The sequence below is a fragment of the Chenopodium album genome, chromosome 4 (genome assembly GCF_948465745.1).
Source record: "Chenopodium album chromosome 4, dcCheAlbu1.1, whole genome shotgun sequence".
In the NCBI taxonomy this organism is placed as follows: domain Eukaryota; kingdom Viridiplantae; phylum Streptophyta; class Magnoliopsida; order Caryophyllales; family Amaranthaceae; genus Chenopodium; species Chenopodium album.
This window is the reverse complement of record NC_137837.1, coordinates 33,089,526-33,161,614: the sequence shown is the minus strand read 5'-3', so window position 1 is coordinate 33,161,614 and position 72,089 is coordinate 33,089,526. Positions and strand designations below refer to the sequence as shown.

Here is a 72,089-nt window from a genome sequence, read left to right as displayed (position 1 = left end):
TAATTCTATTCGAATTTAAAGATGTTCAAAGACAGTCAGATATTATTTTCGTGCCGCATAATCTTCATCCAAATATTATATCGTTGGATAGATCTTGAAAGTATCTTTCCAATGATATATTATAATATATATTCCGAACTATAACGAAAAAGACATGAAAGAAATAGGAAACTTTATCAAAAACTGACACCCTTTCACTATTTTTTCCATATCTTTTAATTTACAAAATATTTTAATCTGATTTAAATTGAGTTGGAAATTATACTTCAAGATCTTTCCACCAACATATTATATGACTTATTTGGGCTTCTAGATCAAAAGATATGATAAAAAAAAAATCCGCAAAAAACTGTCCCAGCGCCAAACGACAGGCCTGTCGCCTGTCGCCTGGTGCTTATACCTGTCGTCTGGCGCTAATTCCTGTCGTTCCCGATAGGAGGTTTTTTTATTCCGAATGGGACCTATTTTCTTTTTTATCGTTTTCCGAACTATTTTTATATAAATAGGGTCCTAAACCCCCGATTTTATTCATCCATAACCCAAAATTCTCTAATTCTATTCTCTTTCTCTCTTTAAGCTAAAACTTATTCTTTCTCTATTCTTTTTCTAAACCTAGCCTTTTTCAAAATACAATACTCCTTATTCACACGATTTAGATACACCTATCCAAGTTCGATGTTTCCTTCGACCTAGACGTGAAAGAAAGAGATACGAGGCATCCAAGTAAGTAATTGTTTTAGTTATTCTTTTGATATATAAATCATGCTTTGATTATTTTGATTTCTAGTATCATGTTATGATGTTTTTATTACTTCCTTGTATCATGTTTAGGGTAATAACTAAGATTTCTAGTAACATGTTTAGGTTGCTTCCTATTTTATTGCTTCTATCATGTTAGTATCATGTAAGGGCTAAAGCTTTGATTTTTAATGTTTAGTGACATGCTAGGATTTGTTATTAATATTGTTAGTATCATGCCTAGGATCATGCTATTAATATTGTGCTTTATTATTATGATAATTATTATTATGTTTCTTGATATTTTTCTTTATTGGTTGATCACGCCTTTTATGCATGTTTAAAGGGAATTTGTACTTGTAATCACGCTTAATAAGATAATTAATAATCTTGCTTAGAATAATATAATTATAATTCAAGTGATCGCCAATAATAGATTTGTCTGTGCAGTAATATTCAACCAACATAGATAAACAGGTTTAGGGTTAATCTATTGATTGTATGTTAGTCAGAAAACACACATGAATACGAGAAAAATAAAGTAGAGGCCTATTTTTAGGGCAAGTTCAGTCTCTTTTAGGTTTGATTTATAGCTTCATCCCCGAATATCCAGTCATGGTTCCAGACCACTATGGAGTTAGCGATCTCATGGATCGTGAAGGGGTGTAACCTTCACCTTGTGAACGGTTTACAAGTTCCTAAAACTTGTTAGCAACTCTTTTACTCTAGCATCCTTCCCTTTGGACGCCACCATGCTTAAGTGTATGATCACAGTGGGGCTCAAGTGTGGGATGCTTGAAATATTTCCTATAGCAGGGCATATCATGGACTTGAAAGAATCATTCGCCACCCTGAACAAGTATAATATCAAGCTCAACCAGAAGAAATGTGTTTTTGGAGTAAGCTCCGGGAAGTTCCTAGGCTTCCGAATCAGTGAGAAGGGAATCAATGCCAACCCGGAGAATGTGGAGGTAGTCCTAAGCCTCCTAGAGCCCAAGTGCACCTAATACATCATGCGACTAACAAGAACAATGGAAACGCTGAGCAGGTTCATCAACAAGTCAGCGAAAAAAGCCCTACAATTCTACCAGTTGTTAAAAGGGAACAGGGAGTTTAAGTGGGGAGCAGCGGAAAAAGAAGCTTTTGAGGGGATTAAGAGCATCTGACTAAGCTTCTAACCATGATCAGTCCTGTAGGCGTCGTTCAAAGTACGCCTACGTTAAAGCATGTGTGAATATGCTTGGCACTCATAGGAAGTGGGAATTGACATTACGATTAGGGACAAAGCAAAGTAGGGATCCACCAACAAGTTTTAAAGGAACTTGTAAACTGTTCACGGACCATAAAAGGCAACCATGATTAAGGGAAAACGAAAGTGACAGGGTAAAGTCGTATCCCCTAATCAAAAGTAATTCTTAAATCCTCTTACTAATGTAGATAGGGAAGCAGGGTCGAATCCACAGAGAAACGAGTCTTTCTATTCCTAATTAATTAATATAATCTAGATTATAAAGTAACCAAAATATAATGATCGAAGGAACTACACTACGAAGATTAAGAATAAGAAGAAAACAATATATAAAAGGATCTAGGGCATAGGTTCACCAATAAATAATATTCCAGGGTAAAACATAATAATAAATCATCAATGCATACATAAATCAGATCATAAAGGGCTTTCGCTACGCATTACAATTACACAACTAATTTACCGGTATTAAATCTCATCTCTTGAATCTCGACTTAACCATTTATAAATTAACCTGCCTATTGAAACTAGACCTAAACATTAATTCTCATCTTTCGAATCTCGAATCAATATTGTTAAACTCATGCATAAAAGATCTGCGCAAATCTAGTCACAGAGCATTAAATCAATCAATAAGAAATTAATCTAGCATTGACAATTAACAGCAATAAATTACCCCTTTATATTATTTATGGATCCCCACAAACCCTAGAAATAAAACTACGCACTCATAATAAAAACTAAACTAGTCAAGGCATTAAAACAAGACATGATCAAAGGAATAAAATAAATAACTAAGATTAAGAAAAGAGAAATTGTTACCAAAGAAATCTGGAATTAAGAATAGAGTTAAGAACAAATTACATGAGAGAGAAACTAATTTAAAAGCTAAGTAGAGAGAGAAACTAATCTAAAAGCTAAGGAGTAAAGAGAAGAGATCCTAAACTCGCTTAGAAGAAAAGTATTTATACTAAGCAAGAATCCTAAACTAAAACAAACTTAAATGTCGATAATTAACCCCTAATAATAACACACGCCCGATCGGGCGAGGCACCGCCCGATCGGGCGCGCCATTTTCCCTCAGATACAAATCTCGCGCCCGGCCGGGCGCGAGTTCGTGCGCCAGCCTTGCTTCCCTCGCCTGGCCGGGCACGCCTCTGGGCGCCAGCCTCTTTGGCCGGGCGGCACTCTTGGGCCACTATTTGGACTTCGATTGGGCTCCAATTCTTCGGGTCAATCTGGGTTTCCTCTTCGAGTCTTGAATACTTGATCCAAATGCCTCGGTATCACATATACTGAGCCCTTAATCACCAGTTCGATGGCTCTAAACGGCCTTGGGCTATAGAAACTGGTCGTGCTTCTCCAATGCTTGTCGTTGCTCCATAATATCTTGGGAAAATGCTCCAAAAGTGCAAAATATTAATTAGTAATAAAAGTGGCTCTAAAGAGCCAAAAACACTACTAATTATGACCAAGGGACGGGGGTAAAATGCTATATAAATTGGACATATCAAACTCCCCCAAGTCAAACCTGTGCTTGTCCCTAAGCAAAGATCTCATCAATGAATAAATAAATATGCTTCACCCCAAAAAGTAAAAATCAAACACAAACAATTCAAGGTAAATCAAATAAACATTCTTCAAAATCAACCAATCAAATCCATCTAATTGCCCTTCTTCCTAACAATTGTCAAATAGAGTAAACCACAGGAGCATATAGAATTCAATACTAGTGCTCACACACTTAACTCTCATTATGTGGCGAGTAAAAGATGTACTCGATCGCTCACCAACCAACCCCTTTAATGTAAACAATGCCCTCCCAACTCACACTCTCGTGTGTTTAAAGCAATTAACGCTCAACCTACTAGTCGACTCGAAATATGTCAAATCATAACTTGCATTGATAAACAACACTTTCACATTCATACAACTCAATGCACAAAGGTCGGAAGGTCTTTAAAGCTTGTAATGTAAGGCTAGGGTAAAGGGTAGGAATAATTTGGGAACAAGTGAGAGAAAAGCTATGCTTAAGGGAGCAAATCCTAGTAAAACCCCTGATCAAAATAAATAATGATCGACATCTCCTACATAACCAACTCTAACATCCACCAAATATACTCCAAACAATATAAATAATCCCAACTCTTACAATTTCACTCATAAGATATAATAATGAAGAACTAGAGTGAATAAACAAACTTTATTTTCCAAACATGAATTTTTCATTGAAGCTCAATTTTTTTCTTCCTTTTGATCAACCTACAACTAGAACACTTGAACATTGAACAATTTTTTTCTTTTTGATTTTTTTTTTCTTTTGAAGTTCACTTATTTTTTCACTATATTTTTTTTTTCTTGAACTTCTTTTTTTTTCATAACATCATACTTTATTATTAAAGAAGATATAACTTTCAAACTCATCAAATATAAACATGATCAAAACAAAATAACTTCTCAAAACCCACCCAAATTGTGCAAATAATAAGCACACTACAAACTCCTTCACCTCACTCACTAATAGCTCCCCCAAGCCAAGCTTAGGACTAGTAACCAATGGGGCAAAGTAGGCTTATAATGTGGCTAATAAACAACAAAAAGTCAAGGCAACAACATGGGTAGCAAGAAGGGAACAAATGTATCTACAATCATATGAAGGCCACCTAAAAGAATGAACGCTTCGTCCTCCACAATGTGCATAATAATGAGTCATACAAACATTACTTATAGTTGCAAATCAATACCTAAATTCATTGACATACCAGGAACTAACACATATTCCTAACCAAATCAACTAGTCAAGCACTATATTCACAAGTAATTGGGCAAAATTGATGCATGTTAAAGTTTCAAGGCAATCAAACATCAAATCATGATCAACAAATCCACAATGCTTATCATCATGTACCAAGAATCAAAACAATTTTCTCAAGTAAGGGGCACAGGGAAGCATGATTTATAATTCATTGGAACATATTTTTGGATTTTTTTTTTTGTATTTTTTTTTTTTGTATTTTTCATATATAAGAAAGCAATAAAACTAACCTAGAAAGCAATAAATCTAAACTAAGAAAACACACCAAAACAAAAGAAAAGAGAAAAAGAAAGATATCAAATCCAAAATCTCCCCCAAGCCAGAATCAGACAATGTCCTCATTGGCTCGGGAACTAGCCAAGCATAGCTAGTCCTGATCATCCTCATCCATGGAGCCGAACCCTCCACCTCAACTGCCACCTGCAGCACCTGCACCAGAAGAGCTACCACCAAAATAATTAGCATGAAAACTCCCCCCCACCGGTCCCCCGAAAGGAATGTCCTGGCTGTACCCATGGAAGGCAGAATAGTTAGTATAAATGCCATGGGCAGTGGGATCTGTAACACCCTAGAAATTCCTTTCATTCAAAATACCTGTTTTGCCTTGTTTAAAAATTTAAATAGGAATATCTAAGATATTACCGCCACCGTGAAAACGGCTAAGACAACCATCAAAGACACACAGCGGAAGACTAACTTCAAAATAGTTCAAAACAAGTCAACTTGAAAAGTCAACCAACGAAAGTAAAATAAAAACCAAAGTCAAACGAAGTAAAATAAAACCATCCTACAACTTGGAACCATTGTAGGCCCGTATTAAAACCAAACCGACTTTCAAAATTTTGCGTTAGTCATGCATTATAATAATATCATAAATAATTAAAGCGTTAAACACATTATTTACTTATAGAAACTAGCATGATTCGCTCTTCACCCATGCCCATTCATGAATATGCTTCATCACCTGAAAATCTCCTCTCTACTTGTCCCACTACTCGCCATTAGAAAATGGGTCGTCGTAGGGCCAAAGTAAAGACATGGCCAAACACACAAACACACACAATCAGCAAAGCTGAGTACATAAGCGTAATTAAACACACTAACATGCTTTCACCTATCAACACACACTTACCTCATTGCACCTGTTTACAAGCACACACAACAATCAACAGGATACATTAACTAGACACTAAATAATTCATTTAGCGTTGATTACGCATCGAACGGGTTTCCTCCTACTAACCTCCCCCAAATAAATTGAGGTTAACTGACACGGGAGCTAACCGTGCCATCGACAAAACCACTCAAAGGTGGCGGAATTCCTGTGCATAATAATAAATAAAAAGGAATGTACAGCGTCCTGTACTCCATTAGAAGTTATGGTTAAATATAAAACCCCATAACTCCCCCCATTGTTCATACTCAAGGTATATACGTTACAAGAGTTTTGGTGCGTAATCTCTTTCACTTTACGTTATTTACCTTTCATTGGACTTGGTGATGACCCTCAAAGCATCAGAAAACAATCAACAATAATTATTCAATCAACCAAACATACCAAAATAATTCTTGAACACTTAGTGACCACATATTATTTAATGTTGAACCCTTTTTTTTAATTCTACCTTAGTGTCAAAGACACCTTAAACGCATAAAGCGCCAAAAATCCTATCCCTCGGTGTTAAAAACACCTTAAGTGCACAAAGGCACCAACATAAAATTTATTCCTTGTGTACATAGACACTTATATAGCTCCTCCTCATGCTTAAAGCACCAATAAAAATTATTTGAACCATAATAAAATTCCTTTTCAATATTCCAAACATAATTAAACATGTAGTTTAATTAATCATGCCTTCTAACATGTCATAAATAAAAAATGTGGTTCAAACACAACATGCCCAAAATAGAATTTTCCAATCCATAAACATCACAAATAATTCCTGCTTCACAATTCAATCACAAACACCATAAATTCACAATTCCATACATAAACCATAGCATGATACTAATTGTAATTGATTGAAATCAAGCCTAGGATGATTCTACATCATCAAAATATGCTAAGTACGCGAACGTACCTCAAATAAGCTCTTAAAATAACCGAGTACTCTACAACAATTCTCGAACCAAATCTCCTACATAAAGGGAAATAATACTATATTAATTACCCTTGTATACATAATTTCCAGCAACTTAAACTCACTTTAAATAGCTTATAATAATCTGAAAATTATTTAAAAACCCCTAATTAAACTCCTTTTTAATGGATAATCACACCCTTTTATTAAAAATCACAATTATACTACTTTAAATAAAATTCCAACATTTTAAACTAATCAAAAATCCTTTAAAACTTCATCAAAATACATATTTATACTTAAATTATCCATATAAACATTAAATTATCTCTTACCCCTTTTAAACTCAAAGATAAAATTTAAAGCATAAAAAAAAAAACTTCGTTAAAAATCAAAAACCGCTCGAAAATCGTATTTAGATGCTGAATTTGGCCACGAAAGGGTGGTTCTTACTACCAAAGGTAGTGAGTCCTTCTTAAAACGTTGTTTCTACTCGAAAAACACTATTTTTTTTTATCAGAATCTTAGGAGTTTAGAACCTGATTGGGATTAAAACGGGATTAATATTAACGAATGGAAATCTAATAATTAAAACATGAATTTACGTATTCAAAATAATCTGGAATTAAGTTAAACTAATAAGTAGTTATAATCACCAAAATTCAAAAACATCATTACTATAAATTCCCTAAATCAATTATTCATAAAAACCCTAAAATCATGATTTTCAATAATTAAAAACCCTAGATTATAAAATTTACAAAATCTGAAAATTATAAAGTTTAATCATCAAAATACAATTTGATACTAATTAAATTAATTTCAAACAATAAAATTAAAACCCATAAATCAATAATTATAATTACACAAATTAATAAAACAAAGGAGAGAGAAAATAAGACTAACTTTTTTGTGTGGGAAATTTTTGGGGATTCATGAGGTATTTATAGAGTAGAAAGTGTAGGGTTAAATTTGGGCTTATAAAAATGTGGGCTTGAGTTATGGGATAGGGCTTCAGTTATGGGTTTTGGAATGGGTTATTCCAATAAGAGTATGTAGGAATAATTTACATCCACTCCCAATAACTAATAAACGTTTGGCCCAAAACATATTTTACTTTTATAAAAATTTATATTTAAAATTCTTTAACCCTTTAAAATATTTAATTAAAATATTGAGCCCTTGACAATACATTTTATTAATACTTAAATACTTTATAAAAATACATAAAAAATACGGGGTATTACAGTCTACCCCCCTTAAAAGAAGTTTCGTCCTCGAAACTTAGGTACGAAAACTTTAAAAACTCGTTTAAAGGCAAATAAATACTTAAAATCTCAAAAACATTTCTTAATACTTTTAGTTGTTGTACTTTTGGGATAATTCCTTTCTACCTCATCTATTCATTCACACACAAACTAGTGTGTAAAGTAATCAACTTGCTGACCTACTTACACAGAATAATGTGTAAGATAACAAATTTACTAACAAACTTACACAAAATAATGTTTAAACTATTAGACTATCTAACAAACTCACACTAGCATTAGTGTAAGAATCAACTTTGGTAATAAACTTACATATCTTAGTGTGTAAAATAATCAAACTTATCAACTAAATCAGAGTAAAACTGACAAAAAAGCACTTTAAAATGCCAAAATTAAGGAAAAAGCGCGTAATTCTATCGCACTCTACCCCCCTTAAAGAAAACGAGTTACGCCCCCGTAACTCCACTTAACTCAACTTTAGAATCATGTTGATCTTTTCTCATTCCATCCTTGGTAAGGTCATAACACTTCTCTGTATGCATTCTTTGTTGCGAACCAAATTCTTATTAATTCCTTACTCATTATACCAAAAATAATCAATTTCCATCTATACTATCTTTCACCCATCCTCTAGTAAAAGTATGAAGCACTTTGATATTCGAAACTTTCATTTGTCCAGCTTTTTCATGATCAAATTGGCTGAACTCAATAGATCTCTTTGCAACTCATACCTTTAGTTAATGTTCTTTCACAATGACTTTTGAAAATTGTCTTATACTTTACCAAGGTCCGATAATATGCCAAGTTATTTGCCACTTTACGAATTCTATGCAAATTCATATATATTTCTATATACTTTGGCTCAAATTTTCTTTCTTGCCAAAATTCATCTTTTGTCTTATGGGTTACACTTTCAATAACACTTGTGCCTTTGTCGGTTGTTTAACTTGCACTGCTCAGATCAAATCCATTCATGTATACTTTTCTTGCTTCGGTCACTAATGTTCCCCAACATAGTGAACTTTCATGGTTCTTTTATTCCAACCTCAAAATGTTGCCATATCAATGCTGGCTTGTATGGTGATTTTGTTACATCCTTTCTCAAATTGAATACGCTTGTTTTCTTCTTAAATTCCCCTGTCAAATATTATTTCGCTATTATACCAATGGGTGGAGGTTGTAATCGTCTCAAATGTATTACCAAAGTTCTCCTGTATACCTCCTTCTAGGATTTTGAAAGAAACTAGGAATTTTTATCTGACATGATATTTTCAGGAACTCCATGTAATCTCACAACGAATTTGATGTAAGCCTTCGCAAGTTGCTTTATCTTCGAAGTCTCCTTCATCGGGTTTTAAACATTGCGGACTTAGACAATCTATCCACCACAATCCGAATAAATTAATCACTCTAAACCCTCAATACACCTTTACCAAATCATTTTTGCAGCTTGTCCTTTCCTGGTTGTATTTCACTTTCCTTCCGTTATATTTCCTTTAAACTTCTTACTCTTACAAAGTATACTCAAGCTTTTATCCCCATGAATATTAAAATGACATATCCTCTTACAAATTCAATCAAATTCACACTCTCTACTTGATTTTTTTTTCTTCATTTCCTCGAATATTGTTGGTCTCATGTTGTAGTTACCCCAACATTTTTTTTAACTTTCCTTTTCGAACACTTTCGAGGAGATAAATTTCCTTATCCCCCCTTAACTTTAACATTATTAGCAATGTATTTTCCCAATACATTGCTTCCCTTTCAATGACATTGAATGGCTCTTTCACGGTCCTTTATCAACTCCAATAATTTCTTGTTACATTTTTAAATCCTTAAGTGTAAGAGTCTATCTCAAACTTTAAACTTTAAAATTCATTCACAAATAATCATTAATTTATACAAAGTTATTTCACACTTATTACTTTCCATGAACTTCCAATTATTCTTCGCCAGAGCATTCACTTGTTAATAATCCTTTCGAATCTATCAAAATCTTCCACACCGTTGTCCAACTTAAACCTCAACTACAATTGTTTTAGCACGGAGTCCATAATTCACCGCTTCTATCCCTGTTACATCAACATTTCCTCTTATCGCAAGGTTTCCCTAAATGGTCCTTTCTCAATCACAACTCACACTCGGGAAAAACTTGCGTGCATTTGCTTCTCTCTAAGCATCAACACGTTTTATTACAGATGTTCACATCGTCCTTTCCTTCCCATTCTTATAATTCACCAAAATACCTTCAATGAAAATACTGAATTCCATAAGTCCATGGAAATTATAGGTGATTCATTATCCCAAAAGGCAAAAATGAAAACTCGAATCGTCCAAACCTTGTCATAAGCGCCAAATTCTAAATATCCTCTTTCGAATATTTTTACTTAGTAGTTCTATCCTCAAGTCTAATCTCGAAATTATATTTGCTCCTTTCATTTGATCAAACAAATCGTCGCTTTAAAGGAAAGGATAATTATACTTCTTTGTCACATTGATCAATCCCCCATAAGCACTTTACAAACACTTCCATCCCTTTCTTTAACAATTACATGCGCTCTCGAGGGTGATGTAACCTTCTTTTAATGACTACAATAGTATCTTTCAACCCCCTTTAAGCAATGCAACATTAACCCTTTCTCTACACGCAAATATGTCCATATAATACCTCTAACTTCACTTAACCTTTATATCCTTGCTTATATTTCCCATGCTTACATCTTTCCTCCAATTAAATCCATAATCTTTCTTCTAGCATCCCTTGAATAAATCTCGTGACCCCTAAATAATCTCAACTTCAATCACCTCATATACAATCCTTACTCAAGTTATTTCAACACATCTCAATAAAATTCATAAATCTTGTCATAAACTCTTTCTCCTTTATGATATTTTTACATCCATAGTTCAATATTCTCGACACTTTCAAGTATACAGCGTCTTCATAATTCAAATTTCCTTAAGTTTCAAGAGTTACTCAAGCTGCCTTCAAACTTTTTATCATTTCCAAAATATTCCTTTAAAGCTCTTTAGCCATTTTGTTGAACTTTCGTCTACCTTCTTTCTTGATTTGATTCCTTATCTTTATTTTTTATCTATCTCACCTTTCTTTTAGCTAATATATGAATTGATTATTTATAATTCAATTCAATCAAACTCCCAAAGACTTTATGTCTTGAAAACCACCTTTAAACTCATAGTTCGCCATCCTTCAACTCATTCCCTTAAGTTTAAAGCAATATCATTTTCTTGAATACCGAGAGATCTTAACAACTTGGAGTACTTCTCGAAACCAAGTAATCTTTTCATTTCCACTTAATTAAACCTCACTATCTTTTCTTTCTATCTTCATGAAAAACTGGTAAAACTTATTTCGGGTTTGTTATCTCAAACATCTCCAAATAAGATCATATGTATTCATAACTTGTTCGTTCCCTCTGACATGGTAAAAATCAACTCTCTCCAGTACTTACCATACAAACTTTTATTCACTCTCAAATTCTCAAGACACATATTGTTTTTAAACAACTTGTATAACTCTTTAACTCGACCGTCAAAACTTCATGAATTGATCTCCCTTTGGTATATATATATAGTTTTCACTTCTTAACACCATCTTGTTTCACCTTTTTCCCACTATGGGATTGTTGGTGGTTATATCATCCTTGCCTCCTTGGCAATCTGTCAAGCTTGCCTTACTACCTTGTTCAAATAATCCCATTATTAAAATTGCTTCTTGTTACCATACTTTCTTGATGATAAAACTGGTTGCTATATAGGTTGGGTTGAAACACTTAGCTTCCTCTTATTCTAATCAACAAACACCAACCATTAAACTCAATCAAGAAACAATTATCATTTAATTCTAATTAAGGTTTGAGGTAATTTTTTTTTATGTCCTCATTCCCAATAATTCGAATACATAAAATCTTTATTGATAAACAACCAAAATTCATATACTTAAACAAACAATCAAAAATAAAAAAAAATAAAAAATATATCCCCATTAACTGCTACTCACAAAGGGAAGAAAGAAATGAGTAGCACTTGGAAAACAATAGAAATCATAAGGTTGTTGAACAACTCTAAAAGATTAGGTGAATAAATTCAAAAATTTTCTCCAAAATGATAGCATTGCTACCCATAATGACTCCTTGAAGTAAAAATAATTATCCTCATATCCCAAGTGAAAGAATAAATACTCATAACTCCTAAATAACATTTGTCAATATTATCAAGGTTGAACATGTGACAATGTATTTAAGGTCCAACATAACAAGAGTCCTCAATATTCCAACAAGATCATAACTTCTCAAAACTCCAACCATATATTAAAATATATATGATCAATTCTCCATCCCAAATTAAATAACTTTAATCATAAGAAATGATAAGTCACTACGCTTAAAATTTCAAACTTCGATTGATCCGCATTGAGTATCCCTCAACTCATATAATAACTTTCATCATTACTCATCTCTAATCAATTCCTATGCTCACCTCTCTTGGGCTCTTGTTCAATTTCGATTCCAATTCAAACTCATACTCAAAGACAAAACATATTCCCCAGAATAGATAATATCCCAAATGATTTCATCCTTAAGCTCCTTAACCATATGCATTAAAATCAATCTCTTTATCCTTATAACTTGGTGTCTCCATACACAAGTATACAAAACTCAAATTACTCATTTTTAATATCTAAACAATGTATCTTAACAACAAATTATCCCAAAAACAATACTCACATTCATGTGATGATGTGCATCCAAATTTTTTTTCGAAAATACATCTCAAATAAGACCATTGAAGCGAACCATCCTAACATAAGCAATTGAACTCTCGAAATCCTTAACATTCCTCAAAATTCTCATCATAGAAACTCACAGGGTATAGGTTTAGGGATCCTACAAGAAAACGGAATTAACTACCAATAGCAAACCCTTCCAATAACCATATAATACAACTCTTGCAGAAAATTAAGTTCGATGTTTAATCAAACAATCTTGATAGCTCACATATAATGATTCACATATTACATGTTGTCATCAATAAACATTTAGTCATACAACATGCTTGAACACCTCTTTAAAAAAAAATATATACACATAGGAAAGAAATTAAATTCTAGGTTATATGCCCTTTCTTCTCCTACCCAAGCTCACCAACATGCGTACAAAAGCTTTTAACACATATTTCTTACCTCAATCCTTGCTTTCCTGCAACATGAACAAACTAAAAATATTTTTGACTCCTTTTTTTTTTTTTTAAAGAAATTCAAAAATAAGCTTTGAAAAAGACCGAAAATTTTTCGGTTTTATTAAAAAAATTCGGACATCCTTAATAAAAAAAAATTCGGATGTTCTTCTTAAAAAAAATAAATTGGTCATTCCTAAAATAAAAACAAAAATAAAATTCAAAACAATTTAGTTTAACACCGTTTAATTAAATAAGCACTTGGCCAAGTTTTAAAACAAAAAACTTTAAAATACATTTTTTTTTTAGTGGTAATAAAATCTCAATTAAAGCTCTGATACCACTTTGTAACACCCTAGAAATTTCTTTCATTCAAAATACCACTTTAAATTACCTGTTATGCCCTGTTTAAAAATTTAAATAGGAATATCTAAGATATTACCGCCACTGTGAAAACGGCTAAGAAAACCATCAAAGACACACAGCGTAAGACTAACTTCAAAACCGTTCAAAACAAGTCAACTTGAAAAGTCAACCAACGAAAGTAAAATCAAAACCAAAGTCAAACGAAGTAAAATAAAACCATCCTACAACTTGGAACCATTGTAGGCCCTTATTAAAACCAAACCGACTTTAAAACTTTTGCGTTAGTCATGCATGATAACAATATCATAAATAATTAAAGCGTTAAACACATCATATACTTATAGAAACTAGCATGATTCGCTCTTCACCCATGCCCATTCATGAATATGCTTCATCACCTGAAAACCTCCTCTCTACTTGTCCCACTACTCGCCATTAGAAAATGGGTCGTCGTAGAGCCAAAGTAAAGACATGGCCAAACACACAAACACACACAATCAGCAAAGCTGAGTACATAAGCGTAATTAAACACACTAACATGCTTTCACCTATCAACACACACTTACCTCATTGCACCTGTTTACAAGCACACACAACAATCAACAAGACACATTAACTAGACACTAAATAATTCATTTAGCGTTGATTACGCATCGAACGGGTTTCCTCCTACTAACCTCCCAAAATAAATTGAGGTTAACTAACACGGGAGCTAACCTTGCCAGCGACAAAACCACTCAAAGGTGACGGAATTCCTACGCATAATAATAAATAAAAAGGAATGTACATCGTCCTGTACTCCATTAGAAGTTATGGTTAAATATAAAACCCCATAACTCCCCCCATTGTTCATACTCAAGGTATATACGTTACAAAAGTTTTGGTGCGTAATCTCTTTCACTTTACGTTATTTACCTTTTATTGGACTTGGTGATGACTCTCAAAGCATCAGAAAACAATCAAAAATAATTATTCAATCAACCAAACATACCAAATTAATTCTTGAACACTTAGTGACCACATATTATTTAATGTTGAACCCTTTTTTTTAATTCTACCTTAGTGTCAAAGACATCTTAAACGCATAAAGCGCCAAAAATCCTATCCCTCGGTGTTAAAAATACCTTATGTGCACAAAGGCACCAACATACAATTTATTCCTTGTGTACATAGACACTTATATAGCTCCTTCCTCATGCTTAAAGCATCAATAAAAATTATTTGAACCATAATAAAATTCCTTTTCAATATTCCAAACATAATTAAACATGTAGTTTAGTTAATCATGTCTTCTAACATGTCATAAATAAAAAATGTGGTTCAAACACAACATGCCCAAAATAAAATTTTCCAATCCATAACCATCACAAATAATTCCTGCTTCACAATTCAATCACAAACACCATAAATTCACAATTCCATACATAAACCTTAGCATCATACTACTTGTAATTGATTGAAATCAATCCTAGCATGATTCTACATCATCAAAATATGCTAAGTACGCGAACGTACCTCAAATAAGCTCTTAAAATAACCGAGTACTCTACAACAATTCTCGAACCAAGTCTCCTACATAAAGGGACAATATTACTATATTAATTACCCTTGTATACACAATTTCCAGCAACTTAAACTCCCTTTAAATAACTTATAATAATCTGAAAATTATTTTAAAACCCCTAATTAAACTCCTTTTTAATGGATAATCACACCCTTTTATTAAAAATCACAATTATACTACTTTAAATAAAATTCCAACATTTTAAACTAATCAAAAATCCTTTAAAACTTCATCAAAATACATCTTTATACTTAAATTATCCATATAAACATTAAATTATCTCTTACCCCTTTTGAAGTCAAAGATAAAATTTAAAGCAAAAAAAAAAACTTCGTTAAAAATCAAAAACTGCTCGAAAATTGTATTTACAGGCTAAATTTGGCCACGAGAGGGTGGTGCTTACTACCAAAGGTAGTGAGTCTTTCTTAAAACGTTGTTTTCACTCGAAAAGCACTATTTTTTTTTTCAGAAACAGAGGAGTTTAGAACCTGATCGGGATTAAAACGGGATTAATATTAACGAACGAAAATCTAATAATTAAAACATGAATTTATGTGTTCAAAATAATCTGGAATTAAGTTAAACTAATAATTAGTTATAATCACCAAAATTTAAAAACATCATTACTATAAAAGCCCTAAATCAATTATTCATAAAAACCTTAAAATCATGATTTTCAATAATTAAAAACCCTAGGTTATAAAATTTACAAAATCTGAAAATTATAAAGTTTAATAATCAAAATACAATTTGATACTAATTAAATTAATTTCAAACAATAAAATTAAAACCCATAAATCAATAATTATAATTACACAAATTAATAAAACAAAGGAGAGAGAAAATAAGACTAACCTTTTTGTGTGGAAAATTTTTGGGGATTCATGGGGTATTTATAGAGTAGAAAGTGTAGGGTTAAATTTGGGCTTATAAAAATGTGGGCTTGAGTTATGGGATAGGGCTTAAGTTACGGGTTTTGGAATGGGTTATTCCAATAAGAGTATGTAGGAATAATTTACATTGCCCAATAACTAATAAACGTTTGGCCCAAAACATATTTTACTTTTATAAAACTTTATATTTAAAATTCTTTAACCCTTTAAAATATTTAATTAAAATATTAAGCCCTTGACAATACATTTTATTAATACTTAAATACTTTATAAAAATAAATAAAAAAATACGGGGTATTACAGGATCCCTATCGTATCCCTGGGGTGGAGGCTAAAACCAGTCAGGGTAAATAGCATCGTCGGGAATGTTGCCCCAACGAGCATAATCATTATACATAGAGTAGAGAGCTCTACCCTAACCTATGGTCGATAGAGACTACCATCCTCCTAAGGTCAGTGTGGGAATGCTCGATACGGCCTAAAGCCTGACCTATACTCTTAAGGTCCCAAACTGGGTCAGAGTCAACATGGGGGACGGAGTGAGGCATGCGAGGTGCAGAAAATGCTACCTCGGGCTCAGGCTGGGGTGGTGGAACTGGTGGTGGTACTGGTGGTGCTTGCCCCCTAGCGTTGGCAACTAAAAGGTCGTACGTGTAGGATGCTTGCCCAGGGGAAAGGCGGTCAAGTCAGGACTAGGTAGGGAAAAGATGGGCAAAGGCTGCTCGATCCCAGTCCTAATACACCAGTGGGGTGTCTGCTCACTGTCCTGTCGTACCCACCCTAACTCCTCAAAATAACTAGCAGTTATATAGGTATCCGGTCCACAGTTGGTCAGTTGGTGGGGTTCACTCTCAACAAAACCGGCCTTTTTCACTACTATCCTAGTGATAAGGCCTCCTATACGAATGGGGGTGCGAGACTGGGTACTGGCTTTGGCATGTCTGCGCAGATGGTGGATGATGTACCTACCCATGTTTAGTTTCCCAAACCCATACACATTGTGTCCTATAACAGCTAGTTCGTTGGTTTGGGCGTTATGGGGCTCGTTCATACCTAGAAAACACAAACCCGCAAATCTTTGCCAGATTTTTGGGATAGGGTGATGAATAGGTTTTGTACTAGCATGTTGGGGGTCGGGGTAGGCAAACCAGTCAGAGCATGATAAATATCACCCATTTTGTAATCAGCATGCCATTGGAATGGTAATTAAGAATTCAATTCAAACAATTTACAAAATTCAACATATGTTAAACTAATATGTCTATTATTGTTCAACCTAAAATATAAATTCGGTCCATTTCTACTATTTAAAACTTTCAAAGAAGACAAGAATTCACAAGTTAATTCACGGTATGTAGGATAGTGCATATCAACAAATTTTCTCATTCCTATGTCATTCAAAAATCGTTTAACAAAATCATACAAACCATAAGTTTCTAAAGTAGGGCGGTGTAACCACCGTGAAGGAATTACCTCGCGCCTGGCTAGGTGTTCTAGCCGTTCCTTTTGCTCATGGCTAGCAATACGGAGTGTTGGCCAGTAGGGGAGTTGTAAATCTGGGTCGTACTCCGCCCTCGAGCTAGAACTCCTTCCGAAAATCGACCGAGCCCTCTTTGAAGCCTTAATGTGAAATGGGTACGAAAAATAATTTGAATGGAATTTGAAAATTTATATATAGGATTGTAGTGCATGAAGAGAGGAATAAGAATATGTAAAAATATTTGGATTTGGGTGAGAAACGGAGAAGAAAACTTAGAGAGAAGGTAGAGAAAAATAGAGTTTTAGAGAGAGAAAGTTATGGAGGAAAAGAAAAATGAAGAAGGAAAAAAGAAGAAGAAGAAAAGGGTCGTGGATGCTCGCGCCCGGTCGGGCGGTCTGTCGCCCGGTTGGGCGATCTAAATCTTTTTACGAATGGATTTCTCGTGCCCGGTTTGGCGCCATTCGCCCGATCGGGCGATCTAACGCCTAGATTTCTTCTTCTCTCGCGCCCGGTCAGGCGGCATTCGCCCGATTGGGCGAACTTATGGCCAAAAATTGTTTATCTCTTGCGCCCGGTCGAGCGGATGAATATGTTCGTACACGTCAAATCTCGCGCCCGGTCGGGCTACATTCGCCCGATCGGGCGAAAACTAAACCTTTTTGACACTTGCTCTCGCGCTCGGTCGGGCGAGCTTTGCCAGATCGGGCCCGAGGCTAATTGGACGAATTTTATTTATTTTATTATTTTCTTCAATTTTTGGCTAACTCTTTTCCTTCAAACCTGTACAAAAAACTCATAAAAATCATTAAATCCCCTCATCTCTCCTCTCATAAGAAAAAGAAAGAAAAACTAGTTTAAAAAGCATTAAAATACGGGTTGCCTCCCGCAAAGCGCTGGTTTATCTAGGTCTCGCACGACCGTCTTACAAAATACAAGAACTATGACCCTTGGCCTAACGCTTGGTTGGGTGGTTCCTCACCCGGTCGAGCGTTGTTTAGGCTACGACGCGGCTTCCTAACATACCATGTGGGACGCCAATTCACTTTATCTAGTGGATCCTCCTTGACTTAGATTGGGGGCACTTCAATGCTACGCACTAAAGATCCTTCTTTGATCGAGGGTTGCTTCAAATTGTCATTGCATTTAGCACTTGCAACTCGATTTGGCGCAACACTCACCGTAGGCTCAATTTCCACAACTTGCTTAATTGATTCCACCTTTTCGTCCTCAAAACCAAGACCGACAGTGTAGAGGGCTCTTTCTATCGCATCAACTTTCTTCTGCCATTTGTCTATCTCATCTGAAAGGGATGCAACACAAGATACCGCCTCCAAGGGATCTTTTACAAGAGCTTGGGGCTTGTTAGAATAATTATGAACCACATTAACACTAAAGCACTTCTCCTCTGTCATCACTAGTAGAAAAAACGCATTAGGCAGCGGTTCAAACCCGGTCTAAGGCACCGGTTTGAACCGCTGCCTATTTGAGGGGTGCCAAAAACCTACTTTTTGGCACCGGTTCAAAACCGGTGCCATAGGGTTTAATAGGCACCGGTTAACCGGTGCCAAAATAGCCCACTGAAAATTATTTGAAAGTCTTTGGCACCGGTTAACCGGTGCCAAAAAGCCCCAAAAAATATATATATATATATATATATTTTTTTTGTTTGTCATTTTTCACTTAAAAATAAAAGTGACTAAAATAAATGAGAACAACAACATATTAATCAAATATCATTGAATATAACCGAAAATTTACAGTATATAATTAAGAAAAAAATTACAATATACGAATTATAAAATTAAACAATTACCACATATTAATAAATAAAAAAGAGCTACAATATAACCAAAAAAAAAATATTACAACATCACAATAAAAAAAATCCCCAAACATCACAATTCTTGATTCTTGATTCTTCGATTATTGCACGGGCTTGCAAAGCAAATAGTATACCTGCGAAAAAAACCGAAAAAATTATAATTGAAAATTTAAAACCCAGAAAATCGAAAATTTAAAACCCAGAAAATCGAAAAAATGAAAATCGAAAATTAAAAAAAAAAACGAAAAAATTATAATTGAAAATTTAAAACCCAGAAAATCGAAAATTTAAAACCCAGAAAATCGAAAAAATGAAAATCGAAAATCAGTTGAAAATCCAGAAAATGAAGAAAAAATTAAATTAAAACCCAGAAAATCGAAAAAAATTAAAATTGAAAAAAATTAAAACCCAGAAAATTAAAAAAAAAAAAATTGAAAATTAGTTTAAAACCCAGAAAATTTAAAAAAAAAACCGAAAAAATTAAAATCGAAAACTTAAAACCCAGAAAATCGAAAAAATGAAAATCGAAAATGAGTTGAAAATCCAGAAAATGAAGAAAAAATTAAATCAAAGCCCAGAAAATCGAAAAAGATTAAAACCCAGAAAATTAAAAAAAAATGAAATCGAAAATTAGTAAAAAAACCCAGAAAATTATAAAAAAAAAAAAAAAAAAACGAAAAAATACCCAGAAATCGAAAAACAAATAATAATCGAAAAATGAATCAAAATCGAAAAACATTAATCATACCCAGAAATGAAATCAAAAAACAAATACCAAGAATTCGAACAAAAATATAATATATCAAAATCGAAAAAAAAAACCTTTTAAATTCGAATAAGGAGATGAGGGAGGAGGAAACCAAGGAGAAGGAGATGAGGGAAGATAAATAGAAGGAGGAGAAGGAGATCGAGAAAGAGGAGGAGAAGGAGATCGAGAAAGAGGATGAGAGGAGGAGAGAGAAGAGGATGAGAGGAGGAGAGAGAAAGAGAAACGGCTGAGTGGAGTGAATATGTTAGGGTTGGGGGGGTTTTAAAGGGCCGGTTTTTTTTATTTTTTTTTTAATTTTTAATGGATCCGGTTCAAAAGGCACCGGTTCAAACCGGTGGCCTTTATGTCTTTGGCACCGGTTTGCTTTGAACCGGTGCCTTTTCCCTTAGTTTAAAAACCCGCCCAATTTTGGGGTATTATTAAGATTAAAAATAATTATTTCATCCCCAACTGATAGTGTTAATTTACCACTTCTTACATCTATAATTGCTCCTGCAGTGTTGAGGAATGGTCTAACCAAAATAATTGGGGTTTGCATATCCTCAGCCATGTTAAGAACAACAAAATCAAAAGGTATGTAAAATTTACCTACTCTAACGGGAACATCCTCTAAAACACCTAAGGGGGATTTGAAAGAACGGTCGGCCATTTGTAGACTAATATTGGTAGTTTTTAATTTACCCATATTTAACTTGGAACACACAGATAATTGCATAACACTAACACTAGCACCCAAATCACACAATGAATTATCAATCATTAGATTGCCAATATGACAAGGGATAGAAAAACTATCCGGATCTTTTAATTTAGGTGGAGATTTATTTTGAAGTACGACACTACACTTTGCAATGAAAGCTATTGTCTCTACCTCACTAATAGACCTTTTTATTGTCAATATTTCCTTCTTAAATTTTGCATATGCAGGAATTTGTGTAATTAATTCAGCGAAGGGAACTGTTACCTTCAAATCTTTTACCATCTCTAGAAACTTACGAAACTGCTTATCCAAATTTGTTTTCAAGTGACGATTAGGGAATGAAAATTTGATAACTGGCTTTGGAGCAGTATTGCTTTTATCTGGAGTGGCCACCTTCTCTAGAGTCGTACCCTGCAATGTAGAATTAGATATATTAGTACTATGCTTAAGCCCTGCGGGGCTATTAGCTACATTGTCTGATTTAACAGAATCAAGATTAGCATTATTTATTAAAAAAGGTTCATCATCTCTAGGCATAGAGGGCCCTTCGTAGTTTGAACCACTCCTTAGAGTAATTGCATAGGCTTGATCCGTAGGCCTAGTCGGTTGTGCTGGCAAAGCTCCCTATTGGCGGGCTTGTAGAGTAGCGAAAAGTTGCGCAATTTGATTATCTACAATTTTATTGTGTGCTAGAATTGAATCAATTTGTGCATCTCTACTGTCCATGTGCTTCTGCATATTAACCAGCATCGCTCTAATTTCTACCAAAGCAGGGTCGGAAGATGAGGAGGTTTGTTGTGGTTTGTTCTTCTGGCCAGCATTGGGATGGTAATATTTCTGATGTTGTTGTTGTGGCGGTTGTGGTTCTTGTGGTGGTGGATTTTGAACATTAGTACTCCGGTAGGAAAGGTACGGATGATTTTGGTACCCAGGATTGTAGGTATTGGAGTATGGGTTATTCTGCCTATAAGCTTGAAAGGCATTAACTTGCTCCACAAAACTCCTACAATCTTGCTCCCAATGACCTAAAATTCCACAATTTTCACAGAAAGCCTCATTAGTATTATTATTAATTGCAGAAACATTAGCTACATTAGCTACATTAGCAGTGCTAAGATTATCTAATTTCTAGCAGATAGAGGTTAATTGAGCTTTAAAAAAGGATACAGAGTCAACACTATGCTTCCCCTTGTTAGCAAAGCCTCTAGGATTCCCATATTGGGAATTATGTATCACCATATCTTCGATAACTTGACCTGCATCATCAACATTAAGATTCATGAACCTCCCACTAGCTGCAGAATTTAAGATTATTCTAGATGAATTTCCAATGCCGTTATAAAAGGTTTGGATTAACTACCATTGTGCCAAATTATGGTGGGGGCATTCTCTTTGTAGGTCCTTGAACCTCTACCAAGCCTCATATAAAGTTTCATCGGCTTCTTGGGCAAAGTTCTGAATTGCACTCCATAGTACAGCTGTTCTCTCTGCAGGATAATATTTGTTATAAAAATTCAAAACAAGAGTTTCCCAGTCAGTTATACCATGTGCAGTTCTATTTTATCCAGTAAACCATAATATGGCTTTTCCAGTTAAAGAGAAAGGAATGAGAATCTCCCTGATTTGGTCTTGTGTGACCCCAGCTTGCGTGATGGTATTACAGTACTGACAATAGTCTACAATATGAAGATTTGGGTCTTCACCCTTAGCTCCACTAAATTGCTTCCTTTCTATCATTGTTATAAATTGGGGTTTAATCTCAAACTGTACCCCATCAAGAGCCGAAGTGGGAGCAAGGTGTGGAAAATCTGTAAGCTTTGGTTGTGAGTAATCACTAAGCTTCTTTGGAGTCGTCATCTCTGATTCTGGATCTGATGATACCTCTTAATCGCTAGAACCAGTTGGAGGATCTCGGTGATTATTATTATCACCAGAATCCGCCAGAATTTTCTTGTAGAAATTCTTCTGTCTATGGAAGGATCGTTTGATCTCAGGATCGAATGTGATGTAACCTGATCTGGAACACCTGGGCATAAACAAAGAAAACTAAAAGCAAATATGAGACTTACCTTAAAGAACTAACGTTCTCTTAGACAAAAAGAAATAACCTAGACTGCAGAAATAATCCGAAATAAATAAATAAAATCGGTTCCCCAGCAACGGCGCCAAATTTTGACAGGGTAAAGTCCTATCCCCTAATCAAAAGTAATTCCTAAATCCTCTAACTAATGTAGATAGGGAAGTAAGGTCGAATCCACAGAGAAACGAGTCTTTCTATTCCTAATTAATTAATATAATCTAGATTATAAAGTGACCAAAATATAATGATCGAAGGAAACTAAACTACGAAGATTAAGAATAAGGAGAAAACAATATATAAAAGGATCTAGGGCATAGGTTCACCAATAAATAGTATTCCAGGGTAAAACATAATAATCAATCATCAATGCATACATTAATCAGATCATAAAGGGCTTTCGCTACGTATTACAATCACACAATTAATTTACCGGTATTAAATCTCATCTCTCGAATCTCGACTTAACCATTTATAAATTAACCTGCCTATTGAAACTATACCTAAACATTAATTCTCATCTTTCGAACCTCGAATCAATATTGTTAAACTCATGCATAAAAGATCTGCGCAAATCTAGTCATAGAGCATTAAATCAATCAATAGGAAATTAATCTATCATTGACAATTAATAGCATTAAATTACCCCTTCATAATATTTATGGATCCCCACATACCCTAGAAATAAAACTACTCACTCATAATAAAAACTAAACTAATCAAGGCAATAAAACAAGACATGATCAAAGGAATAAAATAAATAACTAAGATTAAGAGAAGAGAAATTGTTACCAAAGAAATCTGGAATTAAGAATAGAGTTAAGAACAAATTATATGAGAGAGAAACTAATCTAAAAGCTAAATAGAGAGAGAAACTAATCTAAAAGCTAAGGAGTAAAGAGAAGAGATCCTAAACTCGCTTAACGGAAAAGTGTTTATACTAAGTAAGAATCCTAAACTAAAACAAACTTAAACGTCGATAATTAACCTCTACTAATAACAGGCGCCCGATCGGGCGCGCCTTTTTCCCTATGATACAAATCTCGCGCCCGGCCGGGCGCGAGTTCGGGCGCCAGCCTTGCTTTCCTCGCCCGGCCAAGCACGCCTCCGGGCGCCAGCCTCTTTGGCCGGGCGACACTCTCGGGCCACTATTTGGACTTTGATAGGGCTCCAATTCTTCCGGCCAATCTGGGTTTCCTCTTCGGGTCTTGAATAATTGGTCCAAATGGCCCGGTATCACATATACTAAGCCCTTAATCACCGGTTCGATGGCTTTAACCGGCCCTGGGCTATAGAAACTTGTCGTGCTTCTCCAATGCTTGTAGTTGCTCCATAATATCTCTTGAAAATGCTCCAAAAGTGCAAATCCCTGCAAAAGTTAACCAAATCTACGAAAACACTAGAAAACACAAATTAGTAATAAAAGTGGCTCGAGAGAGCCAAAAACACTACTAATTATGACCAAGGGATGGGGGTAAAATACTATATAAATTGGACATATAAGAAAGGCAACAGCGATTGACCCGTGAAGGTTACACCCCATTCATAATCCATGAGATTACTAACTCCATATGGTTCGGAACCACGAAAGGAGGATCGGGGTTGATGGTACAAAGTGAGTCATGGAGTCACATTCGCCCGTATTGGCCTCTACTCGATTCTTATAGTGAAAAGCATTCCTGCGATCTCAAAGGCATGCAAACAAAGATTCAATTCGCTTCAAATATTATTACACTAAATTGGTTGAATATTAATGCAACACATAATTCTAAAATATTAGTGATCACTTGATTAAACAATAAGATTAAAAAGGAACCTAAACCGGTCGTCCAAATTATCTTATTTGGCGTGATTTTCAATTACATATTCCCTTTAAACATGCAATATGGTGATCAAAAAATAATAATATAATAAAAATTAATATTGGAAGCAATTTAAAAATAATATCGTTAGTCAAATTGAATAATAAATAAACCTAATCATGATACTAGCAATATAAAATAAAATAAGTAATTAAAGTAATTAATTACTCCCATTCCGCGCGTTCCTTTAAATTGCTACACCATGAATAAATTCTTAGTAACTTCAATAAAAAAAAAATATAAATCAATTGGAAATTAAATTAGATAAATGTATATTTGATTTGGTCCAAACCTTCAGTTTATTATACCTTTCACGCCTTAGTTTAAGGATGGAACCTCGGGTTAAGTATGGACTCCTTGGAGTGCTTAAGGGAAGATTGGCGTAATTAGGAATATTGGTTTAAGGCTTAGAATATAAGAGATAGAGAGAAGAGAATGATTTTTTGTGTAAAAGAGAGAAAGAGAGAAGGATTTTGTGCCCCGAACTGTAGAAAGGAGGGGGTATTCATAGGGAAAATGAGTAGAGGGAACACACGGAAACCTAAAAAGATAAAAACCCTAAAAAAGGTTGCCTCAATACGACAAAGAACACCGCAACACGGCAAAGAAAACCGTGACATGGGGGAAACTGGAGTGACGCGGGAAAAACTGGTGTGACGCGAGAAATATTTGACCTACGGGAGTAACAACGCGTGAAGGGTTAACGCGGAAAAAACACGAGAAGATTCTGTGACACGACACATGTAACGTGACACTGAAGTGTCCAACATGGCACTGTACAGTACACCGTGTCACGGTAAAAAAAAGTGCGCGGAAATTACACGGAACAGCCCCGTGTCATGGAATGAATGGGCACCGTGACACGGAAAATTATACCGTGACACAGTGCAAAATCCCGTGGCGCGACAATATTCCCATGACACGGTGGATTAAACGTGTAAAGAAAAGGAAGAATTACACAAAAAGGCACTATGTCACGGCAATAAACCCCGTGACACATCATCATTTGCCGCGTAGCGGCATTTTAGCTGCTGCGCGGTAGTTCCATTTTTCTGCGCATTTTTAAAATTATCATAACTTTTGATCCGTAAATCAGAATAAGGCATATAATATATCATAAGAAAGATTATCAAGCCTACTTCTAGCTCAATTAATATCAGGTCAAAATAATTTTAAGATTATATGATATGGTCGTTTTAGTAGAAGGGTGTTGGTTTTGGGCCGAGTTTAGTGTTTTGCTCATATCTTCTTCGTTTTAAATCAAAATTGGGCCTATGATATATGGTTGGAAAGCTTATGTCAAGTTCCATCCAAACAAATAATAATTGGATCAAAATTAAACGAACAAAAAATCAGTTTCTCTCAGTTTTGCGATGTGGACATTAAAAGAGGAAAACAAGTTATGGTTTAGGGAAGTGAGCTAGGAATTGGGTTGGTTTATGAAATGTAATGGATAGAACATGGATTTAAGCACTCCAATGATTAAATACTAGCTCAACCCGACGAATAATGCCGGTGAAGGTTGTTCATCATCGGGTTTGGTTTTAGGGAGACATTTTTAGGTGTCTACAAGCCTGGAGCTAAGCGAAAAACTATATCTTTATATCTCAGCCTGAATTCAAAAAATTGTGTCAGTTTTCTTGGTCGAAAGGCAAAAACAACAGAGGCCAGTATACTTTGTGAGCCACGTGCTGATTGAGGCTGAGCAGAGATACCCACTAGTAGAGAAGCTGGCTTTCGCGGTGGTAATGAAAGCAAGGAAGCTAACACCTTACTTCGACGCGCACACAATTCAAATCCTCACAAATCACCCGCTGGAGAAAGCCTTAGAAAAAATGGACGCTTCAGGTAGGCTCCTAAAATGGGCCATAGAGCTATCTGAATATGAATTTTGAGGTTAAACCTAGGGCAACTATCAAACCTCAAGCCCTATCAGACTTCATAGTAGAAGCCTCTTACGAGGAGAAAGAGGATGAAATTGGAATCTGGAAATTGGCAGTGGATGGATCTTCAGCCCAAACAGGAAGTGGAGCAGGAATCATAATAACATCGCTAGAGGGAAATTTATTTGAGTACGCCATTAAGTTCAAATTCAAGGCATCAAACAACAAGGTAGAGTATGAAGCAACTTTAGCAGGCCTGAGAATGAGCATTGTAGCGGGAGCTAGGAAAGTGCACCTACAGACTGACTCTCAGTTAGTCGCCAGCCAGCTGAAGGAGGAGTATGAGGCTAGAGAGCCCACAATGCTAAGATACACAACCAAGGTGCAAGAGCTAGTGGCTCAACTAATTTATTTTAAGATAGACTTGGTCCTCAGAGCGAAAAATTAACAAGCTGATGCATTATCAAAATTAGCTAGTTCCACCCTATAGAGCCTCACAAGGACAGTCATGGTGGAAGTCCTGGAGGAGAGCAGCATTGCAGAAAGCGAGCAGGTAAACTGCATTAGACAATAGCGAGCATGGTTCACAGACATACTAACCTATAAGATTCATGGCTTGCTGCCAGATGACGTGGTGCAAGGCAAGAAAGTCAAGAAGGATGTCAATTAGTATGTGGTAATGAACGGGGAGCTCAATAATAAAGGCTTCTCAAAACCACTTCTAAGGTGTATCCCTGAGTGGGAGAAAGAGAATATCATGGAAGAAGCACACTCAGGAATATGTGCCAACTACATTGGTGGAAAGGCCTTGGGAGTGGAAGTGCTCAAAAGTGGAGCATACTGGCCAACTCTAACACAAGATGCATTAGCATATGTCAAAAAATGCGAAAAGTGTCAAAATTATGCCTTAGTCATAAACCATCCAGCGAACGATCTGACAATGATTCTCTGCCCAATCTTGTTTGCTGAGTTGGGAATGGACATATTAGGACCCTTCACTACTAAGTCAGCGGGCAGGAAGTATCTCATAGTGGCAGTGGACTATTTCACCAAGTGGATCGAAGCCGAGCCTACCAAGTACATAAAAGCAGTTCAAGTTAGAACACATATATATGGAAGAACATCATCACAAGGTTTGGGGTACCGTAGTGCATAGTATTCGATCATGGGTGCCGATTTGACTATGACACCATCAAAGACTACTTGGAGGAAATGGGCACCAAATATGCAAGTGCCTCATTCTGCCACCCGCAAAGCAATGGCCAAGTAGAAGCGCAAACAATCTAATACTAACGGCCTTGCAAAAGAAGCTAGAAGAGCACAAAGGCCTCTGGGCTGACTTGGTCCCAAAGGTATTATAGGCCAACAGGACAACCGAGAAAGAATCCACTGGGAAAAGCCCTTTCACCCTGGCCTATGGGGCAGACGCAGTAGTTCTAGTGGAAGTGCAGATCCCCAATCTGAGAATTCAGCACTTCGAGCAATAAGGAAATGAAAGACGCATGCTGGAGGAGCTGGACTTCTTGCTAGAGATGAGGCTAAAAGAAGCTCTCAAGCTGGAAGCCCAAAAGAGCAGAATTTCAAAGGCTTTCAACAAGAGAGTCAGGCATCGAGAGTTGTTATCCGGAGACCTAGGTGGGACCAAGCGCTTTCCTCCTCGCAGATTAAGATGGTCAGGTCTTAAGAAATACTTTTAATGTTGATGTGTTAAAGAAATACTTTGTTTAAGAAAGCAAGTAGCTGAGTAGAAATTGGAGAGCTTTACTTTAGTTATGCAAGAATCTTGTTTAGCCCGTATCATGTTAATCAAGGTAGTTCAAGCAACTTCATTTAATTGTTTTGCCTGTATCATGTTAATAAGGCATTTCAAGCCTATGCGTGAGGAGTATATTGCGAAAACTTGTTTAAAATATTATATGCTTTAGCATAATACACTAAAATGCAAAAAAAGCCATACTAGTGTAAAAGTAGAAAGGACCATAAGATGGTGCAACAGAACAACATTAGGCAGAAAAGAGCTCCCTTCCCTAGAGTTCCACTTACCTGCTCTAAGTAAAACAGGGCACCACCTCGGAGACACCTGAGTGGGAGGTCTGACATGTTCAACTTGGGCAGGGAAGGATGAATGAAATGCGAAAAGATGGGCTGAGCGAGTAACACTAAGGTTCTCTTAGTCCCACCCAGCTCACCTCCTTTGCGGGGAGGAGAAGTAGAGGACAACTGATAAGCCCTTACAAAAATAAGTAGGAGGCATAAAACAATAAGTCGCAGCGCAACAAGCTGAGCGACACAAATAAGTCACAACAAAGCAAGCTGAATGACATAGGCAAGTCACAGCAAAACAAGATGAATAACATAAAAGCAAGTAGCCAAAAAGCTGAATGACATGAATAAGTCATAGCAGAATGGCCAGAACGATACCCAAACAAGCTACAGCCAAACAAGCTAAACAGTATGCAAGCAAGTCCCTACAAGAACTAAGTAGAGGACATAGTACATAAGTCTTTGTCATAAAGAAAATAAAAGACATAAACACAACAAATCCCCATTAAGTGCAGTAAAAAGGCTGAGAAACGAGAAAGCCTCATGCAGCTAAATCAAGAATCTAAGACAAAAAGACATTCGAGTAAGAGAAACAGGAAAGCCCAACCTACGAGGCTTCACCTGGTACGACAAGGGGCCGCTGAACTAAGGTTTAGGTGCTACTACACAATTGCTCAGCGACATGTCCCAGCTAATACGCAAGCAGCAAGATAAGTAGTAAGCAAAATAAAAGGAAAGTTATCAAGTGCGTGCACTAACCTCTGCCCACTAAAACAGTGCAAACATCCAGCAGGAAAACTACAATATCCATAAAGCTGAACCTTCATCCACCAGGTGGAGGAAACATGCAGTAAGTCAACTAAAGAAATACATAATCCAAAGTTAACCTGGACAAGCCCAGCAGTTAGAAAATGAAATGTTATAAGACAGACACACAGAAAATACAATCTTTGGCAGCTATACACCCCAAAGATGATAATAAAAGCTACCTAGTGACCATAGACCTTGGGGAAGGAAACTTCGATGACCCGCTGGAGTAAGGGGGAGACAGCAGCCAAAACCTTTATTGCTCATTAGCCAAAGTCTCCACCCCAATGGCTTCAGCAATATTAATGTATAAAGGTACCTCCAAATTCAACATGGCATGGTTAGGGACTCTGCAGTTAGCAACACGAGGATGAGTAGCTGGCAAATCAAACAGGCCAGCCTCCCTAGACGCCTCAACCCTTGCCTTGAAGGCATTAAAATGAGCCTGCTGCTCCTCACACTCACCATAAAGACCACTCACTTAGCGGGTCGTGGCCTCCTACCCTCCATCATGGAGATCAGCAAGAAGCTTGGCAAAAGCAGGAGAAAGCACAAAAGACCTAAGTGCCTCCTTCATAGCAGCCTCAAGCTCAGTCACTTTCGTAGCTCACATATCAGCCATCTCTGCCTCCAACGCTTGCACTCTGGCCTGAGAGGTCCTCAGTTGTTCCTCAAAGTAAGCTAACTTGGTCTTAGAGAGTTGAAATTCTCCCAGCTGAAGTTGTTGCAGGGCTTCCGCCCTCTATCTCAGGGGAGTCACCTCACTGGCCATCGCATCCCTCTTAGAACGAGCCTGATGGGTCTCCTTTTCCTTCTAGGTAAAGGATCTTGGTTTTGAGACTCCTTCTCCACCGTAAGCAAGGCATTGGACAAGTCGCCAACAGACTTGACGAGCTGCAAACAAGCAAAGAGACGAAAATAAGCTAAGGTAAAAACAAAAAAGTGCGAAAAATAAGCTAAGGCACAAATAAGTGAATAAGCAGGAAAAGGAAGCCAAATCTAAAAAAGAACGGTTAAGAGGAAAAGCTGACCTTCTGCAGATCATGGCACGCAGTGGCCACAAGGTGGCTGACTGAGCTGCTGGTAGAGTCAGCAGGGAGGCGAACTCCCTGAGTAAGACGATATCCTTAAGTGCCGCCATTCTAAGGGTTGTCCACAAACAAGGACTCATTAGCCATGACATTCATAGAAGGAAGGAAAAGAGCATTCAAACAGCTCAAGCAGGGGCCGGAGCGTAGCATCAATAGGCACCTTAGAGACCTTTATAGATCAAGTAGAACAAAAGGTGCCTCTAGTAAAGAATTAGGTCACAGAAAGCGGATTCTCAAAAGCATTACCTAAGAACTGGTGAACGAAACGATTAAGTTCGCTGGAGTTCTCAATGCCAGCCTCCCTACCTGCATGCTCACCCAGAAGCCCAATGTTGGCAGAGTGAAAAGCGAAAGGATAAAGGGCAGAGGAAGTTCGAGCCTTCTTGGTAGCGGGCTGATCAGCGTTATCCATGGGAGACATCACATGATCATCCTCCAAATCTATAACTGGATGATCCTGCTTGTGAGTACTCCCAGGTTGAGAGTGCCCACCCCTGCTAACACTCCGCAGGCGACCTCGCAACCCAGAAGGGAAAGGTGGAATCTTAGGAATCTCTATAATAGTTTCATCAGGAGCAGAAACTCGAAAGTAGTATTATAGGGGGGCGATGACGTCCTTGGCCGCAACGTTAGCGTCGAGGCCGATAGAAGAGAACAAAACATCCTAAGTAAAATTTGTGGGTTCCCCACCCACCACAGTAGTAGTCTTAACTCCCTCAATGGGGGAACTTGAGAACACTATCAGCGAAATCATCAACATTATTTTTCAAATCATCAAAAGCTTGATTTTGTGGTTCATTTGCCATAGAGGTTCAGGGTGCCACCTGGCCGAAAGCCGTAGCAGGTTGCTTCTTAGGAGAAGCATCCTGCGCCACTAACGCCTCAGACTCTGAAGCAATTTCCCTAGCAGCTGGCCGAGTCTCTCGCCGGCTCCCAATAGTCGAAGAGGAAGGCTCAACCTCGGCACGGCTGGACCCTGCTCGATCAGCAACAATCATAGTGCCAAAGACAGCCCTAAACTAAACGGGAGCTAGTGTATCTCTTTCTTCAAAGAGCCAGCATAGACCTCATGAGTCTTAAAAAGCTTTGGAGGGTTATCAGGGGTAGCAGTGAGAGGGTCCTTCCAATTATCAGCCAGCATGAGAATGATCCTATCAAGCTTGTCATAACCTGAAAACCAGACAGCATAGGAAAAAGGGAGGATAAAAAAAAGCGTAAGCGGGTAGCGCGGACAAAATCAAAAAGGAGAAAAACACTTAGAAAAATATGCAAAAAGGAAAAGCAATATTTACCAGACTGATGAGTATAACACAATCGCATAGCAGAGAGCTGCTCGTTGCCTACAATGTTCAGAGAGTGAGGAAGCTAGATCTTAGGAAACTTTGCATCACTTATGCCCGCTCCCTGCAAGGCATCAAAAGCCTCAGTCTCATGAGAAAACTTAGAGGGAGAAATAGTAACCCCCACCATATTAGTGCGGATTTCTCAAAAGTTTCATGGCACAGCAAAAGAGGAGGGTACTTTAACCCAAAAGAACTTTCCAGTCCAGTCCCTAAAGCGACCAAGCTTTAAGTACGACAACCCTACCCTCCTTAAGATCTACATAGTACCACCTAGAATCAGAGCCAGAAGCAGACCTTTATAGGCTCATCAAAGACTTAAACAAGTGAAGAGACTCAGGATATCTCCAAAACCTTAAAAACCATAGCAAGCATATCAAGGTGTGCAAAGAAGCAGGGTGCAGCAAAGAAATGCAGAGATTGAAAGCACGAATTACCTTACCAGGGTGGGGTCAAGAGGAAACCTCAAGCCCAAGTCCAATTGGGAAGCAAAAACTGCAATATGACCAGGAGGAGGTGCAGATAAATTAGCACCCTCAGCCGACAAGACTAACTCATAGCCCCGGCCAAACCCATAAAACTTCTACCCTGTAGAGGTAAGATCCAACTTCTTGGCATCCTTACGCCAATGAGAATCTAGCACGCAGTTCTTGGGACCATGGCATTTGTCATCCAAAAAGAAGTTAGATTTCCCTTCTTCTACGGATTTAACCACATAAGTAGGCTGACAATCGTAGAAGGCGCGCTCACTGGGAGACTCAGCCATCCAGCCTAAATTAGCGACTAGAGAGGGATAAGGGGAAGAAGTATCAGCATTCCCACCACGCACTACATAATGGTCAAATCGATTCATGTCAGCTATGTCATCAAGCCAAGCAAAACTGTTTAAAGGCTGAACATGGGGAATAGGGCTAACTAGGGAAACTGTAGACACCTACTTTTGGCCTCTTGTCCCAAAAATGAAGTGCGATGATGTTACAAAAACCCGTTCTTCATGCTAGATCAAAGTTGAAGTGTTTATGGACTATGAAAAGCATTATGAAGTAACTTGAAACCCATTTTCAGACCAAGTTGTCTTAGAGCCTTGTCCGATTACTAATTAGGCCTAAAACGTGTTTATACATGTTCCAGGTGTAGATCCAAGGGTTCTGGTGGGTGAACTGGGTCCCGTCAACTACCTACATAAGGCAGCACATGTAAACTGCCCTTGGGGGTGGCTTAAGGAACCCCCCTTTGAAGCTTAAGTTAGAGAGTGTTTAGAGATAGAAAATGTACTTAGAAAGATGTAAAAAATATAATGACTTGAGTGTCTCACCTCCTTTCCGTTCTACTTTACCCTCTATTTATAGGCGTACCATCTCCTTCGTCTTTAATTGCTTTCTCGACAGTGAGTGCGCACCCGCGGGGTAGGGCGATAGTTCAGCGGGAGCTATCCTATACAACTAGCCCCTCAAGAGGTGGTATGAGGTCACTCATGCCGACACTCTGCTTGTAGGAACATTCTTCTTAACTGAGCCCTGCTGGAAGGAATAGCTCAGCAGGAGCTATCCCCTACAACTAGCCTCTTAAGAGATGGCGTGAGGTTCTTTACATGCCAGCTGTTCTGAGCGTGTAGCTTTATCGGCCATGACTCAACGGGTCGTCTGGCTAAATTAACCTGCACACTCCTAACCCCTCAAGTCTCTAGGGTGTTGATACGCCATGGAGACTTGGGAGGTCAGGTGCTGTTATTGTTGAGTCTGTTGCCGTATAATTGTATGGTGACTTTGGTTCCAGTCTTGAGAAATGACGAGCCCACGGGGAGGAATTTCAATCACTCCTGCTGAAGTCTGAGAAATGACGATCTTGCAGAGAGGATTTTCGATCACTCCCGCTGAAGTGTGAGAAATGACGAGCTTGTAGAGAGGATTTTCGATCAGGATTTTCGATCACTCTCGCTGAAGTCTGAGAAATGACGAGCTTACATAGAGGATTTTCGATCACTCCTGCTGAAATCTGAGAAATGACGAACTTGTAGAGAGGATTTTCGATTACTCCCGCTGAAGTCTGAGAAATGACGATCTTGCAGAGAGGATTTTCGATCACTCCCGCTGAAGTGCTCTCTTCTCTTCTATATTTTTTTTGGGGGCGGGAATCGCATTTGCATGAGTGGGACACGTGTTGAGATCCGATCTGTCAGTTTGATTTTACCGAAGTGACATGGCGGTTTGGCTTTACCTTGTGTCTAACTGCCCATTTACTTCGTATTAATTTTACTGTCCCCTCTTTTTACCGAAGTGACATGGCGGTTTGGCTTTGCCTTGTGTCTAACGCTAGTTTGCAGGTATCGGCGTTACAATAGTGATTTAGGATCGCAGAACGTTCTGAATCATTCTCCGTCCCTATCGATAATTTGACTTTTGTTTTCGAAACTTGCGTTTCTCCAAACTCAGTCAAAGTGGGGGCTTCTGTAGACACCCATTTGTGTCTCCCCAAAACCAAACCGGTGATGAGTACCTTTCACATCAAATCATAATCGAATGAAGTGAAAGTGTGGAAAGTCTAGTGTTGCGGATAGTTTTAATTTCTTTTCTCTTCTCTTTGTTTTTGAAAACTTATTTTAAGAAAACAGCCAATCCAGTTTGGTTGGTCCATGATGTGGGTCCAATAGTAGTGTAGTTGGATAGGTCTTGCAAAGACCTTTCCAACGATATATTATAAACCCAATTCCGATGAATATTGAGGAAGTTATGGCCAATTTACTAAACTGGGCCCTGTTTGAGCCTTATATACGGCCCAATGATCTAGGGGAGGGCCTAATATGATTTATCATTCCTAATTCAATTAGCATTGATAAATTGACTTTTGTTGACTTTTCAGAGTTTTAATTAAAATCAAAAAGCATTTTCAAGGAAAAGATACGATTTTATCCTCCAGTACGGCAAACTTATCTGATTTTCGAAAACGCGTCAAAAACAAGCCTGGCGCCTGACATCAGGCATTGGCGCCTTGATCTAGGCCTGGCGCCAGCCATTGGTGCCTGGCGCTAGTGTTGGAGCCTGGCGCCAATCTCGTTTTGCGTGAGCCAGACTCTGTTTTGTTAATTTTATATTTTTGGCTGATTTTCTCTAAAAATAACGTATTAAAACTTCGTTTTTGAGAACCAGATTTCATCAATTCTTATTTTTATTCACCAATTTTCATCAACAACCAGCCTTTCAATTATATTCACCGACAACCAGTTTTCAATTCTCTCTCATTCTCTTTAATCATTCGCTAATTCTCATTAAGATTTCTTTAATCATTCATCCATCTCTCTATTTCCCTTTTTCTAAACCTTGCTTTTTACATACAAAATCCCGCATTTATTAGATCTAGAAACACCTAACCATATTCGAAGTTGCCTTTGCCCTAGACGTGAAAGGTTTAATTTCTGAGGGTTTGGTCCCAAATCTCTCTTTAAATTATTTAATTTAATTGTTTTGATTATTATTTTCCTTGAAGTTACTAACTTGTGTATTTTGTTATTAGAAAGAGGTACGAAGCATCAAAGTAAGTGTTTTAATGGTTTTTATTGATATTATGATATAGAAATCATGTTTATATTGTTATTATGATATTCCTAGTATCATGTTTAGGGAAAAGGTTATAATATCAAATATGCTAATTATGATTCCTGCGATGCTTCCTATGTTCTTCCTAATATTTATGATTGTTAGTATCATATTATTGTTAAAGATTTGATTTTTATTGCTTAGTGACATGCTAGGGTTTGTTAATAATCTTTTTAGTATCATGCCTAGGATCTTGCTATTTTTATTATGCTTTAACATGATTTATGATTATTTTTATAATTATTTTGATTATGATTATAATTTTATTATTTTTATAATGATTATTATTATTATTAACATGATTATGATTAATATGATTGTTATTATGATGATTATTGTTTTGGTGATTATAATTATTATTTATGATTACTTATTATGTTGCTCGATATATTTATTTATTGCTTGATCGCGCCTTTTATGCATGTTTAAAGGGAATCTATACTTGTAATCACGCTTAATAAGATAATTAATAATCTTGTTAGGGTTAATATGATTATAAATTCAAGTGATCGCCAATAATAGTTTTGTTTGTGCATTAATATTCAACCAACATAGATAAACAGGTTTAATGGTTAGTCCTATTGATTGCATGTTAGTCAGAAAGCGCACATGAATACGATCAGAATAAAGTAGAGGCCTATTATTAGGGCAGGTTCAATCTCTTTTAGGTTGGATTTAATTTGTACCTTCATCCCGAACCCTTATTTGGTTCTAGACCTTATGGAGTTGACGATCTCTTGGATCATTAAGGGGTGTAACCTTCACCCTGTGAACGGTTTACAAGTTCCTAAAACTTGTTGGCGACCCTTTTGCTCTATCTTCTTCCCTTTTGGACGCCACCGTACTTTAGTGTATGATCACAGTGGGGTTCAAGCTAGGGATTTGACGCTTGAAATTTATTCCCCACAATAATACCTACAAAACCAAAGCATGGCAATCAAAATAAAAACAAAGCGAGAAGACTAAGAGAAGGGAAGATAAGGGAGAAAAGAAAAGAGGAAGCAAAACTAAGTAAAAATGCTTAGAAAAAGGGTCAAACAAGTGCAAATGAGGGGAGAATCCTTAGAGAAAAAGAATAAAATAGTGGCATAAATGCCACTCATCAAAATCCCCCACACTTGCCTCTTGCTTGTCCTCAAGCAAGGAAAACCGAAACAAAAAGACAAACATAACAAACATAACATGACAAGGTTTTGGCAAAACCAATCAAACCTCAAGGTAATGGAATGCTCAATTTGGACTCATTTGCAAATAAATGCACCAAAGAATACTTATCTTTCTCAATTCAAAGAGGGAAAACACGTTCCAAGATTCTCAAGGTTGAAAAAGACAAACCTAAGCTAAGCGTAGAGAACTAATGATTTCATTCTCCGCCCTAGCCCCAACCAAGACGGTCCGCGTTCTCTCCACTAGCTTCAATTCATCCCCTAGCTAGCTCCTCATGGTTCCTCGAGGGAACCGGAAAAAGAAAATTTTATGTGGAATCATAAGGTCATCCGACATCTTAACTATGCATACTCTCTCCATAGGGTTGAAATCTATCTCCCTCCACCGTTCTTTGATCACGCCCCTCTAGAACCCAAGGGTTTTAAGTAGGGTTGTAATGTCATGGCTAGGGGTTATGGTTGGGAATCAATTTAAAAATTTTGGTGGCAATTCCTAAGTGAAGCGTAATAGTGGCCATCTCTCATGAACATCCTAAGAATTGAACCTATTCTTCAAACTTACAACCTTTCAAAACAAACCACACCAAATTACTTCAATCTTTTTCATTTTTTTTTTCTTTTTGCTTGGTTTCATGAGTCTCAACTTTCTTGCCAAGCCTTTTTGCGTACTCTTTTCATGAATAACCTTTCAAAACCTTATTTGAATCAAATTACACAACTTTCTTGCTCAATTTCAACATTATCAAACTCGAACCTCACAAGCCAATGCTTCACTAACTACAAGGGTTAGTAGAACATAGATCGATAGTTTTGTAATATGGCTAATCCAAGAAAGGGGAAATAAGGCTCAAATTGGTTAGAAAGAGGGTGAATGTAAAAATGAAAACCAAATTTGTAATAAAACACAAAGAAAACAAAGAAAAATGAGAAGAAATGCCCTCTTTCTCCTCTAGAGTCATATGGTCACGATCTTGGATGCTAGACGCCAACACAAAGATTAAGACATGCATAGTTAAGGATCCTAAGTGCCGCTCACAAGAATGATGAAGGCTAGAACAAATGACGCTCACACGGGAAAAGAAATATAGCAAGTACTAACCAAGGGAATCCTATCCACCATAAAGAGAAACACCATCTTACCACTTTCCCGTGAACTAGGGGTTCAAACGTCCTCAAAAGTTCTAAACCGTGCAAACCCTCATTAACTAGGAAGATAAGCATTCAAAGACACATCGAGGCAAACCAATCCAAAAGAGTGAGCAAATTACACATCAAAAATCATTTCAAATTGTCATAATTATGCTTGTAACACAAAAAGGGGAAAACTAAACAAAAGAAAGAGGAAGAAATCAAAAAGGTTCACATACGAGGCATATAATTCAATTAAATTCCAATCGTCATACAAGTGATCATTCGATAACAACATCAACGATCCTAGGTTCCTTAGAACCAAAAGCAAACATCCTCGAACCATTCAACTTCTTCCTAAGCTAAACCTAAGCTAAACACCCAAGAAAAAAGAAAATAAAAGAGAGGAAAGGTCTCACCAAATGCCGATTGAAATGAAGACAAGATAAATTATGCAATCTCACCGATGGGGGCTCGAATTGCCCTTTGACTTCCTTCGTTTCCGCTTTCAAGCTTCAAAAGTGGGCCAAAATGAAAGAAACGACTGAGATGAAACAAAAATAAAATAAAAAAGTTAAAAATCAAAGAAAGAACTAAGAATTTAAACATAATGAAGAAATAGAAATAAAATAAAATAAACTAAAAGAAATTTGGATTAAGGGAAGTTTGGACTATCGGGAGTTTGGATTTTTCCTCATGGGAGCGCCATCACCTACACAAATACTTGAAAATTCATTAGCAAAAACTTATCAAAATCACAAGGGACATAATCATCACAATCAAGTAGATAAATCAACATCAAAACATGATAAAGCCAATCGAACCATGAGAGCTCCACCACCTACAATGAAATCCCTCCCACACTGGCATGATGACAAGCCTTCCCCCACACTATAAAAAAAAACATCCCTTTGCCTCTTACACACCCCCCACACTAAAACAATGCACCGTCCGCGGTGCGCCAAATTAAAACATTGGGAGGGGCCAAAGGGGAGAAATAAAGAACAAGGGGGGGCTAGTGGCCACTAGGGCCGGCTTCGTCATCATCTCCATCATCCTCGGTGTCATAAGAGAAACCGTCCGAAGGGATGCCGTGTGGGTCCCAACCACCAGAGTAACCTGGAGGTCAACTATAGTGACCTCGGAAGAGGTCTTGTTGCCATTGAAGCAACTGGTCGAAAGGGGCGGGAAGCTGAAGAGGGGAAGGGTGGGTAGGGTCGACATATGGATAGTTGGGGTCACCCCTAAAATCGCTCCCCCGGGGGCACGATAGTCGTACCCGTTTTCCGTCGGGTAGTCTACCCGGGAAACACCGTGGGAGGAGGGCCCTTGCCAATAGGGCCAAGTAGGTTGTGATCCCTGCCACCCAGGGACCGGGCCTTGTTGGGTGGCCAATAGGGGTAATTTACCGGGGGGTGACCTCACCCCTATCCACGACCGCACCAGAAAGAGCGTGGGTTTGCATAAACATACCCTGTTGGTTCTCCATTACGCTCTGCATGCCAAGTTGCATGCTCATCATTTGTTGTTCAAGGCTACTCATGCCTTGATGATGCTACTGTTGCTAATGATGTTGTTGTTGTTGTTGTTGCTGTTGCTGCTGCTGTTGTTGTTGCTACTGTTGTTGTTGTTGTTGTAGCTGTTGTTGTTGTTGCTGCTGTTGTTGTTGCTGCTGTTGTTGCTGTTGTTGTTGTTGTTGTTGTTGCTGTTGTTGTTGTTGCTGTTGTTGTTGCTGCTGTTGTGGGCCGACTTCCATATTCCTTACGCCACCCAGAGAAGTAGGTAGCACACCATTATCTCGCGGAATCTTCCATACATTCCTTGTGTTCTGCTCCAGGGTTGTACGGCTGGGGTATGGCAAGATACAATGGTGCTCTCTGTCAACTATCAAGGCATGAAAATTGTTGGCATCTGAAATTCCTTGGAGGAACCCTGACCTTCTCATCTGCTATATGTCGATGAATAGATCTTTGTCGGCCCCAACTTGAGTGCACGAGGGGAAGAAGCGTTCATAGTTGAGCTTCTTGGCAATCCTTGTAATCATCCCACCGAGGGCAATTTCTCCTGTCTTGTGGCCCAACTTGATTGCCTCGTAGCACACGACGAACCAGTACCCCATATTGAGCTGCCCTTTCAATTCCTCCCTAGTGGCAACCCACAAAGTAAATAGCTCCTCATGCGAGAGCTTGCTCAAGTCCTGCTTGCTAAACACCGCAAACCCCAGAATGGGATGTAGAATACGGAGCACAGGGTGGATAATATGGTTGGCCACCGAATACTTGGTGTTGAACTCTTCAAAGTCGGTAATCGTTTGCCACCATCTAAATGCATCGTACTCAGGGAACAGGCTCAATGAAGGGTCAAGGAGGTCCGCCTCGGGGTTCAAATCCAACAATACATTAAGATCACTAAGAGTCATAGTGTGCTTGTTGTTGAACAGTTGGAAGGAAATTTGGAAGTCGTTCCCAAGAGGCTCCTTTTCAAAAGAGGCCAAGAATTCGAAGGTGGGCTGCTTATAAGTTCGGAATTGATGTTTGATGAACTCACTCTGTAACACCCCGTCTAAAATAGAAGGCGAGACGTTAGCGGAAATAACGTCAAAACGGAATGTCACTCTAAGGGATACTAAAAAATAAACAAAATAAATAAATAACTGAAATAGAAATAATGAAGAGAAAGAAATCCCAAATGATCAAATAAAACTTCAAACGAGGCAGAACAACCTCAAATTCGGCAATCTCATAAAGAGAGGTAAAGACATCAAAAGATAGTCGATAAAACTCCTTGGGAACAACCTAAACACTATGCTCTCAGCCCAGACTCAACAAACGCTACTCTTCACCTGCAAATAACATTTAGGTTCCACAATCAGTGGAGAGTAACTAGTAGTTCTCCCAAAACTTGTAGAAACACAAAGCTAAGCATAGAGTAAAGCATAGAAGCATACATACAATTAATACAACATATATACATGTCAAGCAACAACTTCATAATATAGACAAGATAAACATGATAAGATACATAGATAGGAATCCAAGTCAACACATGCAACCTGATTACAATACAAAACAAAATAAACATGTATATTGAACAAAGTAATTATATTACCACATGATTACGGAGTAAGAATAAATAGCACCCAAAGCATAAGCAATAAACTCATAAAAACAATAATTAACACTTATAAAGGTTCTTTAAAGAGATCTAGAAAATTCTTGACTTGACTTAGGAAGACCTTCTCAAAAGCGTAATAATATTAAAATAGAGAATTTTAACTTTTCGAAAACTGATACATAGTGAGGTAAGCATATAAAATATGAACTCCGGTGAATTCCGCAGCCCACCATCAAAGGTTTGTTAGGGCGAACCTACAGACGATTTCGCAGCCGTCTGTGTCTGAGAATGGCCAAACTCCCAGTTTTCCTACTCGAATTCCGCAGCCCGAGTAGTTCCGGACGACAACAATTAACCTAGAAAATTACATCTCGAATTCCGCAGCCCAAGATGTTGGCATGTTTCAACCATTGAATTCCGCAGCCCAATGGTTGTCTTACACTCACGAATCAAATAAAACAGTAAAAATAATTCTTCAAAATTATCCAAACACATTTAGGGATCATCAACCCCAACTTAAAATATTGCAGGTCTTTACTTCTAAGACCAAATTTCAACAAAAATCCTTCAAAAGAGTTTAACTTCAAAATTCTTCAAAGTGTACAAAAAATAATTTATATATCATAACAAGGTGTCACTCTTATTGTCTGGATTTGGGTGCGAAGCTAATTATAACAAAATATGACAATACACTCCGTACACAACCCTTGGCGAAGCGGTGCTAAAAACAGTGTTATTCTACTTAAAAGCACAACGACGTCGACCAAAAATGGTAGACACTACACGACGTATTAAACGCTTCATAAAAACACCCAAAACATACCAAAATGATAAAATAAAACCATGACATATTAATCCACATATCAGGCAATATATACATACAATAAAGGCTTAAATTCATGACTTTAACAGGGTAAAAACAACATGACAAAGTAGCAGCCCCTAATTAGAACTACAGCAGCACATTGTAAAACAAATTCACCCCAAACCAACCTTAAACTCACAATTAACCTTAGCCCATTATCATACACATTTTAAAAACACCATAGATCAGAATAGACACAAGATTAGGCATAAATATTATGTAATACATCACTTAAAACCACTCAATTCACGCAGCTCACAAACTAACCTGGCAGCAACACCTTGCTTAGTTTTAGGCATATAATCACAGCAAAGCATACCCCAAAACATGATAATTTTACTTGGAGATAATCCTAACATGATGCCTAATTATAAATAAAAAATAAAGGCCTATAAAACAAGTAAATACCATGCTTAAGGGTTGTAGAAGTACATGGCAACTTCATTGATTATAGCAGCAGCAATTTGAGGATTCTAGTGCTTAAATTCAAGACATATCTTCTATTTAAACATGAGTAAACCATTTAGGAATATACCTAACATGATTCTACACAAACATTGGTACCAAATCAACCAAAAACTAGGAAAAATAGAGCTGTAAACCTGAAAGGAATTGTGTCCTTCGAACAAGTGTATTATTCTGATAGCAGGTTCAGAATTATTAGAAAGCTAATATATTCAGCAAGGTCAAGTGATTGGAATGCCTGGGTGGAGGCCGCTTCCGATCAGTAATATTAATATAATTAATATTACAGCTTAATCTTGACTGAACTCTTCGGGTCACACCCAAGCAAAATATACGAACTGACTCGACAAATTAATTCGGAAGAAATTAATTCGTCGCCCGAGTGTTAAACATTTAGACGTCGGAAATTCGAGCTTGGAGCGTCGAAACCGAGCGTCGGAGAATCTCAAATGTCGAGCCAAAATTTAGGATTTGGCGAGACGGGAAAATGCATCAAGTAACAAGTAAAATCCTAGCCACGCAAAAGGCTAGGAATGCATGCCTAATAGGAGCATGCCACGTGGCAGCACACATGGCAAAACGTCATGTGGCAGCACACGTGGCCGCCACGTTGGCAGCCGCCACATTGGCAGCCACCTAGTGCCAGCCACCAAGTGGCAGCGTGCCACGTGGCAACGCCATGGTTGCGGCGCGCCACGGTGGCGACACATGTGGCAATGGCCGTGGACCCGGGTTGATGGGTCATGGACACGGGCCAAAATAAAATGGGCCAACCGAACCCAACTTGGGGCTCAAGGTTGGGTGACACATGGTTAGTTCACATTGCATGTGAAATGCCTTGGGGACCAAGTGAGAAAGTGGTCCACACCTAACCATGTGACACTTGTTACTTGTTCCTTTAATTATTTAACTAAGGGTTGAATTCACCAATCTTTCCATGTGGGATCTTTTTGTGAAAAGTCCCACATTGAAAGATGTGTGAAATTCACAAGGCATACTTCCTTATAAATAGTCATGGCATAGCTTGAGAATTCTTTGCTTGAGTGGGTGTTAGAAAGAGCATTCCATATTTTGGGGAAAACTCTTAAACTTTAATAACACTCGGGTTTTGGTCGGATCTTGCTAACTCCAAGGTAGCGGACCTTAAAGTCGTGTTCGTCCTTTGTAGGTGGATACCGTTGGAGGCACGGCGCTTGCGGTGCTCGAAGATTTCAAGTAAGAGCCCGTTTTTGTAAGGGCGAAGCTCGCTTCGAGGGTAAGATTCGTTCTTCCTTTTTTGTGATTATTTATTTATGCTTTATGGTTTTATTAATTGCGAGTGGTTCCTTGGGTCGGGGTTGTTTCCGCGGTGAGTCGGACTCACCAAACCCCAACAAAACCCACAACAGCACGACAACAATTACAGCAGCAATTTCGATGAGCATTAGGGTGTATAACATGCTTCAAAACCACTAAAACACAACAATAATTTATGGAACCAAACCTTAATATATATACTACTTCTAGGCATGATTATCAAGAATAAAAACCAGCAATAAAAATGAATAATAAGCCCTCATTTCTCACGCACAGAACAACGACCAATATACTAATTCTAGCACCTTGAATTACAACGAACCTCTAATCTATTCAACTCAAATTTGCACCTAGCCTCAACCTATCCTAGCCATGATTTCTAAAGCTTGGAATAGTTTTAGTTACCTCTTAAGTGAAGGCAATAAAAATCAGATTAAGGTGCAGCAAGGATTGCCCACCAAAACGTCCAAACAAAGCTCTATTTACCCTGTGTTCCTTGGTGTTCTTAAGGACAATTGGGTGCTCGAACTTGAGGGGAAAAACAACAGCAATATACCCACGAAAACCCTTGATGAATACATTAAATTTTGAGGGAATATAATAAGGAAAATTGTTGTGAAAGTGAAGCAAAAATCACGTTCAACAAGCCTTGCTTTGGGTAACAAAAAAAAAGTTGGCTAGGGAATATCAAGTGTTTTTGGACAGCAATTAATTGGTAATTGAAAGAGATTAATTGAGGGTGTAATTGGCTAGGGAATAGTATTATTAACAATAATATCAAAATATTAATAATAACTTATTAGAAATTCGAAATTTGAATAAAAATCAAAGTATTAGTGAATAATGCTCGTAAAACCTTGGTTCAAAATAACGGGGTGTTACACACTCATCCCCAAGTTTTCAAGGAGCGACCTTATATCGTCGTCAATCCCCAAAGCTCTAATGGAGCGTTGATCATAGTTCCTGGAGGGATTTAACTTTCGTCTGTGAAGGTCGTTGAAGAACGTAGCATGGACCTTGTTCGAGAATCTCAATCTAGGGGGAACATTAGGTCCTTGAGCTTGAGTTTGTTGGGTACTCGGTTCCTTAACCCTTAAGCTGGGCTCCTTTCTACTCTTTCTTTTTCTCATTATGCTCAAGCAATACAAATAACCCAACCAAAAGGAGAACTACCTTCGAACTCAACCAACAATTGGAAAACAACAACAACAACCCAAGTCTCAACAATCTGCAAAAGGGTTAGTGCTAACAACTAACCACACAAATATAACGCCCAAGACAACAAGAATAAAAAACAAAGCAGTCAATCAAAATACATTATGATAGCAAGCAATTCTCATGAAATTAGTTGCATTATCATCAATACAAACACCAAATTTCTCAACTAATTTCATGAAAATGGCTTCCAAAACAATAGTATTAAGAAAAATGTCCCCAAAATCACTAAATTTCACACTAATAACCAACAAATCCTTCACAAAGAAAACCAAAATAACATGCAATTCACTCAAGCGAATTCATGTTTAATAACTAAAAGTTTTGCATAAACAAGTGAAATTAAGTAATAAAATAGAAAAATTTAGAGTTATACCACTTTGTAGAAGCTTGAACTCCACTAAGAGCCTACAAGAGCACCACCTTCAATGAAGCTTGCAAACCATGAAAATGGGGGATTTTTGGGTATTTTGGAAAGAGAAAGTGGGTGAATTTGTGAGTAGAGTAAAATTTTTTTATGGATTTGAAGGAAAATCAATAGAATTTATGAGAAATGGGTGAAATTTGAAGGTTAGGGTTTTGGTTTGTGAGGAGAGAGAGGAGAGCATGAAAATTGGGTTTCGAAAATATGAGAATGAAATCAGAAAGAAGAGGGTTAAAACGCGATTTTCCAGCTCTGCGCGCCCGCAAAGGTAAGCTGCACGTCCACACACATACCCTGCGCGCCCGCACAGAAGTTGCGCACTAGGTCGCGCTAACTCTCTGTCTCGAATCTCCAATTTTGATTTAATTTGTGCGGGTTCTAACAGCGAACGCGCGCCCGCACACAAACCCTGCGCGCCCGCACAGAGGTCGCAGAGCAAGTCGCGCAAACCTTCTGCCTCGAACTTCAATTTGTGAATAAATCTGTGCGGGTTCTGACAGTGCCTGAGCGCCCGCACACTTCACACTGCGCGCCCACACAGATGTCGCGCACAGGGTCGAACGGAGTAAATTTCGATTTATCCTCACATCTTCAAAATAGAAAATCCTTGTTCCTTCATCATTTAAACACCTATTGACCAAAAAGTCGAAAAAATAATCAAATTCAAATTCAAATTCAAAAAGGAGAAAGTGAAATCGGAATATTCTAAAAAAAAAGTATAGAAAGGAGTTAGAAACTCGGGTTGCTTCCCGAGAAGCGCTTCTTTATGAGGTCACTAGATTGACCATGAGAAAAATTCTTCAAATGGGAGGCTTGGGATCCAAAGGATCAAGCATTATACATTCGATTAAACCAACTTCTTCCTTGCAAAAGTAATGCTTTAAATGATGACCATTAACCATAAACTTGTTACCATCCGCATCTTACTCAAAGGAGCCATAAGGAGTAGTCTTTGATATCACAAAAGGACCCGACCACTTTGATTTGAGTTTACCCGGAAACAGACGAAGCCTTGAGTTGAAAAGCAAAACCTTGTCTCCAACCTTAAAGTTCTTGTTTCGAATATGTAGGTCATGCCACTTTTTTGTCTTCTCCTTATATAACCTTGAGCTCTCATAAGCATCATCTCTAAGCTCTTCAAATTCATTGAGCTTAAGCAATCTCTTCTCACCGGCCAACGATAAATCTATATTGAGCTCTTTGATGGCCCACCAAGCCTTGTATTCAAACTCAACCGGCAAGTGACAAGCCTTTCCTTAAACCAACCTATAGGAGGTCGTGCCGATTGGAGTCTTGTACGCCGTCCTAAGAGCCCATAGAGTGTCATCAAGTTTGAGAGACCAATCTTTCCTTGATTTTTTCACCATCCTTTCAAGAAGATTTTTGATTTCACGATTCGACACCTCCACTTGTCCTTGAGTTTGAGGGTGGTAAGGTAATCCAACCTTGTGATGAACGTCGTACCTCTTGAGAAGAGCTTCAAATTGCTTTTTGTCGAAATGGTAGCCTCCATCACTAATTAGCACCCTCGGAACTCCAAACCTAGGAAAAATTATCTTCTTTAGGAGCTTAAGCACAAACTTGTGATCATTGGTAGGTGAGGTTATGGCTTCAATCCATTTTTTACCGCTACTAAGATATATAGATTCCCACAAGAAGAAACTAAAGGCCCTATAAAATCCACCCCCCAAACATCGAAGGGTTCAACTTCTAAAACACTTTGTTGGGGCATTTCGTCCCTCTTGGTAATGCCTCCGCTCCTTTGACATCTATCACATTGCACAACGAATTGGTGGGCATCTCTATGCATCGTCTGCCACCATAATAAAGATTGAGAGATTGTTGCCACTGTTTTGTCAACACCACCATGTCCTCCATATGGTAGTGAGTGGCAATGCTCAAGAACACCTTAAATTTCATGATCTGGAACACACTTCCGATAAAGGCCATCTCCACATTTCTTGAATAGGTATGGGTCATTCCAAAAGTACCTTCTTACTTCCTTGAAAAACTTCTTCTTTTGTTGAGAAGAGTACTCCGGGGGAACGACTCCACACGCAAGATAGTTTGATATATCCGCGTACCAAGGGGTAGAAGTTTAAACCAAAGCCATGAGAGCCTCGAATCCCATCTCATCATTAATCGGTACATCCTCCTTGTTCCAAATGGTAGCCTAGACATATGATCCGCTACATAGTTCTCCTCTCCCTTCTTGTCCCTTATTTCCATGTGAAAATCTTTGAGAGAGAGAACCCAACGGATCAAGCGAGGCTTTGCTTCTTTCTTGGTCATGAGATACCACACCGCGATGTGATCCGTGTACACGATAACTTTATAGCATATGAGATAGGACCAAAACTTATCGAATGCAAACACTAGCGCTAACATCTCTTTCTCCGTTGTTGTGTAATTCCTTTGAGCCTCATCTAGAGTCCTACTTGCGTAGTAAATGACACATGATTTTCCTTGTTTCTTTTGACCAAGAACGGCACCTACTGCAAAGTTACTAGCAGCGCACATTAGGTCAAGCCTCATTGAAGTAATAAACAACCTCTTTTTTTAGTAATCCGGTCAAGGGTTTGGCGATTAAAGAAAAATATTTGATAAACCTTCAGTAAAAACCGGAATGCCCAAGAAAATCCCGTACCCCCGTGATGGAAGTAGGAGGGGGCAACTTTTCAATCACCGAAACCTTGGCCGGATCAACCTCAATGCCATTTTTTGAGACCTTATGGCCGAGGACAATGCCCTCCTCGACCATAAAATGGCACTTTTCCCAATTTAAAACCAAACTCTTCTCTTGACACCTTTTCAAAACTTTTTCAAGGTTAAAAAGACAAGTGTCAAAAGACGAGCCACCAACACTAAAATAATCCATGAAAACCTCAATTTCTTTTTCAAGCATCTTAGAGAAAATGGAAGTCATGCATCTTTGAAAAGTAGAGGGAGCATTGCATAATCCGAATGGCATTCTTCGGTATGCAAATGTCCCATATGGACATGTGAAAGTAGTTTTCTCTTGATCACTTGGATGGATAGGGATTTGGAAAAATCTGGAATACCCATCCAAGAAACAAAAGAAAGCATGGTTAGAAAGCCTATCAAGCATTTGGTCCATGAAAGGGAGAGGAAAATAATCTTTCTTGGTGTTTTTGTTTAATGTCCTATAATCAATGCACATTCTCAACCCGGTCACCGTCCGGGTGGAGATTTCCTCTCCCTTTTCATCCTTGATTATGGCCATCCCACCCTTCTTTGGAACTACATGAACCAGGCTAACCCATTTGCTATCAGAGATAGCATAGATGATGCCCGCCTCACGTAGTTTCAAAATTTCTTTCTTCACAACCTCTTGAAGGTTGGGGTTCAACCTTCTTTGAGGTTCAATGGAGGTGGAATGATCATCTTCAAGATGAATACAATGCATGCATAAAGAAGGGCTAATACCTTTAATATCATCAATGTTATACCCTATCACATCCCTATATTTCCTTAAAACATCAAGAAGTTTTTCCAAATTAAGACCATCTAGGGTAGCATTGACAATAATAGGGTATTTTCCCTGTTTATCAAGAAAACCATATTTCAAAGAAGGGGGAAGGGGCTTGAGTTCTACCTTGGGAGGAGGCTTAGAACTCTCCTCCAATTTCTCCTCCTTGGACTCAAGCTCGGTCTCAACTTGTTGTTCAACTTCCTCCCTTGAGGATTCCTCCATTGCCATGACAAATTCTTTAGCCTCTTGATAGTGGAACTCTTCTTTGCATGTAAGGGCATCTATCATTGGATCTTGAGGCCTAATCACGACCCTCCCTAAGCGATCTAGCTCTTCATTCACAACATCAACTCTATAGAATTTTTCAACCATGGGGGTCTTGAGCAACTTATTAGAAAATTCAAAGACAATCTTTTCATCGGCCACTTCACAAGTGATGGTGTTGTTCTTGCAATTAATGACCGCCCCCAAAGTTTTAAGAGCTTCACGTCCCAAAATCAAAGGAGTGTTAACATCCTCCTCCATATCCATCACTACAAAGTCACAAGGCACGTAGATGTGTCCCACTTGAATTGGAACATCCTCAAGCTCTCCACAAGGTAATTTCACCGATCGGTCGGCCAATTTAATTGTCTTCCTTGTAGGGATCATCTCTATATAGAGTTTTTTATCAATGGATAGAGGGATTAAACTAACACTTGCTCCAAGATCGGCTAAGGCGCCTCTAGCTTCCATGTTTCCAATTTTCACCGGCAAAGTGAAACTTCCCGGGTCTTTTTCCGTCTTGGGCATCTTATGTTGGACAAGAGAACTCATTTGATGTGGAAGGGTGATAAGCTCATCATTGAGCTTCCTCTTGTTGGTGAGAATATCTTTTAGGAACTTGGAATAAGATGGCATTTGTGTCACAACTTCAAGAAAAGGGAGGTTGATATGCAAATTCTTCATGACAATAAGAAATTTTGTGAACTTGTCATTCAACTTCCTCTCCGCAAGCCGATCGGGAAAAGGAACCGGTCCATCAAGATTCCTAGCCTCACTAGGAATTGAAGTTGTCTTCTCATTGTCATGCTTCTTCTTCTCCGAACCTCCTTCTATGTCATCACCCTTTTCTTTCTCACCTCCCTTGTTTTCATTCACAAACTCTTCTCCTCCCTTGTTTTCCTCACTATCCCCTTCATTTGGTCCTTCATAGGAAGTTCCCGACCTCAATGTGATCGCCTTGCATGTATCGGGTTTTGGATTGTGAGATGGGTTAGGTTGTGGTTGTCCAGGTAGAGTGGATGGTGAATTGAAAGGAGTTCTCTCGGCCAATTGAGCTAGTTGCGAATCAACCATCTTGTTGTGAGCTCTTATCTCTTGCACTTGTTGCCCAAAAGATTGCATTTGCGCATGCATGTCTTGGAGGAGTTGAGTTTAAGTTAGCTCCGCTTGAGGTGCTTGTTCTTGATGGTTTCTTTGAGGTGCTTGGGTTTGATTGTTGTATTGGTTGTTCCTTGGATAGCTTCCTCTTGGGTTTTGGGGTTGAGATGGAGGTGGATTTTGATATTGAGGGTTGGAGTTATAGGAAGGTTGAGCTTATTGGTTCCATTATTGAGGTTGAGGTACAAACCCGGGTGGTGGTTGTCTCCAAGCTACTCCACCGCCGCTTCCTCTAAATCCCTCTTGCCTTATGTTGTATGCCGCTACATGTTCGGGGCTTAAACCTCCACAATCGGATGTATCATGGTTCGTTCCTCCACAATTTTGACAAGAGAAAGAGTTAACTTGAGAAGAGCTTGCTCCACCACTTGAACTTGCATTCACACTCGTGTTCAACTTGGAAAGCCCTTTTATTAGTTTATCAATTTGATGTTGTAATTAATCAACTTTCTCCAATTTGTAAATACCACCTCTCTTTGGAGCGTTTCTTCTTCGGCCCCCCCAAGAGTAATTCTTTGCTATCTCTTTTATTGTGGCTTCAACTTGATTTTGAGGGATCTTGATTAATTGACCACCCTCCCCCGCATCCAAATTGGCTCTCGACATGGGCTCCAATCCGTCGTAGAAAAACCGCATGAGCAACCCTTGATTGTACTCATGGTGGGGACATGCTTGTACCAACTCTTTGAATCTCTCCCATGCTTCACCAAGACTTTCATCGACCTCTTGCTCAAATGATGCAATTTTCCTTCTCATTTCGGCGGTCTTCTCTTCGGAGATAAAGCGCTTCAAAAACCCCTTTACAACCTCCCTCCATGTTGTGAGAGTGTTAAGCTTTACTTGCTTTAACCATTTCTTTGCTCGTCCGGTGAGAGATTGCCGGAAAAGGTGCATACGAATGTAGTCTTGACTCACTTCATTGGTTTGCATCATTGCGCACAATTCAAGGAATCGGTCCAAATGTTCAATAGGGTTCTCACTTGCACTTCCGGAAAATTACTCCGATTGGACCATTTGAGTATATTGTGGATGGATTAAGAAGTTGGTTTCTGTGACGGGTAGAAAAATCCCTCCCGTGAGCTCATAAGCCTCCGGATTTCCGAACTCACGAAACAAGACATCATTCTCTTGTCCTGCCATTGATTCACATGGTGAACTTGAAGAGTAAGTATCACTCTCACTATCAACTATATCACCAAAACCTCTTCCCTCGTCTTGATAAAGCCTACAGACTTATCTCAAGGTTCGGTTGATTTCGTGGTCAATTTGATGTGAGGGTGCTCCTTGAGACCTCCTAAGCAATCACCAAATCTAAGCAAACAATTAGCAATTACAAGGATGATAAAACAAAAAAACAAAAAGAAAAGAAAGCAAAATGACTCTAACAAAAGCAATAATATTCGCTAAACAAGCCGCTTCCTCGGCAACGACGCCAAAATTTGATCGCGGATAGATAGGTCGTTATGCTACCACCCTAACCAAATTAATCATTTATAATACCTAAACCTACACTAAACTAGTTAGTGGCAAGTAAAGGGTCGAACCATTAGGGAAGCACGCTAATTCAACATCAAATATCACTAATGCAAGAGTGAAAATGGGATTGTTTTTGTTGGTTTTGTTGAGTAGAACACTAAAACTACAAGTAAGCAAGAAAATGATGATTAAAATCAATAGAAAATGACGCTAGGGATACGGGGGTGTCCAATATGATTAGAAAGAGGAGAATAATGGTGATTATCATGAAACATATGCAAAAGAACACAAGGTTCTACCTAAACAATTCATTCTCATGCAATAGTCTAGGCAAATCAATGAAAGAGGTCTACACTAATAAGGATCATTCTCATGCATCCTATTAGTTACAATCAAATTAAGAGAATAAAGAAGAACAATCCATAAAAACTCCACTTTAATAACTCATTCTCATGCAATCATTAAAATAGAGGTAATCCTAATCTAGTTCAAATCACTTTCATGCATTTAAACTAGAAAACATCAAATAGAGTGCAACAATAATCCCAAGCTAATAAAAATCATGTCTTTCATCAATATATGGCATAAGTTCAATCCAACCATCATCATTCATCCAATATCAAGTCATATCTTCCACCCCCTTCCCCTAGCTAAAAGTTTAGCCTAGAGAAGGGAGATTAAACATAATATCAAAACTAGAAATAAACTCAAGAAACTCAAAACAAAACATGATTGAAATCAATAATAACTAGATAAACTAATAAGATTGACAAAAATAAGTAACAATAAAACAAATAAATAATATTAAAGTAAAGGAGAAGAGATTACTAAAGAAAGGATTAAAGAAAGATGAAAACTTGGATACTTGCTTGATTAATGGAAGATTAAAACTTGAGCAAAGTTGAATACAATAAAGGAAGCTTGAATAACAATCTATTTTCTCTCTCTAGATTAGGCTAATGTTCTATGGAATTAGTACTAAGTGTTTTGTATTACAAAGAGTCCCGTCTATATATGTGTGGCTCCCCCTTAAAGAAAGAGACTTGGACAACAAGACGCAAATAAATCAGAAACCCAGTCGTGCGCGCCCACACACAACATGTGCGCGCCCGCGCAGTAGGTGTGTGCACCCTCTAGGCGTAGTGCGCGGCCGTAACTTTGAGGGTAAGGGGAAAATAAGCGCGCCCGCGCATCAGGTGTGTGCGCCCGCACAGAAGACGCACAACAAGTCGCGCAAACTCTCTGGTTAGGCTCGGTTTCTTTAGTCTGGCTGTGCGGGTTCAGACAGCGCTGCGCGCCCGCAAAGCCAAACATGCGCGCCCGCACAGAAGCCGCACAGCACCCTGCGCACAACAGTTAGCTTGGCTTCTTGATATCCTCTTTCTTTCGGCACATAATACCTACAAAACCAAAGCATGGAAATCAAAATAAAAACAAAGCAAGAAGACTAAGAGAAGGGAAGATAAGGGAGAAAAGAAAAGAGGAAGCAAGACTAAGTAAAAATGCTTAGAAAAAAGGCCAAACAAGTGCAACTGAGGGGAGAATCCTTAGAGAAAAAGGATAAAAGAGTGGCATAAATGCCACTCATCATTATGCCTCCTGACTTTCCCCCCGCTTCGAGAGGGATGGGTACTACTGCAACTCTTGTTGCTGCGTCTGGGTCGGGCAGTAGTCGTCCCGCTGAGGGTAGTGCATTTCGCCCTTTCCAGTGAAGGCCCCGCCTTGATTTCTTTGATCCTTATTGCGAGCGAGTGCTCACGCTGGATGGGGTTCCTTTATCTCATCTTACTCGCTTGAGGTTGCGCGTAATGCGCCATAAAATGTTAGCTGATGTTGTCAAGGCTAATCCCCCTGGCGTGTCTCTTGTTAGCCCCATTCCCCATGTTCAGCCTTTAAACAGTTTTGCTTGGCTTAATGACATGGATGACATGCATCAATTTTAACATTATGTAGTGTGAGGTGGAAATACTAGGACTTTATCACCATCTCCTTCCCCAGCAGTTCAATCAAGCAGGATGGTTGAGTCTCCTGGTGACCGCTCATATTACGACTATCAGCCTACGTATGTTGTGGAGCCCGTAGAGGAGGGCAAAACTGAATTTTTTCTGGACGACAAGTGTTATGCGCCCAAGATATGTGGGTTGGATTCCCGTTGGTGCAAGGATCCTGAAAGGCAAGATCTGGCTGCTACTGGGCAGAAGTTCTATGGTTTTGGGTAGGGTTACAAGTTGGTTCTCCCCGCCGATGGTGCGAAGTTATCAGCTCCTCCCGCAGGTGACATTGTTGTGTTTGCCTTGCAGCAAGATTTGGGTTTGAGGTTACCTTTAGACCCTACCTTAGAGAAGTTGCTTCGTGCTTTCAATATCTGTATATCTCTGGTGCACCCTGCTTCCCTTCACACCTTGCTTTGCCTACTATGGTTTCTAAGGTTTCGAAGGTATCCCGAGTCCCTGCACTTGTTCAAGTTTCTCATGAGCCTGAAGAGGTCTGCTTCTGGGATTGAGTCGGGGTGGTGCTATGTTGCTCCCAAGAAGAGTAGGGTCTTGTCCTACCCAAAACTTGGACGTTTCAGGGACTGGACTGGCAAGTTCTTCTGGGTGAGGGTGCCTTCCAACTTTGCTGCCCCGCGCAACTTTAGAGAGATTCGTACCAACATGGTCGGGGTCACAGTTTCCCCCTCTGAGCCTGCCCGTGAGACAGAAGCTTTTGAGGCTCAATAGGGAGCGGGGACTGGTGACTCCAAGTTTCCCAAGGTCTGGCTGCCCAACTCCATCTACATTGTGGGCAATGAACAGCTTTCTGCCATGCGCTTGTGCCGTACGCATGGGTCTGATAAGTTTTTCTGCTTCTTGAGAGCCTGCCAACTTAAGAGCTGCTTTCAGCCTTACTTCTGGCAGGAAGTCTAGCTCTTCTAGCATACGCTTTTCATTTCCTTGCTGCTCATAGTGTTGTATCCTCAGGCTAAGGATTTGTACTTCCACTGGGACAACTGTGTCAGCCCCGTAGGCCAAGGTGAAGGGGCTCTTACCGGTTGACTCCTTCTCAGTGGTCCTGTTTGCCCACAAGACCTCTGGGACTAGGTCTGCCCACAGGCCTTTGTACTCCTCCAGTCTCTTCTGCAGGGCTGTCAGGATCATCTTCTTTGTTGCTTCTGCTTGACCATTGCTCTATGTGTGGCAGAGTGAGGAACTTGCATACTTGGTGCCCATGTCCCCTAGGTAGTCCTTTATGGTGTCACAGTCAAATTGACATCCGTGATCAAAGACTATGCATTGTGGCACCCCGAATCTTATGATGATGTTTTTCCATATGAATGTCCTGACTTGGGCTGCCTTTTATGTACTTAGTGGGTTCGGCTTCTATCCACTTTGTAAAGTAATCTATGCCCACAATGAGACACTTGTCGCATTTTTTTCACATATGCTAGTGCGTCTTGTGTGAGAGTTGGCCAATATGCCCCCCTTCTGAGGACCTCTACTCCCAATGCTTTTCCACCAATGTGGTTGGCGCATATTCCGGAGTGGGCTTCTTCCATAATGCCCTTCTACTCCCACTCTAGAATACACCTTAGTAGTGGTTTTGAGAAGCCTTTTTTGTTGAGTTCCCCGTTCATCACTATATACCAGTTGGCGTCTTTCTTCACCTTCTTAGCCTGTACTTCATCATCGGGCAGTGAGCCGTGGACTTTGTACGCCAAGATGTCTTAGAACCAGGCTCTCTGCCTTCCAATGCAGTTTACCTGCTCTTTTTCGGCAATGCTGCTTTCTTCTAGCACTTCAACCATCATTGTCCTTGTGAGGCTTTGTAAGGTGGAGCTGGCTACCTTGGACAAGGCGTCGGCCTGAGAGTTTCCTGCTCTGGGGACCAAGTCTATCTGGAAGTGAACTAGCTGGGCTGCCAGTTCCTTTACCTTGGTTATGTACTTCAGCATGGTGGCCTCCCTTATCTCATACGCCCCCTACATTTGGTTGGCAACGAGCTGAGAATCAGTTTGCAGGTGTACTTTGCGGGCTCTAGCTGCGAGGCTCATACGCAGTCCTGCCAGCCCCGCTTCGTACTCAGCTTCGTTATTCGATGCTTTGAACTTGAACTTTATGGCATACTCGAATACGTTCCTTCTGGAGATGTCATTATGACTCCTGCTCCACTCCCCGTTTAGGCCAAGGACCCATCCACTTCTACCTTCCAGACCCCAATATCATCTTCTTTCTCCTCGTAGGAAGCTTCCACTATGAACTCTGCTAAAGCTTGTACCTTGATGGATGCTCTAGGTTTGACCTCGAATTCGTACTCAGAAAGCTCAATTGCCCATTTTAAGAGTCTGCCCGATGCATCCATTTTTTGTAATGCTTTCACCAGCGGGTGGTTTGTGAGGACTTCTATTACATGCGCGTCAAAATATGGCTTTAGTTTCCTTGCTGTTGTGACCACTGCGAAGGCTAGCTTCTCTACCAATGGGTACCTTTGCTCTACCTCGGTCTGCACGTGGCTCACGAAGTATATTGGCCTTTGTTGCTTCTGTCTTTCTATAAGAAAAACGGCTGCGATTGTCTGAATTGACGTAGAGATGTACAGCTGCAGCTTTTCCCTCAGCTCTGGGCTGATCATTGTTGAGAGCTTAGTTAGATGCTCCTTAATACCCTCATAGGATTTTTTCTCTTTAGCCCCCCACTTAAATTCTCTGTTCTCTTTCAATAGCTGATAGAATGGCAGGGCCTTATCCGCTGACTTGCTGATGAACCTGGTCAGCGCGGCCATTCCGCCTGTCAACCGCATGATATCCTTGATGCACTTAGGCTTAGGCAGGCTGAGGACTGCTTCGACCTTTTCTGAATTGGCTTTAATCCCTCTCTCGCTGATCAGAAAACCCAAGAAATTTCCCGAGCTCACCCCAAAGACACATTTTTTCGGGTTGAGTTTGATTTTATACTTGTTCAGGGTGGCAAATGTTTCCTCTGAATCCATGATATGTCCAGCCTGCGTGACGCTCTTAACAATTGAGTCGTCAACGTATACTTCAACATTTCTACCGTCCTGGTGAAGGAATACTCTATATATTGCCTTCTAAAAAGTTGCCCCAGCATTCTTCAGCCCAAAGGGCATAACTATGTAATTATACACTCCCCATTCAGTGATGAATGCAGTTTTCTACTTGTCTAGCTCATGCAAGCTGATCTTATGTTATGCTGAGAAGGCATCCATGAAGCTTAGCAGGGCGTGCCCGCTAGTTGAGTCTACCAGCTGATCTATCCGCGGCAGCGGGTAACATTCTTTCGGGCAAGCCTTATTAAGATCTGTGAAATCAACACACATTCTCCACTGGCCATTTGCTTTCTTTACCATGACCACGTTGGCTAACCGCTCTGGGTAGTCACAAGGATCCAACGGTTCTGCTGGGTGAACTAGGTCCCGTCAACTACCTACACAAGGCAGCACACGTAAACTACCCTCGGGGGTAGCTTGAGGAACCCCCCTCCGAAGCTTAAGTTAAAGAGTGTTTAGAGAGAGAAAGTGTACTTAGAAAGATGTTGAAAGAATAATGACTTGAGTGTCTCACCTCCTTTGCGTTGTACTTTACCCTCTATTTATAGGCGTACCATCTCCTTCGTGGAGAGTTAAGCCTGGTCAGCCTTGTGGGCTGACGCTGCCGGGCTAGTGAGCCCTCCTTTAATTGCTTTCACGGTAGTGAGTGCGCACCCTAGGGGCTGGGCGATAGTTCAGCGGGATCTATCCTATATAACTAGCCCTTCAAGAGGTGGTATGAGGTCACTCATGTCTACTCTTTGCTAGTAGGAACATTCTTCTTAAGTGAGCCCAGCTGGAAGGAATAGCTCAGCAGGAGCTATCCCCTACAACTAGCCTCTCAAGAGAGGGCGTGAGGTTCTTTTCATGCCAGTTGTTCTGAGCGTGTAGCCTTATCGGCCATGACTCAAAGGGTCGTCTGGCTGAATTAACCTGCACACTCCTAGCCCTTCAAGTCTCTAGGGTGTTGATGCGCCCTAGAGACTTGGGAGGTCAGGTGCTGTTATTGTTGAGTCTGTTGCCGTATTGTTTGTATGGTGACGTTGGTTCCTGTCTTGAGAAATGACGAGCTCACGGGGAGGAATTTCAATCACTCCTGCTGAAGTCTGAGAAATGACGAGCTTGCAGAGAGGATTTTCGATCACTCTCGCTGAAGTCTGAGAAATGACGATCTTGCAGATAGGATTTTCGATCACTCCCGCTGAAGTCTGAGAAATGACGCTCTTGCAGAGAGGGTTTTCGATCACTCCCGCTGAAGTCTAAGAAATGACGAGCTTGTAGAGAGGATTTTCGATCACTCCCGCTGAAGTCTGAGAAATGACGAACTTGCAAAGAGGATTTTCGATCACTCCCACTGAAGTCTGAGAAAAGACGAGCTTGCAAAGAGAATTTTCAATCACTCCCGCTGAAGACTAAGAAATGACGATCTTGTAGAGAGGATTTTCAATCACTCCCGCTAAAGTGCTCTCTTCTCTTCTTTTTTTTTTAGGGCGGGAATCGTATTTGCATGAGTAGGACACGTATTGACGATCCGATCTGTCAGTTTGATTTTACCGAAGTGACATGGCGGTTTGGCTTTGCCTTGTGTCTAACTGCCCATTTACTTCGTATTAATTTCACTGTCCCCTCTTTTCACTTATTTCTTTTACTCCTCTTACTTTTTCATCTTCCCTTTTCATTATTCTGTCATTTCAAAATTTTCGCTCTTTGCTTTTCCTTTTTCAAGCGTTCGTGATCCTCTATTGTTGTGTTAAGTTCTTGCTTCTTTGTCTTTGTTTTTGTCTTGATTTTGACTTTATTTGCTTTTCCCTCCATAATTCTTGCTCTTTCACTGACTTGTTTCTTCTTTTTTCTTCTTAATTGCAGGTTCGAACTTTCGTCTTGCTGGGCTTTTATTTTCGCCATTGTTGTTGTACTCTGTTGCTTCTGCAACTTTTTTCCTTAAAGGTACTTACTTTGTACCTTTTGTTGTTTGTACTTACTTAATTTTGCTTCTTTTTCCTTTTTCTTCGTAAGATTGTGCCTTTTGATTCTTCTCAATTATCGTTATTCCCATTTCTTCTCTTTGTTGTTGTATTTGCGTTCTTGGATTTTTTCTTCTTATTCCTTAATTGTTCCTAAACTGATTCTTTGATTTTCTGGTGCCCCATTGCTCTTTCTTTCCTTTGCTGGCCTGTATTTCCTTGTAGATTTCATAATGTCTGACGCTTCTGATATTCATAACATGAGTGAGCCTCAAACGGCCACTGGATCGGATTCCTCTTCCTGATCTTCTCTTTCAGGTGAGCGCCCTGCGCACACTTCTCCTATTTCTCCTTCTTCTCCTACCCCTATACAAACGGTTATGCCTCCTGACTTTCCCCCCGCTGCGAGCGAGATGGGAACTGTTGCGACTCCTGCAGCTGCGTCTGGGTTGGGCATTAGTCGTCCCGCTGAAGGTAGTGCATTTCGCCCTTTCAAGCGCAGGCCCCGCCCTGATTTCTTTGATCCTTATTGCGAGCGAGTGATCACGCTGGATGGGGTTCCTTTATCCCATCTTACTCGCTTGAGGTTGCGCGTAATGCGCCATAAAATGTTAGTTGATGCTGTCAAGGCTAATCCCCCAGACGTGTCTCTTGTTAGCCCCATTCCCCATGTTCAGCCTTTAAACATTTTTGCTTGGCTTGATGACATGGCTGACATGCATCGATTTGATCATTATGTAGTACGAGGTGGAAATACTAGGACTCCATCACCATCTCCTTCCCCAGTAGTTCAATCAAGCAGGATGGTTGAGTCTCCTGGTGACCGCTCATATTACGACTGTCAGCCTACTTATGTTGTGGAGCCCGTAGAGGAGGGCAAAACTGAATTTTTTCTGGACGACAAGTGTTATGGGCCCAAGAACTATGTGTTGGATTCCCGTTGGCGCAAGGATGCTGAAAGGCAAGATCTGGCTGCTATTGGGCAGAAGTTCTATGGTTTTGGGGAGGGTTACAAGTTGGTTCACCCCGCCGATGGTGCGAAGTTATCAGCTCCTCCCGCAGGTCACATTGATGTGTTTGCCTCGCAGCTAGATTTAGGTTTAAGGTTTCCTTTGGACCCTACCTTAGAGAATTTGCTTCGTGCTTTCAATATATATATATCTCTGGTGCACCCTGCTTCCCTTCAAACACTGATTTGCCTACTATGGATTTTAAGGTTTCGAAGGTATCTTGAGTCCCTGCACTTGTTCAAGTCTCTCATGAGCCTAAAGAGGTATGCTTCTGGGACTGAGTCGGGGTGGTACTATGTTGCTCCCAAGGATAGTAGGGTCTTGTCCTAACCAAAACTTGGACGTTTTAAGGACTGAACTGTCAAGTTCTTCTGGGAGAGGGAGCCTTCCAACTTTGCAACCCCGCGCAACTACAGAGAGATTCGTACCAACATGGTCGGGGTCACAGTTTCCCCTCTGAGCTTGCCCGTGAGACAGAAGCTTTTGAGGCTCTACAGGGAGCGAGGACTGGTCACTCCAAGTTTCCCAAGGTCTGGCTGCCCAACTCCATCTACATTGTGGGCAATGAACAGCTTTCTGCCATGCGCTTTTGCCGTACGCATGGGTCTGGTAACTTTTTCTGCTTTCATCCTTACTTCTAGCAGGAAGTCTAGCTCTTCCAGCATACGCTTTTCATTTCCTTGCTGCTCATAGTGTTATATCCTCGGGCTGGGGATTTTTACTTCCACTGGGAAACTATGTCAGCCCCGTAGGCCAGGGTGAAGGGGTTCTTACCGGTTAACTCCTTCTCAGTGGTCCTGTTTGCCCACAAGACCTCTGGGACTAGGTCTGCCCACATCCCTTTGTACTCCTCCAGCTTCTTCTGCAGGGCTGTCAGGATCAGCTTATTTGCTGCTTCTGCTTAACCATTACTCTGCGGGTGGCAGACTGAGGCACTTGCAAACTTGGTGCCCATGTCCCCCATGTAGTCCTTTATGGTGTCACAGTCAAATTAACACCCGTGATCAAAGACTATGCACTGTGGCACCCCGAATCTTGTAATGTTTTTCCATATGAATGTCCTGACTTGGGCTGGCTTTATGTACTTAGTGGGTTCAGCTTCTATCCACTTTGTAAAGTAATCTATCGCCACAATGAGATACTTCCTGTCCGCTGACCTAGTGGTGAAAGGTCCCAATATGTCCATTCCCCACTAAGCAAACGAGATCGGGCTGAGGATTGGAGTTAGATCGTTTGCTGGCTGATTTATGACTAGTGAATACTTTTGACACTTGTCGCATTTTTTTCACATACGCTAGTGCGTCTTATGTGAGAGTTGGCCAATATGCCCCCCTTCTGAGGACCTCTACTCCCAATACTTTTCCACCAATGTCGTTGGCGCATATTCCGGAGTGGGCTTCTTCCATAATGCCCTCCTGCTCCCACTCTGGAATACACCTCAGCAGTGGTTTTGAGAAGCCTTTTTTGTTGAGTTCCCCGTTCATCACTACATACTAGTTGGTGTCTTTCTTCACCTTCTTAGCCTGTACTTCATCATCGGCCAGTGAGCCGTGGACTTTGTACGCCAAGATGTCTGAGAACCAGGCTCTCTGCCTTCCAATGCAGTTTACCTACTCTTTTTCGGCAATGCTGCTTTCTTTTAGCACTTCAACCATCACTGTCCTTGTGAGGCTTTGTAAGGTGGAGCTATTTAACTTGGACAAGGCGTCGGCCTAAGAGTTTCCTGCTCTCGGGACCAAGTCTATCTGGAAGTGGACTACCTGAGCTGCCAGTTCCTTTACCTTGATTACGTACTTCAGCATGGTGGACTCCCTTATCTCAAATGCCCCTTGCAGATGGCTGGCAACGAGCTGAGAATCAGTTTGCAGGTGTACTTTGCGGGCTCCGGCTGCGAAGCTCATACGCAGTCCTGCCAGCGCCGCTTCGTACTCAGCTTCGTTATTCGATGCTTTGAACTTGAACTTTATGGCATACTCGAATACGTTTCCTTCTGGAGATGTCATTATGAATCCTGCTCCACTCCCCGTTTGGGCCGAGGACCCATCCACCTTTACCTTCCAGACCCCAATATCATCTTCTTTCTCCTCATAGGAAGCTTCCACTATGAAGTCTGCTAAAGCTTGTTCCTTGATGGATGCTCTAGGTTTGACCTCGAATTCGTACATAGCAAGCTCCATTTCCCATTTTAAGAGTCTGCCCGATGCATCCATTTTTTGTAATGCTTTCTCCAGCGGGTGGTTTGTGAGGACTTCTATTACATGCGCGTCAAAATATAGATTTAGTTTCCTTGTTGTTGTGACCACTGCGAAGGCTAGCTTCTCTACCAATGGGTACCTTAGCTCTTCCTTGGTCAGCACGTGGCTCACGAAGTATATTGGCCTTTGTTGCTTCTGTCTTTCTACCAGCAAAACGGCTGTGATTTTCTGTATTGACGCGGAGATGTACAGCTGCACCTTTTCCCTCAGCTCTAGGCTGATCATTGTTGGAAGCTTAGTCAGATGCTCCTTAATACCCTCAAAGGATTCTTTCTCTTTAGCCCCCCACTTAAATTCTCTAATCCCTTTCAATAGCTGATAGAACAGTAGGGCCTTATCCGCTGACTTGCTGATGAACCTGGTCAGCACGGCCATTCCACCTGTCAACCGCATGATATCCTTGATGCACTTAGGCTCAGGCAGGCTGAGGACTAATTCGACCTTTTCTGGATTGGCATTTATCCCTCTCTCGCTGATCAGAAAACCCAAGAAATTTCCCGAGCTCACCCCAAAGACACATTTTTTTGGGTTGAGTTTGATTTTATACTTGTTCAGGGTGGCAAATGTTTCCTCTGAATCCATGATATGTCCAGCCTGCGTGACGCTCTTAACAATTGAGTCGTCAACGTATACTTCAACATTTCTACCCTTCTAATGAAGGAATACTCTATCCATTGCCTTCTGAAAAGTTGCCACAGCATTCTTCAGCCCAAAGGGCATAGCTATGTAATTATACACTCCCCCTTCAGTGATGAATGCAGTTTTCTGCCTGTCTGGCTCATGCAAGCTGATCTTATGTTATGCTGAGAAGGCATCCATGAAGCTTAGCAAGGTGTGCCCGCTGGTTGACTCTATCAGCTAATCTATCCGCTGCAGCGATTAACAGTCTTTCGGGCAGGCCTTATTAAGATCTGTGAAATCAACACACATTCTCTACTGGCCATTTGCTTTCTTTACCATGACCACGTTGGCTAACCACTCTCGGTAGTCACAAGGTTCAATGAATCCTTCTTCCAGGAGCTTCTCCACCTCCTCTTGGATTGCTTGGTTTTTCTCCGTGGAAAAACTTCGCTTTTTCTGCCTAACTGGCTTAATATCCTCCTTCATATTAAGCTTGTGTACCATGACTGCTGGGTCAATTCTGGGCATCTTATCTACGGAAAATGCGAAAACGTCTTTGTTCTTCCTCAGCAGCTCTATGAGGTGTACCCCTACTCCTGGATCAATGTCTTTCCCGATTTTCACTGTCCTAGAGGGGTCACCTTCTGTGAGCTCGACTGTGACATGCTCCCCACTGGGAAGTGGCCTGGCCATTTCCTCATTACAGGTTCGAAGTTTTCCATTGCTAACTTCTGTTTATCCTTTTCCCTGTAATATTCTTCTCGCTTCCTTTTCCTCGACTTCCTCTCAGGTTGCTTAGTGGGCCTTCTCTCATAACCAGGCTACTGTCTGATTTTTACGGGCTGCTTTAGGGCAGTTATGTAACATTGCTGGGATGTCTTCTGACTTCCCCTGAGCTTTGCTGACCGTCCCTCATGAGTTGTGTAGGCCATGGCAAGGTGATAGGTGGATACCACCCCGCCTATCTTGTGGATGAGCGGTCTTCCCATGATCACATTGTAGGGTGGAGGGGAGTTTATCACGAGGAACTCTGCCCGGACATCACGCCTTCTTGATCTTTCCCCTACTCGGACTAAGAGTTCGATTATGCCTTCTAGGGTAAGCCTTGACCCATTAAACCCAGTGACTTCGTAGCTCACCCTCTTCAGGTCCTTTCTGTCCAACTTCAGCTCGTTGAACGCACTAATGTATATGATGTTGGCTGAGCTGCCTCCGTCTATCAGTATTCTATCCACCTCCCAGTTTGCGATTCTCATTGTCACCACCTACAGGTCATCATGAGGGTAAATTATGCCCTTCTGGTCATACTCGTCAAATGTGGCATGCGGCTGCGGGGGAAGAGGTGGCCATCTACGCTTATCATTGTCATTTATTTGATGTAATTGTTCCCCCATGTACTGGACCCCCGCTGATCACATACACCCTGCCTTCTGGCTTGCCATCTCTGTCTCTGTCTCCGGCTGGGCCCCTATGACCTCCTCTGCGGTCAGGGCGGCCTGCTCTATCCTCATCCCTCCTTCTGGGAGGGTCATCGCGCTGCTTAAACTGATTCAAGTACCCTCTCCTGACTAAGTCTTCTATGTTGTCCTTCAAGTGTGTGCATTCTTCAGTGGTGTGACCATGGTCTCTATGGAAGTCACACCACTTGCTGGTATCACGATTCCTGTTAACCATCCTTGAAGGTCTCTGTCACTTGTCATCATCTTTATTCGCGCTGAATATATGAGACCTGGAATGGGTTAATGGGGTATATTAGTCAAACCTCCCAGGCCTTGGCCCTCTCTTTGGGTCTGACCTTCTCAGTCCTACTGACCTGTCCGCTTCTCTGCGGTTTTGCTCAGCCCTGCTCGGCTTGTCCACCCTGGGTGTGTTCTCTGCCCGGGTGATCTCTGTCCGCTTAACTGAGTCACCCGGTGCTTTCCTACCCAGCATTGCTCTATCAGTCTCGTCTGCTTTGATGAACTCGTGAGCTTTAGCGCTTCAGCAAGTGTTTTGAGGCTCTTACGCCCCATATACGCTCTGAACGGTGATCCTGGTAGTAAGCCACTCTGCATTGCTAGTAGCGCTACCTCCTGGCTCATATTTGGGATGGTTGTTGCCTCCTTGTTGAATCTGGTGATGAACTCCCTCAGGGGCTCATCTTTCCCTTGAGCTAACGACATCAGCCTTACACCAAACTGAGTCTGTCATAGTGTAAAGTACCATATGGTTCTCAAAAGCTGATATGTGGCTTTTGGGTGTTGTGGTTCCGTTATATCTGCAGCTTGGCATCTTTACTTTCTCCATTGGTTCTTCCATAATCTCCCGGCAAAATGGAGAATCATCTGGAACAACCTGGATTCGCGCTCGTTTGTCTCTCTCCGGGATGGGTCCCCGCTCTGAGGCTGGTGACCTGCTGCGGGGGACCCGCTTCTCCGGGCTGATTCGAGCTGGGGTTATTTCCTACACACTCCATTCTCGATTCAGGTTACGAGCTTCCAGCTTCAATATCTTCTTCCTCAGCTGAATGAGCTCTTTCTGCTCAGGGGTGAGGGTCGAGGACGCTGGCTTTTTCGCTACGGGCTCCGCAGCTGCCGCTGTCGGTGATGGACTTGCCCCTTTACCCATATTGGTGAGGACCGCAGTCATTGCAGCCAGCTGCTCCTTACTGCACTTAAAGAGGTTCTCCAGAATGGCTGGCATATTTACGGACTGCGGTTTCTGGGTTACAAGTGTTGAAATAATGAGCTCATTGTTTGCGCCTGTTAACGACATTCCGTATTTGAAAATGGAACTGGATCCCACCGGATCTACTAGTTTCGACGTTGTTTTAGTAGCAGCTAATGTCGATCCGACGAGGTTGGATTTCTGCGAGATGGTCGATTTGGGGTTTCCGGTGGATCCTTTTGGATCGATGGTTACTGGGGGTGTTTTTTGTGGTGTTTGGCTGGTCTCATTAGTTTTAGACATTGGTGTCTATACAGTTTCTTCTCTGGCCATGGTGGTTAGTTAACTAGTCCCTAGCTCAGTTAGTGAACCTCAGGTTAGATGATCCTTCCCCTCCTTCTAGCGCCAATTGTTCCAGGTGTGGATCCAAGGGTTCTGCTGGGTGAACTGGGTCCCGTCAACTACCTACACAAGGCAGCACACGTAAACTGCCCTCGGGGTCGGCTCGAGGAACTCCCCTCCGAAGCTTAAGTTAGAGAGTGTTTAGAGAGAGAAAGTGTACTTAGAAAGATGTAGAAAGTATAATGACTTGAGTGTCTCACCTCCTTTTCGTTGTACTTTACCCTCTATTTATAGGCGTACCATCTCCTTCGTGGAGAGTTCAGCCTGGTCAGCCCTGGCTGACCTGCCGGGCTAGTGAGCCCTCCTTTAATTTCTTTCTCGGCAGTGAGTACGCACCCTGGGGGCTGGACGATAGTTCAGCGGGAGCTATCCTATACAATACATGTTTAAAATTGATTAATAACGGACCCAAATACGTCAAATACAATGATTGGATCCAATGGAACCTACATTGTTGAAAAACTGAGCCAAACAAATAAACCAACCATCAAATTCTCGTGCAATGCCTATACATATGGATATCCCTTTCAAAGATCTTTCCAACGGTATATTACAAGCCCAATTCCGAGCAAAAACGGAGAAGTTATGATCAAAACACTAAACCGGGCCCAAAACCGACACCCTTGCACTCCAACGGCCATAACTTTTGATCCATAACATATTTTAAACTAACTTTAACAGAATTGGAAAGTATACTTCCAGATCTTTCCAATGATATTTCACACGCCTAAATCCAACTTCGCAATCAAAAGTTACGGAAGTTTTAAAAACACATTTTCGTATAAGGCAAACCGCAAACCAGCGCAACTCAATCAGTTGCGCGCGACTGGCGCGCGCGACTCATTGAGATGCGCGCGACTCAGGGAGTTGCGCGCGACATCTAACGGCACGGCTCTAAAACCCTAAACCAAGATTCCTACGCCTATAAAAAGGGATCTTCGCACAGCTCTAAACAGACAGAAAATCATAATTAAAAACCCTAATAAATTTCTGAAATCCCTAATCTCTCAAACCCTCTTACTATCATACGACTTTTCCCTCTTTCTTCCCAATTACTCTTCAACCCTAATACATCCATTGAAGCTCTTGAAGGTACGATGAAGAAAGGAAGTTCATAAACGCATAAGACGGAGATTTAGCATAAAAGAAGAACGGTTAGTTTCCTGAGCACTTAGATAAATCACTTTTCTTTTATTGTTTAAATAACTTTAATTGATTAATTAGTGTTGTTTGATCATTTTAAACAAAATTTTAATTAATTAATTCATATAGTACTCTTTCGTTAATCAAGACTAGAATTTGAATAATTAATTGTTGTTTTATCACTTAAGATAAGGCGAATATTGTTTATTTCTTGTTTTCTTCACGAATTTGAATAATTAAGAAAAATGACTTTTTCAATGTAATTCCTACATGATTGATGTGTGTAAATAAAATCAATAACATAGTTTTAGGTGTCACATTGCATATATTGTTTATTGATGAAATTGTGCAAAGGAAGAGCTAGTAGAGGCCGCAATAGGGCTAGGATCGTGATTCCCCCCTAAAGGGAACGTTATCTTGGTACCCTCTCTCCCGAACTCATTTCTGGTTTATGTAGACCAATTTGGGCATGGGTAAACTTATGATTCATGATAAATATCCCTTGAACTCTACTTGGGAGAAAGGCATGAACGAGGTTTATGGGTTTTCCTAAAACTCATTGGCGACTCCTACTTGTTCCTTACAAAAAATCGTATATGATAGAATCATTTCTAATTCAAGGTCTCCCAAACAGTCAGGAATTCAAATCCTAATACACCCTAACAAGTGTAAAGTCCTAGGCTTTCAAAGGGCCATGGGCATTTAAGGAGAGTACCCCTTACGATGGGATCACCCTCCTTACAAAAACATCAAAGGGATTAGCTTTGACCATGTCGGCTAAAACCTCATGGCGCATTACGCACCTACTTAAACGAGCAAGGTGGGGCACAGGCACCCCGTCCTGAATTAGTTCCCACTTGCAATAAGGATCAAAAAGTAAGGACGAGGTCCAGGCATAAAAGGGTCATAACGCACTTCTTTCAGCAGGGCGACTACTACCCCGGCCTAGGCAGAGAAGAGGGGCCATGGAAGTACCCTACTCACATCAGGGAGGCAATCAAAAGGCATAACCATCTGAATAGGAAGGGGGAAATAAGCACGAGAAGTAAAAGGAGTGTGCGCAGAGCGCTCACCTGAACGGGGAGATTCAAAAGAAGCAGAATCTGACTCGGTGGTCGTGCGAGGCTCACTCATATTCTGATTGTTAGAAGCGTCAGACATTCTAAAATCTACAAAGACAAAAAAAAAAATAAAAAAATAAAAAAATAAAAAAGCCCCCAAAGAAGAGGAATAAAATGGGGTCCCGAAAATCAATAATCAGTTTATTCGATGAAAATAATGGGAAGAATGAAAAGAAAGAATCAAGAATACAAATACAACAACAGGGGCAAATAGGACAAAGGCAATCAAAATTGACAAAAGTGAAGGAAAATACAAAAGGAAGAAAAATTGGACATATAAAATACAGGAAAAGGTACAAAGTTAGTACCTTTATGACAAGAAGTTGCAGGAGCAACAAAGTACAACAACAATGGCGACCCAAGAAGCCAAATGCAGAACGGGGTTTCAAACTGTAACCAAAAAGTAAGACAATTCAGCAACAAGGAAGAATAAAGAGAAATAAGCAAGGACAACAAGAAAAAAAAACAAGAACAAGTATAAAATGGCAAGAACTTACAGCAACAATGGAGGAGTGACGCGCGTCGGAGAAGAATATGAAGATCGAAAATTTTGAAAAAGTAAAGAAGAAGAGGAAGATGAAAAATATGGTGAAGGTAAAAAGAAAAGAAAAGGGGACAGTGAATTTAATGGGAAGTTAATAGGTGGTTGGGCAAGCAATAAAGCCAAACCGCCATGTCACTTCAATTAAAATAAACTGATGGCTCGGATGGCCGACATGTGTCCCACTCACGCAAGACACTGTTCCCGCCAAAAAAAAAATCAGCCGGAGTGATCGAAATTCCTCCCTGCAAGCTCGTCATTTCTCAGACTTCACTGAGAGTGATCGAAATTCCTCCCTACAAGATCGTCATTTCTCATACTTCAGCGAGAGTGATCGAAATTCCTCCCTGCAAGCTCGTAATTTCTTAGACTTCAATGGGAGTGATAGAAATTCCTCCTTGTAAGCTCGTCATTTCTCAAACTTTAGCGAAAGTGATCAAAATTCCTCCCTGCTAGCTCGTCATTTCTCGGGCTTCAGCGAGAGTGACCGAGATTCCTCCATGTAAGTTCATTATTCCTAAGATTTCAGCTTGAGTGATCAAAATCCCTCTTTGTAGTCCCGTCATGCCATAAAAAGACAAACACGTTCTAGGCAGAAGAATGCCAACATAAACAAGTAACGGCACAATCACATCATCGCCAAGCCTTTAGACCGCATCAACAATCCAGAGACTTGAGGGGTTAGGAGTGTACGGGGTAATTTGGCCAGACGACTCGTTGAGAAATGGTCGGTAAGGCTACACGCTCACAATAGCTAGCATGAATGACCTCATACCATCTCTTGAGGGGCTAGTTGTAGCTCCTACTGAGTTATTCTTTCCAGCTAGGCTCATACGGAAAGGCTTCACTGTGCAGACAAGAGCCGGCATGAGTGACGTCATACCACCTCTTAAGGGGCTAGTTGTATAGGGTAGCTCCTGCTGAACTATCATCTGTCTCCCATAGTTCACACTCATCGCTGGAAGAACAACTAAAGTGGCTCACCAGCCCGATAGAGTCAGCTGGCAGGACTGGCCAAGTGATACCCTCCACAAAGGAGATTGTACACCTATAAATAGAAGACAAAGTACAACGGAAAAGAGGTTAAACACATAAGTTATTACACTATCTATATCTCTCTAAGTACACTTTTTCTCTCTAAACACATTCTAACTTAGGCATCGGAGGGGGGTTCCTTGAGCCACCCTCGACGGCATTTGACGTGTGTTGTCTTGCGCAGGTTATCAACGGGACCCAGCTCATGCTAGAAAAACCCTCGGATCCACACCTGGAACACTAAGGTAAGAAACTCTTTGCTAATGGCTCCAAGCAACTCTTGGTTAAATAAATCGTCGCATCTAATGCTCTCTTAACAATTTATCCACATTTCCACGACATGTTAGGACTCCATCACTCATATCATTGAGTATAACCAAAACCAACATGCATACCCGGTATGCCTTACGTATAGTAGGAGTAATAGTGATGCCTCGCTTTGGCGTAGCCTATCAGTACACTCAATAGGTCGGTAAGTGTTGTTTTAGAATGGAAAACTTTTACTCAATACTTTAGGGACCTAAGGTTTTTATGTTGGTTGATTTAAGTGAACTTAATTAATTATTACAACATTCAAAATCCTAAACATGCATCTACGTATTATTCATATATATAATCATTAATATATATTGAAAACATAAGAAAATGATGCATTTGGCAACTAGCATGACCCCTTGAGTCTTCAAGGGTTTTCTTTTGCAACTTCATGGCTTCGTCTTCCAAGAACCTCCGTCTTCAAGACATAATAAAAATAATGCAAATACTAGTATCTATGATTAGGACTAATCTAAATATTAAGGTAGAAAAATACTCAAAGGTTCGCATACCATATTTAGATTTACAAAAAACATGACCGAATGCATTCCGTATTTTCTACCCTAATCGCGCCCCATTATTTGCCATTTTATAAAATCTGTAAGAGAATATACATTCCATTCATCCATGCATTATACAACAATAATCAAGTAACAATGCACAAACACGCGTAAACTAGTAACTAACTTAGGTGGTTAATCCGATTAACGAGCCTAATTAAAACTAGTCAAAGTTGTTTAACCGATTATGTAATTAAGCGCAATTAAAATTAAATCTCCCACTAAATTCCACATCCATCTTAATTAATCCAATTAATCAAGCCGGTTACCCAAAATTTTGCCAAAATAAAATTTTGCAAGTGCCGCTCAAAACCAAGGCCCTCCAAAATTTTAATTAAAATTAATAAACATAACTAAAATAAATAAAACGGCTAAAAACGCAAAACATAGCCCAATGATTTTTGTGTGCCTAGCACTAAGAAACAACTCTTAGTTTGCTAGGCACCAAGCCTCGGCAGGGGGGGTGTGAGGCTGTTAGTGTTGGCACTAGCCCTGCTGTTGTGCTGGGCTTGTGATGCCTAGCAGCCATGCCCACACAGCTCTCGCTTACGGTCCTCCCTGATGCACCAAGCAACACACGCACATGATCACGCTCGCCCAACCGCACAAGCATCGCACGGCCACACACACGCACATGTGAGATGTTGCTGCACCATGCTGTTGTTGCCTTGCTGGTCGTGGCTCGACATGCTGCTGGTTAGCAAGCACCAGCCACGCATGCACACACCAAGCAACGGTCACCCCTTGGCAGCCACATGCAGGCTGCTGTGAAGCCTAGCTAGCCAAGGGTGGTTCTTGCCTTGGTTTGCGTGCTAAAATTTCGGGATTAAAATCGAATTTTGCGTGACTTATTTAATTAATTCCAAATTAATTTTAGAATTAATTTAGTGAGCAAAATGAAAAATTATATAACTCAAACTTAATAAATTCATTCAAATGCAAAAAACCAAAATTATTTCCAGGAACTATTCTTTAATAAAATTGGTTCAACTTAATGCAATAAAATGAATAGAACTATTCTCAACACTAAGTTAACCAACATAAATTAATTATGAGATTTGACAAAATTAAAGAGAGAGTTGGAATTATGAACACAAATATTCAAATAAATATTCCAACTTTAACTTGTGAATCCTTGAAAATTATATCTTCCAATATGAAGATAAATTAAAATTCTATCACAAGATTGAAACTTTATGATTCCAATCATCTTAAAAAATGATTAAATTAAAAAGTTCAACAAAAATTCATGGAATTTAGTAACTCAAAGTTCCAACCACATAAAACAATTAAAGATTGAATCTTTAGTACTTAGAAGCCTCAAATAATAATTTTTTCACACTTAATGCAATGGATTTGCAATTATATGAAAATTAAACCAATCTTTCAAGCACTAATTACTAAAAAGTAACCATGCTTAAAGAGGTCTAAAAATGCAGCAACATCAACGAAAGAACCAAATACATAATCACCATAAATATGCCATTATTCAAGGTTAAAATATTTAAAAAATTTCGTTAAAATGAAAAACCCTCGAAAAAAGGCATTTCTGGTCGGATTTTTGCTTTTTCACATACCGAAAAGGATTGCAAACTTTCCAGAACGCTGTTTCCACCCAAAATTCACGATTTTTAGGCAAAAATATGGGTTTGGGGCCAAAATTCTCATTAAAATGGATTAAAATTAATAAAACCGAGCTACTAATCTAATTAGTAACATAAAAGCAGAAAATTAAAGGCATAAAAAACACCTT

General features: G+C 39.7%; 1 protein-coding gene and 2 non-coding genes across 3 annotated transcripts; 2 read left to right on the top strand and 1 right to left on the bottom strand.

The window, feature by feature from the left end:
• Positions 1–22,310: 22,310 nt before the first annotated feature.
• On the top strand, positions 22,311–22,417 carry LOC145629797 (small nucleolar RNA R71). The gene has a single exon (XR_014111937.1). It is a non-coding gene; the product is annotated as a small nucleolar RNA R71 (small nucleolar RNA).
• Positions 22,418–50,876: 28,459 nt separating this feature from the next.
• On the top strand, positions 50,877–50,984 carry LOC145629542 (small nucleolar RNA R71). The gene has a single exon (XR_014111708.1). It is a non-coding gene; the product is annotated as a small nucleolar RNA R71 (small nucleolar RNA).
• Positions 50,985–63,394: 12,410 nt separating this feature from the next.
• LOC145627839 (uncharacterized) lies at positions 63,395–64,247 on the bottom strand. Its single transcript, XM_081680183.1, has 2 exons — positions 63,972–64,247; positions 63,395–63,838 (listed from the first exon to the last, which is right to left on the bottom strand). The coding sequence occupies exons 1-2, from the start codon at positions 64,245–64,247 to the stop codon at positions 63,395–63,397; spliced, it is 720 nt and encodes a 239-aa protein (XP_081536309.1).
• Positions 64,248–72,089: the final 7,842 nt, after the last annotated feature.

Excerpts from the sequence above, each read along its gene's own strand:
- LOC145627839 (XM_081680183.1), bottom strand. The coding sequence starts at position 64,247 with ATGGTTAACAGGAATCGTGATACCAGCAAGTGGTGTGACTTCCATAGA. Across the intron at positions 63,839-63,971 it reads ATGTGATCAGCGGGGGTCCA|GTGGTGACAATGAGAATCGC; the intron begins GTACATGGGGGA and ends GATGACCTGTAG.